Here is a 57459-nt window from a genome sequence, read left to right on the forward strand (position 1 = left end):
CTTGTTCATTTAGAAGACTACAAAAATTCTAATGCAATCATTTAAAATATTTTTATACTTTTAAATATACATGCAAAGAAAAGATAATGTTAAATGGTGTTCAGAATGCAATTGTTTTGGGTCCCTTTTAGAACTAATGTGGAAGAAATATAGTAAATGACAGAGGCTGATGAGGGGGAGTCTGTTTGATCTGTAAGGTCTGATAATCTGAGAAGTAAAGAGTAACTTGACAGTGGATGAAAGAGGAAGAATCAATGATCAGTAAACTCTGATAGCGTGGTTGATAAATGTTTTAGATAGTGCTGACCCAAACCTGGAGCTGTGGGAAAGGGTAAATGAAGAATGTAGCTCAGGTAACAGTGGAAAAGCAGTTATAGGCAGTCTGAGAGTGTTAGGGAATAAAGATATAGTAATAGGGATTTAAAAATTTTTTTATTTAAGTATAGTTTATTTACAATGTTGTGTTAATTTCTGCTGTACAACAAAGTGATTCAGTTATACCAATATATATTATTTTTCATATCCTTTTCCATTATGGTTTATCACAGGATATTGAATATAGTTCCCTATGCTATACAGTAGGACCTTGTTGTTTATCCATCCTATACATAATAGTTTGCATCTGCTAATCCCAAACTCCCAATTCTTCCCTCCCCCACCCCCCTTCGCCCTTGTCAACCATAGGCCTGTTCTCTATATCTGTGACTCTGTTTCTGTTTCGTAGATATGTTCATTTGGATCACTTCTTTTAGATTCCACATATAAGTGATATTATATGATATTTGTCTTTCTCTGTCTGACTTAGTATGATAATCTCTAGGTCCACCCATGTTGCTGTAAAATGGCATGATTTCATTCTTTTTTATGGCTAAGTAGTATTTCATTGTATGTATATACCATATCTTTATCCATTTATCTGTCAATGGACATCTAGGTTGTTTCTGTGTCTTGGCTATTGTAAATAGTGCTGCTATGAACATAGGGCTGCAAGTATCTTTTCAAATTATAGTTTTGTCTGGATATATGCCCAGGAATGGGACTGCTGGATCATATGGCAACTCTATTTTTAGTTTTTTGAGGAACATCCATACTGTCCATACTGTTTTCCATAGTGACTGCACCAATTTACATTCCCACCAACAGTGTAAGAAGGTTCCCTTTTCTCCACATCCTCTCCACCATTTATTATTTGTAGACTTTTTAATGATGGCCATCCTGTGGTGTGAGGTGGTACCTCATTGTAGTTTTGATTTGCATTTCTCTAATAATTAGCCATGATGACCATGTTTTCATGTGGATCTTCTGCCCATTTTTCGATTGGGTTGTTTTTTTGTTATTGAATTGTATGAGCTGTTTGTATATTTTGGAGATTAATCCATTGTCAGTCACATCATTTGCAGATATTTTCTCCTAGTCTGTAGGTTGTCTTTTCGTTTTATTTATGATTTCCTTTGCTGTGCAAAAGCTTGTAAGTTTGATTTGATTCCATTTGTTTACTTTTGCTTTTATTTCTATTGCCTTTGGAGACTGACCTAAGAAAACATTGCCAAAATTTATTTCAGAGAATGTTTTGCCTATGTTCTCTTCCAGGAGTTTTATGGGGTCATGTCTTATATTTAAGTCTTTAAGCCATTTTGAGTTTATTTTTGTGTATGGTGTGAGGGTGTGTTCTAACTTCATTGATTTACATGCAGCTGTCCAACTTCCCAACACCACTTGCTGAAGAGATTGTCTTTTCCACATTGTATATTCTTGCCTCCTTTGTTGAAAATTAATTGACCATAGACATGTGGGTTTATTTCTGGGCTTTTTGTTCTATTCCATTGATCCATATGTCTGTTTTTGTGCCAATACCATGCTGTTTTGATTATTGTAGTTTCGTAGTATTGTCTGAAGTCTGGGAGGGTATGCCTCCTGCTGTGTTCTTTTTCCTCAAGATTGCTTTGGCAATTCTGGGTCTTTTATGGTTCCATATAAATTTTAGGATTATTTATTCTAGTTCTGTGAAAAATGTCATGGGAAATTTGATAGGGATTGCATTAAATCTGTAGATTGCTTTGGGTAGTATGACAATTTTAACAATAAGTAATAGGACTTTTTCAAATTGTTTTTTGCTGTGTTTTGTTTTTATGTTTGGGTACACCATACCAAATGTAGTATCTTATAAATTTTAACTATGGAATAGGTAAAATAATTTTTGATGCCTAAATTATACTGGATTTATTAGTCAAATCAACCATCACTGTTAAATGAACCTTCCTCTTTAGGTTGGGAAAAATATTCCTTGGATTTTAAAGGAATATGTATTTTATAGATATTTAACATACATTTTATAGATATTCCTAACTCTTGAGCCAATATAAAAAAATATGTTTAGCTATGCTCTCTAGCAGCAAATTCTAATTCTTTATAATTTCCTAGGTAGACTGTTGTAATGTCTTAATTTTTTAACTGACAACACAAATATTTTCAGCATTCCTACTATATTCAAGATCTTGTGTTAGGACCTGGGATTCAAAGATAAGCAAGATACCATTATTATTGCCAAGGAGCTCACAGTCCAAGGGGCTCCAAAAAATGTATGATAAATACTATAGCAGGTATTTGCAGGAAACTGAACAGGGATGGAGTCCATAGTTCCAAATAAGAATAAAGGAAGGCCTCTTGGAAGAGGTTTCTTAGCTAATCCTACATCACTGCACCAAAATTCTCAAGTTTTAAGAACAAGAGGGCAAACACTTGTTCCATATGTGTATGCAAGAGAAATAATCAGGAGAACTAAGCTAAGAAATCACCTTGGAATGCCCAAACTTCTTCAGCATATGTATCACAGAATTTCAGATTTTAGCAAATATGAATAAATATAAATAATACATATGACTATGATATTCCAAGACTTTCCCCACATTCCTCAAATAAAATGGTAGCAGGTCTTCCCTGGCCCTCTTTATTCATTATACAATTGTTTCTAGCGACCAATTGTATAATACTTATTAATATCTTTTCCTTTTCCTTGTGGGATTACCAGAGAGTAAATGAAACATGTGAAGCTTAGTGCAGGGCCTGGCACACAGTAGCATTCAATAAGTGATAATCTCCCTCTCCAGTCCAAGGAGAGGGAGACTTTTATGCCCATTCACTACAGTGCCTTTGCAATTAACGATGTGCTAATAAATGTTTGAACTCTACACTAACCTCACGGCTAATTACCACTACCCACCAAAGAAATCTTTAGCATCTTCCTTTTTTTCCCAGTTTCCTCAGTCCCCCACTGTATTCTCAGTAATACCTTATGGTAAAACTCTTAAATTCTTAAAACAAGACTGTCACATTTAAGGTATACAAGAAATTTTTAATCACACAAACATGATTCATGAAACAGTTTTTGGAGGTTTCTGCCAGTGCAATTGCAAACAGAAGTATCAAGATTTTATTATCCCTAGGAAAATAAGTCCCACAAGTATTGAGATTACATACTATTCCAAATTCCAAAGTAGACCAAAACAAGGCAACAAGTGTAGATAAAGCACACTGACAACAGATGGCAGCACTAGAACATCAAACCCTGCCTTCCACTTCAATGTTAGGCTGTGACTTGCAAAAATGCAGAACCCCAGTCAAGGTGGGCAGAAGATAATGTGTACCTAGAGGGTTCCTCATGAGCATTTGAAATAGTCACATAGCACCAAGCAGCAAGCACACAGGGATGCGGAAGTTGTTACATCGCATGGTAATGAGAAGGGACAATATGAGATGAAAGTGTTCTGAGATAGAGGGTGTGACTTGGGAGTTGTAAAATTTGTTCACAGAAGTGGAGTCAGGCTCTTCAATCCCGAAAATGGGGGTATTCACCAAGGATCAGAGCACTGGATACATATAAACACTTAAAATGCATTTCAGTTGTACCCACACAATATAGTAGGAAGTTGAATGATATATTTTTTTAAAGAAATGAAATTTGTTTTCAAATGTAGTTCATATAAACAAAAGAAAGTGCTAAGTAATAGAAAATGAGTATTACAGTTAATTTTTTGGATAACAGTTCTTATATATTAATAGATTTGTATATGGCTTATAATTGGGAAAATTATTTTTTTGAAAATAACTTTTAGACTGATTTGCCAATTTATTACACTGGTAACTTAAACATGAAGAAATGGATTTCCTCATCCTTCTATACCCCGTGATTAACAGCTAAGACTTGGGAGAAAAAGACACCTAGATTGAAATCTCACCTCAGTGCATCTTTAGTTGTATACCAAGCTTATCAAGATACTTAAATTCTCTGTGACTCATCTATAAAAAACTGACCACAGCTAACTGACAGGATTTTGTGAGAGTCAAAGAAGTAAAGCAGATAGCACAATGTTTAGCACATAGTACGTATTCAATAACTGAAAGCTATTATTGTGATTCCATATGTATGTGGGCCCCTCAACCTCAACTTTAAATTATTTTCGGACTTTAAATTCCTGAAAATGGGATTGCTAACTATATTATGAATAGAGAAAGTGGTGGGAACTTGGTAGCTGTAGTAATGATGTTCTTGCAAATACGGCGGATAAAAAAAAAGTTAATTTGGAAGGGAGCAGGGGAAAGATGCAAATCTTAGTTTTATATTATTTCTGGGTAAAACCTGTGTGAATGTGCCTACTTAATCTCAAGGCAAGAATCTCTGAGTAGTTTTGCTTAGCTAAGTTTGTTGAAGCCAAAGGACTTTATGCTAAACAGTCTGCCCTGACTCAGAGAGCAAACTAAAGCTATGATTTCTTATTCCTCACTGGCATAGCATTAGTGAGGGGCCCACAGTGCAGGCTTTGGTGGAGATTAACTGGAAGAGCCTGTCTTCTGCCAGTAAAATATTCCCTTAGGCAAGTCTCCTAGGAGGGGCAGTTTCTACTCTATCAGACTGGTTTCTCCTTCTGTTTTCAAGACTGGGCTACTCTTGAAGTGGAAGGGGGGTGAGAGTGAGTATTCAAATTAAAGTTGCAGCTATAAGGGTTAGACTCAGTAGCCTATGAGTTCTGCTAACGTGAGGGTCATGCCTCATTCATTTTTGTGCCCCCGATGCCTCAACAGGGTTCTGCATTCAATATAATTATGAATATATGAATCCTCATAATTTTTTTTAACCTGTCACGTGTAGGAACACTACGCCAGTTTTTAAAATAAGTACACCTTTTTAGGTAGTTGCTTTGGAAACGTATGACCTGTGGTGTGAATAATAAGGCATACCAAGTGCCAAGCAGTGGAGCTAAGCATTTTACCTTACTACTGAGTGAAGTAAATTTCGGAAACTGAGGCTTCGACATTAAAGAATACAACTAAGATGGCACAGCTAATAGGTGACAGAGTTTAAAACTTGAACCCAAGGCTGCCTGACTTTTAATCACAAGAGAAAAGGCCTCGTATTAATTCAGCAAAACTTGGTGAGCCGCCGCCCTTCAACTTGCAGTTCTAGACAGATTCCACCCGGAATTTAAGGCCTGGTTTACCAAGAAGAACGAGTGTGTCCACACACCCCACGCACCTCACCCTAAACGAACTGGACTGGAAAAAGTAAAACGTGGCCACTGCGCAGGCTCAAGCGTCCCTTCCTCACTCTTCCTTCTCTGCTCCGGGACGTCACCGCGGAAACTTTCCCGGACGACTCTAAAACGGCTCCCGCCCACTCTGAAGTCAAACGGGTGGAAGCTGTTCCTCTCTGCGACGTGGACAACCTTCTCTTCCTCGGGCCTTTCCAACTTGGAAGCCAACACCACGCGCCTCGGTTTCTCGGGGATTCAAGCAGGCGTTTGCCAGATGTCAATATGGCCGCTGACAGGCGGTCCCAAGCAGAGGCTTTTCATAGGCCAAGGTCGCACCCCAGCCCCGCCCATTTCATCCCTCCTGGCTGCGTCCGCCGAGGCCTTCGATACGCATGCGCGGCGAGGGCGGGCCGAGAGGTGGGACGGCCCGCGTCTTCCGTGAGCCGCCGCCACCGCTGCCGCCAGAGCTTCGCCGCTCCTGCGCCTCCGGGGCTGCATAGCCGGCGTTAGCCGCGCGAGGGTTAAGAGAGGGGACCGACGGAGCGTGCGTACGCGGGGGTTCCCGCAGTCCCATCAGTTCCTCTCGCGGGTGGACTGCGAGGTCAGCAGCAGTCGGGGGAGGCCCTAGACGGCGCCATGTCGGCGGGCGGCCCATGCCCGGCAGGAGCCGGCGGGGGCCCAGGAGGCGCCTCATGCGCCGTGGGGGTCTCCCCCGGCGGGGTATCCATGTTCCGGTGGCTGGAGGTGCTGGAGAAGGAGTTCGACAAGGCCTTCGTGGATGTGGATCTGCTCCTGGGCGAGATCGATCCGGACCAGGCGGACATCACTTATGAGGGGAGACAGAAGATGACCAGCCTGAGCTCCTGCTTTGCGCAGCTTTGCCACAAAGCCCAGACTGTGTCCCAAATCAACCACAAGCTAGAGGTGAGCTGTGGGCGCTGGAGGGGGTAGCATTCAACTCCAGTCATCAGACCTCATTTAACGCACCCGTGAAACGACCCTAGAAAACTGCCAGCCGGGGCACCTGGGCTTCCTACGTGACGGGGGAGTGCGCGCGCGCGCAGGAAAGGAGTGAGGTGAGGTTAGAGCAGAAAAAGGTGTGTGGACTGACGTGTGGGTCTCCCGGGATCCTGTCGTCCACCTTCCTTGTATCTCAATGAAGAGGAAGCAGGAACTAATTACTCCAGCCTACTTGTGCCTGTTACGTTAACACATCTCAGACTTAACTGAAGCTCAGAGATTCTGTCATAAGAATACTTTAGATCACCTTTTAACATTTGAGTTTTTAGATCTACTTTCACATTGATAAACTAGGTTTGTATATCACCAGACAGACACAGTCCTGATTATTTTTAACTATTTCAGGTCAATTTCTGTTGTTGCACACAGACGTACTGTACCTTGACTGCACGAACTATTTAGGGGAATTTGATCAAAGCTCTTAAGAAAAGTTAGTGGGATAAGCAAGACGGTATCAATGTCTATTTCAGTTTACAGTTAGTTGGTCCTTAAGTTACAGGCACATCCCTCCAGAGCGCCCTACAATTATTCAGCTGACTTCTAACATTGAGGTTTTGTCTGTACTTTACTATCTTTCCCAAAGTCTGGGTTTATTTTTGAGAGTGTGTGAAGGATGATCATTTGCTTTAGTCTCTAATCTTGGTTGTGGGTGTGAGTGCAGTGGTGGTGCTTCCAAAAAAAACCCCCAAACCTACTATTTTTGCAGAAAATTAAATTTTTACAATATTTAGAAAGCATAATAGATTACCATTATTACATAAAGATCATTTTCTAACTAGATAATTTAAATAAGAGAATGGGTCTTTCATTTTAAAGTAGGTAAAAATAGGATAATAAATGATGTGCACAGCTCTTTGAACATTAGATTTTGTGAGAAATCATCGTTACTATCAGTTGTGGTGATTGAGAATGCCCATTGGATCCAAATTAATATGAATATCAGAAATGCATCCTCTCCTTGCTTAGTGGTTAGCATTCTTTCTCTTTCCTGTCAGTCGTGGAAAAGGTGGTATAATTTAGCTTTGATTAGCATAGAATTGCATATGGGAGATTTTGTGACTCTTGTTCACTGAAAGGACTGTTAATTTCTTTCATCCTTTCTGAAAAGGTTGGAAGTGTTGATATGAGGCTAATCACTTCTTAATCTAGGTATATGAAAATGTCTCTTGAATTCTTGCTTTAGTGGTAGTTTCTAGAAGATGTTTATTTATTCATGTAGTGAAATTACATTTGTTGGTCTTTAGAAATAGTACTTCAGCTTTAAATAACAGAGCAAGAGTAGCTTTTGCTACTCTACAACTGAGAGTATTTACTGAGATAAACAGATTTTAAAAAGTGAAACAAGATCTAATTCATTTTTTAAATGACTTAAGGAAACTTTAAAGTGCTATTTGGATGTCAGATATAAAACCTGATTTTGGAGAAAATTTTCTATGAGCAGGAGGTGATGCTCAGTTTTTTTCATCTTTAAATATTTTAAATGAGTACTCAGAGCTGTAATAAATTATGCATGTTCTTTTTCAGAAATTATAATTACATATTCTGATTCCATGTCCTGGCTTAGAAGGTGGCATTATTTCTCAAAATAAGAAATGCTAGCCTATCACAATGTGAGCATGTTTTTTCAACATGCTTGAAGCCTTTGATTTAAAGATCTTAGGAAATGGGGATTGTTGGTGTGTTTTTTCAGTTACAGTTGACTTCTCTGTCTGTGGGGTTATTCCTTCTATATTTAGCAGTTTCTACAGTTTTCATGGAATCTGTTGTGTATTGCTGAGGAGAGAGGTTCATTGTCAGTAGTGCTTTTCAAAGTAGATCTGCCATTGTATCATCTGCAGAATTTCAGAGGTTGCCTGTGTACTGTTAGCAATCTTTTGAGATCTTGAAATTTTAGAAGAGATTTCCATACTTTCTTGCCCTGTTTTATTTCTTAGTAAGTGAATTGAATTAGTTCTATTGTTTTAAGGATATGGGCATTAAGACATAATATTTGAGGTCACTTACAGTTTGATATAGCAGATGTGCACCAAAGTTCGGTGGTTTTAGAGATTAATACCTTAAACCATATTGCCATAATAAAATATTTTTATAATCAAGAGGGGTACCTCCAGTATGAGTAACTTATGATATATTTAAATTCGTCTTGAGTATCCTTCCAGATCGCCCTTCTTCTGCTCATTGTCTTCAGGTAGTTAATTTAATACTAATATAGTAGTTAGGAAAACAATTTTGCTACAAAAAAAGTCAGAGGTTACATTAAAAAATTAAATATAAGTGACATCTATGTGACTGCTTTTTTCCATAAATTATATTTGGGGAGAGGGATATCTATAAGGGGAAGGGGAGGGCAGAGAATTCAGAATATTTTGAGGTAGTGCATTTCAAATTACTCACATCTCTTTTATACTTCCCACCTGCTTGAGAATCCCTGCTATGGTGAGCCACTTGGTGACAGCTGTGCTGGAGTCACAGGTACTAATTGGGATAGTAGTAGTAGTAATAGTAATAGTAGCAGTAGTAGGTGTGTTGGAGTAGAACAAAAGATGAGAACCAGTGCTTTAGAAAAACTCACCTCTCTGCCTTGAAGTACGGTTTTCTGCCTGTTCACCCCTTCTTTAAAATAACAGCAAAACAATGTATCTTCTGTCATGTCCTCCTTTCCCTCAGCAATTGCTGAATAAGTATCTTTTTTTAAAGTGATTTACTGTTCACAGCCATCTAGAGCCACATTGAAAATGAACTAATGATATACTACCCTTTTACTGCTTTAAAGCTATTCTGATTTTTTTTTTAAGTATATCAGTTTTATTGCAATTTGTTTAACATTGGCTGTTAACCACTCATTGAACAGTTTCAGTGCCATAAAATGGTGGGTTTCAAAAATAGTATTCCCCCCCCCCAATAATCTGCCCCCATTCTCACCTGTCCATCCTTGCTCTTCTTTTTTTTTTTTTTCTTGGCCACTCGGTTTGTGGGATATTAGTTCCCCGACTAGGGATCGATCAAACCTGGGCCCCTGGCAGTAAAAGCTCCTTCCTAATCCTGACCACTGAACAGCCGGGGAATTCCCCATCCTTGCTCTTTTTCAATAATTACTACATTGATTTCCCTTTGCCCTTCTACTTACTTACTTATACCAAGGCTATTCATATTTAGTTTCTAGTGCCATGTTCCATACTTGGATGAACTGGGTAGCATTCTAGACTAGTATAGGAAAGCTATTCTGTTTTTAAACAAGCGATGAGGCTGTTTTGCAGCATTAAACTTGAAGTTTAATATTGCTCCGATATATATTTATTGAGTGCTAATTATGTGTTGGACACTTGGGATACAATGGAAAGCAAAAACGGACATAATCATCACTGTTATGGAACTTGGATTTTATTGGAATTTGTTGAAATAATTATCATATAAATGTGAAATTCCAACTTTGAGGTACATAGAGTAATGAGAACCTATTCTGGGGCATCAAGAAAGGCTTCTTTGAGGAAGTGACTGTTGAGTTGAGACATAAAGGATGAGTAGGAATTAATTAGGCCAAGAGAAATAGGAGTATCGTTCAACATTCTGGTAGAGGGAACAGGATGTAGAAGGCACCTGTGATGGGCGAGTGCTAATGCATTTGAAGAACTGAGAGTTGGTATGTGTTATAAGAGCATAGGGCAAAAGAAGTGATATGCAAAATAAGTTTGAACAGGTAGATAGGGACAATATCTACATGATTTTCTAGACCATGTAGTAGATTTGAGGGCTTTATCATAACAATGGGAAATGTTTTAAATTAGGTGGTAACCTCAGATAGGAGATTAGAATAGTTTACTCTGGCTATGATAAGGAGAGAATTTGGGGAAATAACAAGAATAAATGCAGAAAATCATTTAGGGGGCCCTTAATTCTGATCCATGTGAGATGATGGGAGTAGGATAGCAGAGGTGGAGGAAAGTGTTCAGAACAAGAGAGATTTGAGAAGTAAAAATAAAATCTAGGGATGGGTTGGAACAGAGGGATGAGGTGGAACAGAGGGATGAGGGAATTCAGGATGACTCCAAGGTGTCAGTTGGCTGGATAAATGGATGGATATTATATATTGGTAGCAATACTATATTGCTAACTGTTGATCAGTTACTATGGGCCAGGCTCTGTGCTAGGTCTTTTATATATATCAATTCACCCAATTCTCATAATAGTCCTGTGGGATAGGTTTAGTATTGTTATTCCCATTTTATAGGGATTAAGTAAGGGGCCCAAGACTACAGAACTAGAGAAACCAAGCTCTCCAAAAACACATTTATGTCTGGCTGGGGAAGGAGGAGGTGGAGAGAAAAAAAGCAAGCAGAAATAGTTGAGTGTGGCTGGATAGCCGGGAGGGGGAGGGGGAGTTCAAGGGAGGTATTGTTTTCTTTTTTTTTTAATGGAAAATAAACTTAAACATGTTTACAAGCCAATGAGAAGCATCTAGTTGAGGGAAAATCTGAATATTCTAGAGAAGGAGAGGATAATTAGTAAGATTTCTGAGTGAAGATGAAATCCAAAATACATGTAGAGAGAATGGCTTTATATTGAAAGGACAGCTATTATACTTAAAGGGAAAGGAGAGATGATAAGCACAGAAGCGGGAGTGTTTTGTGTGACGGCTTCTTTATTCTCTGTAGAATAGGAGCCTGGGACAACTGCTGAAAGTGGGTGAAAGTAAGAGCTGGAGGAGAGTGAAAAAGATTTGAAATGGTAATGGAAGAGTGGGAGAGCAAGTTGGCCAGAGAAATAGAGACTGCCAGACAATGCTGGGGACTAATTTGGAGTTACCATAAATTCATGGTAAAACCAGTCTGCCCTGTCGTATGACTTTCTCTGGCAATACAGGCACAGTAATGAGAGTAATAATTGAGTTCAACCAGTGCTGTAGCAAGGAGTTTGCTATATAGACAAGAGTGTTATTGAAATGAAAATGGTATTGGGGATGAAGAAAAGGAGATAATCTTTAAAGGAGTAGAAATAGTATTTGATAATTATCTAGATGCAAAGGAAGAGGAATGGTTAAGGATGATGCCACATTTCTGTTTGGGAAATATATTGGTTGATACCTACAGTGACTTGAATAGTGCTCCCCCGCCCAAATTCGTGTCTACACAGAACCTCAGAATGTGACCTTATTTGGAAATAGGGTCTTTAGAAATGTAATTAATATAAGGATGGAGATGAGGTCATAGCAGATTACAGTGGGTCCTAAATCCAGTGAGACTATCCTCCGAGGATACACAGGGACACAGAGAAGGCGGCTATGTGAGGATGGAATAAGAGATTGGAGTGACTTGTCTACAAGCCAAGAAATGCCAAGGATTGCTGGCAACCACAGTATTAGGAGACAGGCATGGGACAGTTCTCTTTCAGGGTCTCCAGAAGGCACCAACCCTGCCAGTGCCTTGATTTGGGGCTCCTTCATCCTGAACTGTGAGAGAGTAAATTTTTGTTCTTTTAAGCCACCAAGTTTGTGGTAATTTGTTATGACAACCCTAGGAGACTTATACCATTCACTTAAGTAAGGAATCCAGGAGAAGGAGTGGGTCTGGCAGGAAAGATAATGGGTTGAGTTTAGGAGGTTGTGCATGGTTAAGGTCCGTATCCCTTTTTTGCATATTCCTAACATAGTTTCCTAATTGCTTCTTACCCCCTCCACATCATCCTCTCATTGCCAAAATCATTCTAAAGTGATTCATATTAATGGTTCATATCAAAAGGCAAGTCTGACTACGTCACTCTTCTTTGTATACCTCCCTATTACTTACTGGCTAAGATTCAAACTGCAGCATGTCGATCAGTGTCCAGTCTGTCTGTCCTCATCTCTTGTCACCCCCTCTTAGCTGCTTTTGCCTCAAATAAAACTGGTTTATTTGCATTTCTCTAAATAGGCCTGCTCTTTCATGGTATCTCTACTTTGGCACAGGCTTTTGTGTATAATACCTTCTCTGTCCCCTTTGTCTACAGTGTCAAACACCCACTCACCTTTCAACACACCACTTACATCACCATCTCTGTGAAGGCTTTCCTCACCCAACTCCTCTCTGCTCTCTATAGGCAGAGGCTGTCTTAACACCTTGAACTTGCTTGGGCTGTTACAAGATTTGTTATTATACATTGTACTATAACTTGTGGTTGCCACATTTCTCTACCTCTAGAAGGTAAGCTCTTTGAAGGCCAAGACTTTGTCATAGCTGAAATAATCTGAACTATCAAATGCTTGTGAAAGCTGACTTGGTGGTAGCATTATCCGTTTGTGAACCCATTTTGGTTTCTAAGAATTGGTTGGTAGTTTTTTTCTCCATGATATCAAGTTGATTTATATGTGGATTACAGAATTGGTGTTTGGCCCCTTTTAAAAAAGGGCCAATTTTTGGAAATTTGGAACTCACACATTAAACACCAACCTTTTTGACCCACTTAACATTCTTATCTCACTTGCTAGGGGTTTTCACATCTCAGACCTTTCCCTTTCCCTACTCCATGTATTAGCTTTTCTCCATTCAGCATTCAGGTAAACTTCTCCTTTCTGACTCCCTTTGTTTCTTTTTGAATTGGTACATCACACATGCCTGTACACTAGTGTTTACAACACTTTACATCATAATTGGGAATGTATTTTTTATCTGTTTCTACTAGACAGTAAAATCCTCAAGGGCAGAATCCATGTCTTATTCATCATTTTGTCTCCAGATCCTGGCACACTGTGTATATTCAATAAATGTTTATTTGAATGAATAAATTATTTGAAACAACTTTAGTTGCCTCATTCTGCCATGAGTCTTCAAAGTTTATCAATAATCATTCTGTAATACAAGTTTCATGAGAGCTGGGATGGTGTCTGTCTTGTTGACTCTACTATCCATTGTGTCTAACATAGGGCCCACCATATTAGTGAAAGACTGAATCAATCACAAAGATATGATTTGTTAATATTTCATGGTATTCCATTTTAAGAAAAATTTGAAACTGACTAAAAATAACATCATTACATTAGAGTATTGAGTATGGATTTAGTGTACTTTTGACATTTCTAGTATATTTGGTAGGTTGATTCTCCTCATCCCACCTCGAGTTTAATTATAGAGCAGCTGAATTCTTTAAAATGAAAACAGAAAACACTTTATCTTGTTTGGAACTTCATTTTGAGGTTTAAAGTACTTTAACTTTTAAAAATACATCATAGACTTATCTACTTGTCTCCATTTCAAATCCCCCAACTCTAGTTCAGTGACATTGTCTCCCATGTTACACACAGCTGCCTTTTCTTTTTGGCTGTGTTGCGTCTTGCTGTACATGGGCTTTTCTCTAGTTGCTGTGAGTGGGGGTACTCTTTGTTGCGGCACGCGGGCTTCTCATTGCTGTGGCTTCTCGTTGCAGAGCACGGCTTCAGTAGTTGCAGCACGTGGGCTCAGTAGTTGTGGCTCATGGGCTCTAGAGCGCAGGCTCAGTAGTTGTGGCACACGGGCTTAGTTGCTCTGCAGCATGTGGGATCTTCCCAGACCAGGGCTCGAACCTGTGTCCCCTGCATTGGCAGGAGGATTCTTAACCACTGCGCCAGCAGGGAAGTCCAGCTGCCATTTTTAAAACATAAATTTGATCATGTCATTCTGTTTTAAATTCCTCAATTGTACTTTGAATAAATTCAGCCTCCTTATCACTGATAAGCTCTGTGTGATCTGACCTCTGGATAGCCCTCCAATGTCGTATCTTATCATTCTTCCCTCTTATTCTGTATGGCCCAGGCCACATGGGTCTCCTTTCAGAAACTCTAAGACAATAATTCTTAAACTTTTTGGTTTTAGGACCCCTTTACATTCTACAAATTATAAGGTCCCCAAAGAGCTTTTTTTTCCCCTTAATATGGGTTATATCAACTGGTATTTACTGTGTTAGAAATTACAACTGAGAAAACTGTAAATATTACATCAGTTAAAAATAGCAACAGTAGGGCTTCCCTGGTGGCGCAGTGGTTGAGGATCCGCCTGCCGATGCAGGGGACACGGGTTCGTGCCCCGGTCCAGGAAGATCCCACGTGCCGCGGAGCGGCTGGGCCCGTGAGCCATGGCCGCTGAGCCTGCGTGTCCGGAGCCTGTGCTCCGCAATGGGAGAGGCCACAACAGTGAGAGGCCCGCGTACTGCAAAAAAAAAAAAAAAATAGCAACAATAAACCCATAAATAAACCCAATAAACCCATTACATGTTAATATCATTATTAATGAAAAAATAACTACATTTTCCAAAAAATTATGAGTAGTATTATTTTATATTAAAATTAAAAATATATATCTGGTTTAATAGAAGATAGCTGGACTCTCACATCTGCTTTCAAACAGTTATGGTTTGTGGTTTTGGTTATAGGGAGAAAATTTGACCTCACAGAGAAGTAGCTCGATCAGGGAGGAGTATTTTAGTAGCCATTTCAGATAATTGTGGATATTCTTCTTTGATAGTAAAAGGTAGTTTCTTTTTTCTTTTTTTTTTTTTTTTTTGGAGGGGGATATTTATTGACATAGAAAAATGTTTATATATTTTTTTTATGAAAGAAAAAGAATATTCATTTATTTTTAATGACTTATTAGAACAAATACCTATAGATATCATTATATATATGATATATAAATTAATTATACAATATATCATGTATTAATTATTAAAACATACTCTGGTAAATATTATATATTCAATATGAAACAGGAGGAAAGGGGGCAGGGCACAACCTTTAAAAGAATTACATAGCCCGAGGACACAACATAAACTGATTAGAACAAAATAGGTCCAAGATGGCGGACGAGTCTACTTCCACTAGACCTTGAGCCTCAGTATACACTCATTGTAACACATCAGCAAGCTAAGCGACACACCCACAGGTGCCACGACAGTTCCAAGGATGACCATAAAGGTCAAAAAGTGGGCGGTGGCTCAATTCCTAGAAATCCCCACCCCTTCCCCAAAATAGCTGGAATACTCCTCCCACTCATCAGTGTATGAAATTACTCACCCCTATAAAACTAACAACCCCATACCCTGGTGCTGCCCTTGCCTTCTTTTTTTTTTTTTTTTTTAATTTTTTTTTATAGGTATACCTGGATTTAATTCTCACTTCTACCGCTTGGTAGCTGGATAGCCTTAGACAAGTTTCATACCTCCCTGAAATTCACTTAATTCAGTCTGTAAAATGGCATAATAACTTATTATAGCATCCTTTTAGGAATTTTAAATCAGTTCTTGAAATAAAAGTACACAATATATAGACAAGTATGGATTCCTCAATAGATGTTTGACCTTTCATTTCTCCAGTATCCCACCCGCATCAAATAAAGAAAAATACTTTTTAAAATTTACGAATATTTCATTGTTGTAAAGTTAAAGCCATAAAAATAATCAAATGGCCTACTATCATACCGTTAGAAGAAAAAAAAAAGGTGTTCATGAGAGTTCCATATTAGAATACAAGTTTTCCTTAGGCACCTGTTTATGTATGCTATTCTGCTCTTTGCAATAAATAATTAAATTTAAAAGACTTAATTCCTCACTTTTAAGACCTTATTAGTTTACAAATTACATATTGACCTATGCTAAATTTTATACCGACCCATGCTAATGAATTCAGTACAGAAAACAAAAAACACTGCACTCAAGCAAACTACATATATATATATATAAAACTTATATGAGAATTGCTACTCCAGCTTTCTTTTGGTTTCCATTTGCATGAAATACCTTTTTCCATCCCCTTACTTTCAGTCTGTATGTGTCTCTAGGTCTGAAGTGGGTCTCTTGTAGACAGCAAATATATGGGTCTTGTTTTTGTATCCATTCAGCCAATCTGTGTCTTTTGGTGGGAGCATTTAGTCCATTTACATTTAAGGTAATTATCGATATGTGTGTTCCCATTCCCATTTTCTTAATTGTTTGGGGTTTGTTATTGTAGGTCTTTTCCTTCTTTTGTGTTTCTTGCCTAGAGAAGTTCCTTTAGCAGTTGTTGTAGAGCTGGTTTGGTGGTGCTGAACTCTCTCAGCTTTTGCTTGTCTGTAAAGGTTTTAATTTCTCCATCAAATCTGAATGAGATCCTTGCTGGGTAGAGTATTCTTGGTTGCAGGTTTTTCTCCTTCAACACTTTCAATATGTCCTGCCACTCCCTTCTGGCTTGCAGAGTTTCTGCTGAAAGATCAGCTGTTAACCTTATGGGGATTCCCTTGTGTGTTATTTGTTGTTTTTCCCTTGCTGCTTTTAATATGTTTTCTTTGTATTTAATTTTTGACAGTTTGATTAATATGTGTCTTGGCGTATTTCTCCTTGGATTTATCCTGTATGGGACTCTCTGTGCTTCCTGGGCTTGATTAACTATTTCCTTTCCCATATTAGGGAAGTTTTCAACTATAATCTCTTCAAATATTTTCTCAGTCCCTTTCTTTTTCTCTTCTTCTTCTGGAACCCCTATAATTCGAATGTTGGTGCATTTAATGTTGTCCCAGAGGTCTCTGAGACTGTCCTCAGTTCTTTTCATTCTTTTTTCTTTATTCTGCTCTGCAGTAGTTATTTCCACTATTTTATCTTCCAGGTCACTTATCCGTTCTTCTGCCTCAGTTATTCTGCTATTGATCCCATCTAGAGTACTTTTAATTTCATTTATTGTGTTGTTCATCGTTGCCTGTTTCATCTTTAGTTCTTCTAGGTCCTTGTTAACTGATTCTTGCATTTTGTCCATTCTATTGTCCATTCTATCTCCAAGATTTCGGATCAACCTTACTATCATTATTCTGAATTCTTTTTCCGGTAGACTGCCTATTTCCTCTTCATTTGTTAGGTCTGGTGGGTTTTTATCTTGCTCCTTCATCTGCTGTGTGTTTTTCTGTCTTTTCATTTTGCTTATCTTACTGTGTTTGTGGTCTCCTTTTTTGAAAAGGTAGTTTCTTAAAGGTTAGTTACAATGTGGAGTCTGAAACCCTATCAATAAACTTTTCATACACCGTTACATTAAAATACATTGGTCTATCTTTGTAGCCTTTGAATGGATCTTTTACCAAGGCATGATTTTAACATTGTGCAGTGGTCATTTTGAAAATATTGGTTTGCTGAGTTATCCAGATCTTCTAAATGTGGACACATCTCATTATACAATATCAAAAAATCACATTTGTTAATATCTGCAGTCTCATGAGAAAAATCTGTAAGTATTAAGAAGCTGTCAAGCTTATGGTGATGGATTCCAATTTTCCAAAATTCTAATTTTCACTTTGAAAGTATAAGTTCTTATCATTGCCAACAAATGCTGTCAGTTGTTTTCCTTGAAATAACAGATTCACTTTATTCTCAAGAACATGTCTGCCAAATATATTAATCTTTTTTTTTTTTTTTTTGCGATATGCGGGCCTCTCACTGCTGTGGCCTCTCCCGTTGTGGAGCACAGGCTCCGGACGCGCAGGCTCAGCGGCCATGGCTCACGGGCCCAGCCGCTCCGTGGCATGTGGGATCTTCCCGGACCGGGGCACGAACCCATGTCCGCTGCATCGGCAGGCAGACTCTCAACCACTGTGCCACCAGGGAAGCCCTATACTAATCTTAATAACCACAGTTTGTTCTTCTTTCAAATAAATATGGTGTTCCAAGAAAAAAAGTTCAGTTTTGCATCTCAAGCAGTTGCATAAGTGCTTTTCCTTGAGACAGCATAGTTTGATATGCAGCAGGTATGCTTTATGTATGCTTCCCATTTCATCACACAGAATATTAAAAAGACTTACTCAGGGTTGAGATTTTTAGAAATTAATAATTTTACTGCTTTATCAAGGACATTCTTAAGTGAATTTTTGGGTTTTGTTTTTGTTTATTTGTTTTTTATAAATTTATTTATTTATTTTTGGCTGTGTTGGGTCTTCAGTGCTGCGCTTGGGCTTTCTCTAGTTGCGGTGAGCGGGGGCTACTCTTCGTTGTGGTGGGCGGGCTTCTCATTGAGGTGGCTTCTCTTTCCTGTGGAGCACGGGCCCTAGGTGCGTGCTTCAGTCGTTGCAGCACGTGGGCTCAGTAGTTGTGGCGCATGGGCTCTAGAGTGCAGGCTCAGTAGCTGTGGTGCAAGGGCTTAGTTGCTCCACGGCATGTGGGATCTTCCCGGACCAGGGCTCAAACACATGACCCCTGCATTGGCAGGCAGATTCTTAACCACAGTGCCACCAGGGAAGTCCTTGTTTTTTGTCTTTGTTTTGACTGCGAGTGCATGAGAGTGAAGAGTACAGTGACTACTGGTAGTTTGGTGCCACTGCATTGACTTGTGTTGTAAGCATTCTATTCATAATTGCTTTTGTACCTTCAGTACAATGTCAACACAATGAAAAAGGCAATTCATATTTTTTTATTATGAAAATAGTTTTGACCTTGTGGATGCCCTGAAATAGTCACATAGGCCTGTGAGAACTGCTGCTCTGATAAACCGAAACACTTCCCAGAAGGATAGCCATACACTCCCACCCCACTAATTCTGATTCTCTTTGCTTCTTTCCTATAGCTTATTATGGTTTGTAGTTATGTATATTACTACTGGCTTTGCTGTGACCTCGGGCAAGTTACCTAACCTCTGTGCTTCACTTTCCTTCTCAATACAAAAAGTATCTTTGAGGATTAGGACAATTAAAACATGAATATGTTCAAAACAGTGCCTGGCACATGGTTAATACTATTATTATATATGCGATTCATTTTCTTTATGAGCTGCCTTCTGCACAAGGCCACTGAAGCTCTGCAGGGCAGGCTCCACATTTGTTTTGTCTACCAGTGTATCCCTAGAAACCAGCCCACTGCTTGGCATATATTGGTGCTTAATAAATACATGTTGAATGAATGTGTGATGTTGTGGGAGACTAAAACTAAAAATATGTTTGCTTGTCTTGAACTGTAGAACACTTCGGGGAGAAATAATGACAGATGAAGTTTGCGGTCTCTATGCTCGGATTGGAAATTGGAGCAAATAGGTGGAGTTTTCTCACAGAATTTTCATAAGCCAAATGAACAGACTGCTTCAAGAGCTGACATGTAATAAAAAAGAATATTATTTCTTATCTTGAGGGATGACAGAGATTTTTATCTTTGACCTTTGAATATATTTTCTGTTTGGTCACAGTCTTTGCTTTAGAACAGGCTCATTGGCTTTTTGTGATCTTCGATAGTAGGGCAGCACTAACCATCCTGAGCACAGGAAGAAAAGATAAAATAGAGGAAGATTCTTTTTTTTTTTTTGCGGTACGCGGGCCTCTCACTGTTGTGGCCTCTCCGGTTGCGGAGCACAGGCTCCGGACGCGCAGGCTCAGCGGACATGGCTCACGGGCCCAGCCGCTCCGCGGCATGTGGGATCTTCCCGGAACAGGGCACGAACCCGTGTCCCCTGCATCGGCAGGCGGACCCTCAACCACTGCCACCAGGGAAGCCTGAGGAAGATTCTTTATAAAGGAGTTGCTTAAATTAAATGAGCTCTAAGACTTTGTTCAGCTATTTTGAAGAAGTAGAAGAAAAGAAAGAGAATGGATCAAAATGCTTTCATTAGTTACATTATCACCTTGAAGAATGGTTCTGCTGTCTGTCAGGTATAAATAAATAGCTTAGGATCTTTTATATAAGAATCTCTATAATAGATTCTTTTAAAAGTTTCGATCGAAGAAAAAAAAGACAGTCTCACCAGATAAAATGGCGTTGCTTCTTTAAATGAGGCAAGGAGAATTCTATAATCTGTAAAGGTTCTCCTATTAATAGGAGGCTCAGTATTTAATACTCAACAGTAATAAGATGTCTTTTTTTTTTTACAGTCATATCTTGCCATCTCTTTATGATTTTTATTTTTTACATTTGTTTTATTGCTCTTACGAGCTTTAAAGCCTTTTGGTAAGTAGGTGGGTGTAGATGATAAATTTTAGATATTGGCATTAAATGGTATAATTGCTAGCGATTAAATTCCAATCTGTACTTTTCATCCTAAACTGCATTTGCAAATATTAAAAACATACAGACATTTAAAAGCATAATTGTTTCTTTTTAATGATGTGATTACCTTTTGTACACTATTTTATTTATTTTTAGAAGATGTTGGGGATAGGAGTTTATTTATTTATTTTTGCTATGTTGCGTCTTCATTTCTGTGCGAGGGCTTTCTCTAGTTGCGGCAAGTGGGGGCCACTCTTCATCGCAGTGTGCGGGCCTCTCACTATCGTGGGCTCTCTTGTTGCGGAGCACAGTCTCCAGACACACAGGCTCAGTAGTTGTGGCTCACGGGCCTAGTTGCTCTGCGGCGTGTGGGATCCTCCCAGACCAGGGCTCGAACCCATGTCCCCTGCATTAGCAGGCAGATTCTCAACCACTGCACCACCAGGGAAGCCCTGTACACTATTTTAAAACAAAAGGTGTGGAAGCAATTTGTAGGTAAACGTGAGATAATATTTACATCTTTATCAGCAGCTTTCAATGCTATGGTTCATAACAGTTAAACTGCTATTTGAAGTCAACTATTTTCTTTGTAATTCTTACAGAGAATACAACTTGGAGTATGTGTGCTTTTGTGTGCATGCCTGTGCATGCCTACACGTGTGTCTGTGTGTGCACATGAGTTCCAGTGTGTGTGTGTGTGTGTGCATGCATTTGGGTGTGTGAAGGGTGGGGCTGGCTAGGTGGATGATGTTCAGAGTAGTCTCTTGCTTAGAGCCCTGTCTAGTTCTGAGATTTGGGAATGTGATCTCATTCGGAACTCATGGACACCTTCCTTTCCATTTTTCCTATTACTGCCAGAATTATAAAGGATGTCAGGAGGTGTGAGTTTTAATCCCATGCAGTTTGTAATTTAGGACAACTCACCTAATCTCTTTGGGCCTCAATTCTTCATGTGCAAAATAAAGATGTTTTACCAGATTTTTAATTTAGGTTCTTACATCTTCTAAAATGTTATCAAAAGAGCTATATGAAATGCCAAAACCAATGAGTGAGCTAGATCAAAGTTCCCTGCTGTTTGATGTTTGCTAATGTCTTGTCTTAGTTTAATCCTCCCCAGAACAAGAGGTTTTTGAGGGGTGCTTAAGGTAAAGTAGTTGGCATTTTTATCTATAAGACAGTTAAATAAAAACTAGCCTTCGTTTAGAAAGAGAAAGTGCAGCTGTTGTGTAGTTTTTTTTATAAATTTATTTATATTTTATTTATTTATTTTTGGCTGTGTTGGGTCTTTGTTGCTATGCGCAGGCTTTCTCTAGTTGCAGTGAGCAGGGGCTATTCTTCGTTGCGGCGCGCATGCTTCTCATTGCCGTGGCCTCTCTTGTTTCAGAGCATGGGCTCTAGGCGTGTGGGCTTCAGTAGTTGTGGCATGCGGGCTCAGTAATTGTGGCACACGGGCTTAGCTGCTCTGTGGCATGTGGGATCTTCCCAAACCAGGGTTCGAACCCATGTCCCCTGCATTGGCAGGTGGACCCTTAACCACTGCACCACCAGGGAAGTCCTGTTGTGTATTTTTACACGATTATATGGATGGAGGATTAAGGTCTAGACAGAGTAGAATAATAGGAAACTCTGAATAAAAAATTACTTAGATTTTGGTGCCACAGAGTGGAATCCAGAAGTTAAGAATTATATTAGAAAGGAATTATCCTGATGGAAAAGAGTTTGAGAGAAGAAATAGAATAGTAATGACTGCATTTACAAATAAATGGTAATGATAATCCTCAAAATTTGTTTAAATACACTGCCTCTCTGTCTTTTTCATTCCTGGGGATACTTCATTCCTATGTTGCAGAATGTGCCCTGAAGTTTCATATATCTCCCCACTCCATTCCAGCTGATATTGGAGATCCAGGGACCACATTTTTTTTTTAACTAAGTTTTTAAAAAAATATTTATTTACTTAGGCTGTGCCAGGTCTTAGTTGAGGCATGCAGACTCTTAGTTGCGGCATACAGACTTCTTAGTTTTGGCGTGTAGACTTCTTAGTTGCAGCATGTGGACTCTTAGTTGTGGCATATGGACTCTTAGTTGCAGCATGCACGCGGGATCTAGTTCCCTGACCAGGGATCGAACCGGGGCCCCCTGCATTGGGAGCACAGAGTCTTACCCACTGGACCACCAGGGAGGTCCCCAGGGACCACATTTTGAGAATCACTACCTTAGAAAATCTCACCATTGGTTGTTTAATGGCCTTTAAATGAAGGCCATGGTCTTAAGGCTCAGAGATCCTCCTAGAGTGAGGTCATTTTGTCCTTGATGAGTTCTAGGGAAAGAATATCCTGATGGTCAGCTTTGTTTTATTTTATTTTATTTTATTTTTTCTGTAAATGAATCCAAGATCAAATATAGGAAAGTGAAGAGATTGGGTTAACTGGTTGATTAACTGGTTTTGATTTTGCTTTTTAAAAGATTTTTTTGGATATCACTTGAAAATTTAAGAGTTGAAGGTTGAAATCAACTGTTTATTAATTTTCACTCTTTGCTAGTTATAGTGTTGCCAAGGTAAGACAGTGAGGTGAAAGATGGTCAGCCTTTTTTTATGGTCAAGCTAGTTTTTAGTCTGTTATTTACTAGCTGTGTGATCTTGGGCAAATTGCTTAAACTCTGATTTCCAGTTTCCTTAGCTATTAAAAAAAAGAGAGTATGATGGTAAGAATTAACAGATGGCGCATGGTACGTGATTGCTTGCCATATTGGTAGGTAAATGCTTGCTTTATGGTAGCTGTGAATATTGTTAGTAAGTCAAACATAGGTATCGTAGCTGTAGAAACACATTTTTCCTTATGGCTAACTGCTTGATAATACTTTTACTACCTTGCCCTGAGAGTAAGAATTGGGTTCAAAGTGCTGTTTTGCTACTGACCATTTGGGTAGCCCTAGAAATAAAAGCAGCTTTGATGGGCCTTGGTTTTATTATCTAAATAGTAATCGTCATAATCATAGTTTTTATGTTCTCTAAGATCTCTTTGATTATAAAGTTCTGTGATATTAGGAGGTTAGCCATTGAATAAAATATGGAAATTTCTAATCTTCACATAAAATTTACCATTAACTAACTTTTCTTAGCAGCTAAAATGCTGATATCATAGACAAGAAAAGAGTTATTTAAATATTATGAAGTATAGAGTAAACTTGAAACACTTGTTTTGTTCCAAAATAATTAAATTGGGCTTTGAATTTTGATACCTGCATCCTTGCTTTGTAAAGAATTTTTACTTAATTTTTAAAAATTTGAGCGACCTCTTGAGAAATTATTTCACTTAATGAAGAGTCCATGTTTCTAGTAGGCCACTTTCAAAAAACCTCCATACTACCCTGTTTTTCCTTGCCTTTTTAAAATACAGTCACTTCTGATTTGAATATTAGTCTGCCACATTAATTAATGAATACCACTTGTGCCTCTTTAGCATCTTTCTTAATGCCAGTTTTACTCAGTTATTAATAAATCATGAGATTTTTGGTTTGAAACATAAATCATAGTGGGACAACCAGACAATATATACCTCTTGAAACACACAGTGTACTTCTTGCTACAAACATTTAAGTACCATAGTTCCTCAGTATTTGCAGGGGATTGGTTCTAGGCCTCCCCGCCCATACCCCTGCAGATGCCAAAATCCATGGAAGCTAAAGTCCCCTTTATAAAATGGTGTAGTGTTTGCATATAAGCAAAACACATCTTCCCGTATATTTTAAATCATCTCTAGATAACTTATAATACCTAATACAATGTAAACGCTATGTAAATAGTTGCCAGCATGAGGCAAATTAAGTTTTGCCTTTTGGAACTTTCTGGAGTTTTCTCTTCTGAATATTTTTGATCCACAGTTGGTTGAATCTGTGGATGCAGATTGCATAGATATGGAGGGCTGACTGTAAATCTAAACCTTTAGATCTACTTGTAGTTTATAGGAAATATAAGGAATAGAGGAATATATTAGACAACACTGCAAAGAAACAGTAAGACAGATACAGAATGAAAGTCAAAGTAATGAAAAAAAGATAAGGGTTGTTATAGATTAAATGGCCTATTTTAAACTATTTCTGGGTAGGTTTACTTTAGCATAAGCTTCATATTGCTCAAAAAGTGCATATTATTCAAATATCTATTTTCCTTTTGTGATTATTTTATTTCAAAGATTATAAAACTCAATAGGTATTTTTTTGACTAAGAAGGACTGTCTAGACCAGGCTCATTTGTACTTTAAAGGTACAGTCTTCAGGGAATACTGAACATTCTAGTAATAGGTGATTTTAAATTTTTATAATTTTTTTTTTTGGTGGGCAATTTGTTAAATTGATGCATGTCTATAATACATTTTTATCATACACGTAAGTTTTTTGTTTTTTTGTTTTTCTTTTCTAAGGTTTTTGGTTAGGAGTATTTGTGAAAGGTGTAAAAACTGTTAAACTAACATTCTTTTCTGGAAGGCAATAGAAGTGAAGTTCTACTTTATTTAATCTCTTGCATATGTTTACTATATTTAAAAAATAGAGTCAAGTACTAGTATTATTATTTATTTTAGCATTTAAATCTTAATGGAATTTGTTACTGTTTCAGATTCATAATAAAAGGGCCAGCCCAATACATCAGCTACTAGCCTGATGTGGCTATTGTGTGTTTGAAATATGGCTGGTCCAAATTGAGATGTGCTGTATGTGTAATATACATAATGGGTTTGAAGACTGAGTATCAAAAAAAGAATGTAATATTTTAATCATTGTTTTATATTATTATATGCTTGAATATAATATTATATGATATTTTAGATGTGTTGGGTTAAGTAGAATATATTATAAAACTTGATTTTACCTGTTTAATTTCACTTTAAAATAATTATTTATTTATTTGGCTGTGCCAAGTCTTAGTTGCAGCACGCGGGATCTTCAGTTGTGGCATGCAGGACTTAGTTCCCTGACCAGGGATCGAACCCAGGTCCCCTGCATTGGGAGCGTGGAGTCTTAACCACTGGACCACTAGGGAGGTCCCTAATTTTACTTTTTAAAATGTGGCTGCTAGGGGACTTCCCTGGAGGTCCAGTGGTTAAGTCTCCATGCTTCCATTGCAGGGGGCATGGGTTCAGTCCCTGGTGGGGAAACTAAGATCCTGCATGCTGCACGGCACAGCCAGAAAAATAAAGCAAAATAAAATAATAAATAAATAAAATGTGACTACTAGAAAATTTTTAGTTACATATGTGGTTCATATTTAATTTCTTTTAGGCAGCGCTATACTAGAATATCACAGCTTTTCTATTGCAATGAAAACATGAGCTGAGGATTTCTGGTCTGAGAAGGATCACAGTGGATTGATAGTTTTAAATTTTAAAAAATCTTTTGTAAAAACAGAAAAACTAGCATAACAAAAACACCCCACAAAACCCAGTGATAGCCTCTTCAGCAAAACTAAATGAGGAGGGCATATCCTCACAAACCCCAGAACATGGGTTGGTCAGGGTAGCAGGACCAACACAGAGTGCATGTGGATGAGCACCTGTGGGGCAAAAGAAATAAATAATAGCAAGGGGACCCAGGCACAGAAATCACTAACAGAGCCCCAAAGGAGAAGACATCACTTTGGATGGGAAACTTGAGCAAACGATCTAAGAACAACTGGCAAAACTGCCACCAGGTTGCAGGGGAATGCAAAACAACCATGGGGACACACTAAGCAGCAGCGGGAAGATTAGAAAGTACTTGGGGTGGGCTTTCAGAATCTCAGAGATTTCTAACAAAACTGCTTTTGAGAAAGACAGTCCAATTCTGAAGAAACACTGCTGGAAATAGAATCCAAATTCAGCAGGGCAGAAACATGAAGTTTGAAGTGAGGAGAGTTTGTATTCAAGATAGGGGAGGAATACATACATAGGAGGTTGATTGCAAAACAGTAGTTCTGGCTACAGACAGGCCATTGTTTTAAATAGTTCAGTTTAAGGCCAGGGGTGGGAGCCCGCTAGCCTGAAGCTAGGAAAGCTCCCTCTGCTCACCTCAAACCCCTCCATGGAAGTCTCCTCCTACCTAACATGTACTACATGAAAACCCATTTCATTTAAACATGAGTAACAGAAAAGGATTTTATTTAAACCCCATATAAATGTACTGTAATCAGAAAAGGTAAAAATTAATAGAATAATGTGACAACAGACAACGAAGGCATATCAGAAAAATAAGGCTGCAAAGCAGTTGGAAACTGTAAACTGTATTATAAAATAAAGGAAATTAACAATGTTATTCACCTATGAATAAAACAGAATAATTCAGAGATAGGAAAACTCAGAAATAAAGTAATAAAAATAAAAAGAATACTTGCAGAACTTTGGGAAAAAATAGGAAAAAAAATCATTTCAGAATGGATCCTAATTTGGAAGAAGTGTAAAAAATAGGTAGTGCAGTAAGTACAGCAAGAGGAAGAGGATATACAAGGGGAAAACAGAAAGGATTTGAGAGGAAATTGCAAATATAAAAGATAGGGAAAGAATAATTAATATTAGTATAATTGGAGTCCCTGAAGAAGCATGAAACAAAACCAATATTTAAAACTTCTATCAACAAACTCTCATTTATTGCTGGTAGGAATGTAAAATGGTTCAGCCACTGTGGAAGACAGTTTGATGGTTCCTTAAAAAGTTAAACATAGAATTATCATATGACTCAGCAATTCCACTCCTAGGTATATACCCAAAAGAATTGAACACATGTACACAAACAAATATATGTACACATATGTTCATAGCAGCACTGAACATAATTGGCAAAAGATGGAAATAGCCCAATGTTCATCAACTGACGAATGGATAAACAAGTTGTGGTATGTACATACAGTGGACTATATAGCTGAATATATTATATCTGAATTTTTATAGTTAAATATATTATTCAGCTCTAAAAAGGAGTGAAGAAGTACTGATACATGCTATAATATGGATAAACCTTGAAAACATGCCGAGTGAAAGAAGGCAGACACAAAAGGTCACATATTGAATGCTTCCATTTATATGAAATATCTGGAATAGTTAAATCCATAGAGACAAAATGTGGATTGGTGGTTTCCAGAAGCTGGGGACAGAGAGAGTGGGGAGTGACTGCTTAACAGGTACGAGGCTTTCTTTGGGCATGATGAAAATGTTTTGGAACTAGATACAGATGGTGACTGCACAACATTGTAATTATAATAAATGCCACTGAATTGTTCACTTGAAATGGTTAATTTACTGTGATATGAATTTTGCCTCAATAAAAAACAAATTACCAACCAATTCACTCTTTAAAACTATAACAGAGCATTGAATCTGCATGTTGAGAAGAGTACACATGGACCTAGAATGATTAACACCATGCTACATTTTAGTAAAATATGGGACTAAAAATAAAGCAGACACAAGATCAAGTCACTTATAAGAGAAAGAAAAGATTAGGATTTTGGACATTTAAATAGAAGCGTTTCATACCAGAAGCCAAAGGAGCAACATATTTAAAATACTCAAGGAAAGAAAATATGAGCCAAAGATTTTATATGCAGCCAAACTGACTTCAGATATAAAGACCACAAATAAATAGTTATGAACATGCCAGAAATCAGAGAATACTGTTATGAGAGCTTTCTGAGAAATCTACAAGGCTAGAGAATGAGTTGAATTCATAGGAGCAGCTCTGGTAAAAGGTCAAGTGGTCAGTATAGAATTTATTTAATAGTGGAACTAAGACTATCAGTGTTAAGGATGAGAAAATGTTTAAACATTACATATTGTATGCTCTGCATTATAAATATAGCGCAACTACCGAAAATGGGAGAAAAGAGTATCTTGAAAGTAGTATAACCTTGATGATTGCTCATAGTTATTAGCTGAAATACCAAGATAACGCTTTATCAAGATGCTGGAGAAGAGTAAGAAAAGGGGGAAGAAAATGCTAATAGTTTCGTGACTGTTCATAGCAAGGATGTTATCTTAAATATAATCTAAAGAGGAAATTAAGGATATTATCTAAAAGTAATTATTAAAGTTACAGAGTTTCCAGAATACTAAAAAATATATATATTTTAAAATCTAGCAATGAGCAGTTAAGACCTTACATGTGTATGTGCTATTTACAACTATAAAATGAAAAATATGAAAGGTTAAAATAGACAAAATTATACCAGGTAAATGCAAATAAAATGAAAGTAGGGGGCTTCCCTGGTGGCGCAGTGGTTGAGAGTCTGCCTGCCGATGCAGGGGACGCGGGTTCGTGCCCCGGTCCGGGAGGATCCCACATGCCGCGGAGCGGCTGGGCCCGTGAGCCATGGCCGCTGAGCCTGCGCGTCCGGAGCCTGTGCTCTGCAACGGGAGAGGCCACAACGGTGAGAGGCCCACGTACCACAAAAAAAAAAAAAAAAAAAAATGAAAGTAGGAGTTGCAAACTTGATAACAGATAAGGTAGAATTCAGGTCAAAAAGCATTTAATGTGGGGGAGGAAACTACTGACATATTGAGCTACATTGAAGTTAAGCACTCTGTTCATCAAAAGACACCTTTCAGAAAGTTAAAAGACAAGCCACAGAATGGAAGAAAGCAATTGTAACTCATACCCAATAAAGGACAACCTTATTAGTAATCAAGAAGTTTTCATTAAAACCACAATGAAATGCCACTACATTCCTACCAGAATGGCTAAAATTAAAAAGACTCACAATACCAAATGAAGGCAAGGTTGTGAAACGATCAGAGTTCTCATATATGGTGGGCATGTCAGTTGCTACAACCATTTGGAAAACTGGCCTTTTCTGCTGAGGTTTAACATATTCATACTCTGTAAACCAGAAGTTTCCTTCCTAGATATATACTCACCAGAATTGTATTCCATAGAAAGCTATGTAGGGTGTTGCTAGTGTACCTGTCTTCACCTCCTTACCTGCACATATCATGTAGCTAAAATGTCATTGAGAGAAAATGTTCCACGGTTATATGGTGTTGATGGTTGCACAATTCTATGATTATACGAAAAGTCACTGAACGGTACACTTTAAAAGAGTGAGTTTTAATGGTAAGTGAATTATATCTCAATAAAGCTGTTATTAAAAACAAAAACAAAAATGTCATTGAGAGCATGTAGTGATTTCCTACCAGATTTAATCTCAGTTTTGGTTTATCATCCAAAGCCATTTGTTGTATCTAGCCTCACTTTCCTATCCAGTTTTGTGCAGTCTGTCAATGTACAGCCCCTGTCAGTAGTCTAATCTCCTTGCTAATAACACCTTCATATTCTAGTAAGTGCTTTCATATATAAGATTAATAATATGAAAATAGTCAAAGCCATGGGTATTATCCCTATTTTATTTATTAAAAAAATCTTATTTGAAGTATAGTTGACTTACAATATTACATTAATTTCAGATGAACAACAGAGTGATTTGATATTTTTATAGATTATACTACATATAAAGTTATAAAATATTATCTATATTCCTTGTTGCTGTATATTACATCCTTGTATCTTATTTATTTTATACCTAGTAGATACTATCCTATTTTAAAATCAGGGAAACTTGAATGGACACAGTGATTTATCTGGAATCACAGGGCTAGTATTAGAATTTGTTTCAACTTCAAGATACTTATCGAGCATCTTTTATGTAGTAGGCACTAGTTGGTGCAGTTGGGATGTTTAGGTAGATTCTAATTCTCTGGTCTCTCTACTCAGAGAATTTACCTACGTTGCTTCTAGTCTGTCTCCCCTTGCTAGTCTTCTCATCTCTTGACTGCTTTACTGCTTCTATTTGTCCTTGTTGTCATTTAACTTCAAAGCCCTTCTAAACTCTCTTTTCCTCACTAACCTTCTTTAAACCTTCCTTTACTTTGAATTTCTTGGGACCTGACCGATTCTAAATATATCTGTAACTTGCCACACATTTTTCTTTAGTTGGTTCGATGCATATTTATTACCTCAGTTGATAAGGAAGCTTCTCAAGGGCATAAATAATTATCACCTATAATTTAGAAAGTATTCTCCACAATTTTTTTCCCCTCATTGAACCAGCATACTTGTTGGCTCCGTAGATGCTTATTAGTAAAATTATGTTCAATAGAAAACTAAGGCCTTGCCTTGGTCTTTAACCCACTTGTTAGTTGGGAAGATCAAACACACACAAGGGATATGTCCTGTTTGCAATTGTAAAACAATGTATCGATTGTGAAAAATGAAAAGCTTCAGATTGAATGGCTGAGTGGCTCTGATGCGTTGTTCTGCTACAGTGTAACAGTTAGCTGTAGCTTACAGTTAATAATGGACTTCTAGTGTTCATCTATTCATTTCAAAGATAGCCTATGTCATTCTTGAATAATAATTATTAGAGTCAAAATAAAGAAAATTAAGCATACTTAATGTTTTTATTGTAGCTGTTTTATTAAAAAAATTTTTTATTGAGGTATAGTTGATTTACAACGCTGTGTTAATTTCTGCTATTGTTGCTGTTTTTATAAGGCACAGTTGGTGGATCTGAAATCTGAACTGACAGAGACCCAAGCAGAGAAAGTTGTATTGGAGAAAGAAGTACATGATCAGCTTTTACAATTGCACTCTATTCAGCTTCAGCTTCATGCTAAAACTGGTCAAAGTGTTGACTCTGGTACCATTAAGGCAAAATTGGTAAGTAGTTTAGAGGGTAACATATATTTATATGTGTTTTAGAGGGTGAAAAGGACAATCTTTAATGAGTCTTTTTAATTATAAAAGTTAATATGTGCTCCTGGGAAATTTAGAAAATACAGGAAATGTGAAGGTCATCATAATCATCCACAGTCTTATCACCTGGAGATGATCAGTGATAACATCAATAACCAATTGGTACTTAGAATAGGATCTTCTTCCTATTTAAAAAGATCTATATAAATACACTTAAAAGATATTTGTGATTATAACATATAAACATTTTTTTGGACCTATTGTATCAGTTAAGATTAAGTTCAGTTACATGTAACAGAAATCCCAAGTAACATTGGAATTATTCTTAAATAGTACAAATTATTTTCTCCTAGTTAAAGAAGCCCTGAGACAGGCATTCAGAGCTGATATGGCAGCTCCACAGATAACAGGGATCCAGTTTCCTTTTGTTGTTCTGCTCTGCCATCTTTAGCTCATGGTTTCTGTCTTCAGGATTTCTTCATATCTGCATTCCAGGTAGGAAGCAGGAAGATCTAAGGGCAAAATGATGCTTCCCAGCTGCATTAGTTTTCTTTAAAGACTTTTTCACGGAATCCTCGTCAGCTTTTTGCCAATCATTTAGCTGTCTCACTGGCTATCCCTAGCTGCATGTCATTCCCTTAGTTGGTCACATGACCACCTCCAGTAAAATTGGAGTTCTGTTAATAAGGAAGAAGAGGAAAATGGAATGGGGTGCCAACCGGTGGCACATTTTTTCTTTTGCTCTTAATATAAGTATCTTCCCTGCCACTGAGTGCTTTGTCATGTTTGCATAATGTTCATTGTGTAAATGTTCCATGATTAACTATTGCCCTCTTAATCAATGTAGGTTGCTGAAATAGAATTTTTTTAAAGTCTCATTTCTGTTTAACCTCATATGTATTGTGTACTATGTACCAGGCACTTTGTTAACTATAGGGGATACAGCAGTAAATAAGACAGATAAAGCTTGGGAGAGGCAGAAGATGAAATGATGTTGATGATGAGAGTAATACAGTTCAAAGTTTTACTCGTTTTCAGTTAATTCTGTTTAATTGGTTAGTTTCTAATAAGGATATGTTAGAATTTATTTAAATGAATATTTACATTCTCCTAAAGTCCTTTTAAATTCTGAAATTCTATAAATATAAATTATTAGTGTTGTTTTATTTAACTGAAATGAGTCAGATTCATAACTGCTTCTTTGGAATGTTTGATACTAACATTGAGAAACAATGTACAATTTCACTAGAAAAGGATTCACCTGACATTTTAACATTAGATTTGAAACATGGTGCTGTAGTGGAAAGGCACTGAACCAGGTGTGTTAACTAATTTCGATAAAACAAACATTTTTAATCTAATCCTGTGCAGTTACTATTGCTTATGGATTTGCAAATATATTTGTTCTAATGAACTTTACCCAAGTGATATTCAACATATGGGAATTTTCCTTGTAATGATTGTACCACTAAATAAATTCATTTGTTTGATGTTTTTCTAATTATAAAACTTTTTTCTTATATCTTAAGTCTGTCCCCTCTGTGGAGGAGCTGGTAAGTATGCCATTTCTGTTTTGCTTAATATGTTACGCTGAAATGTTCTTAGTGCTTTATTTGCATAGTACATGTTGTCACTTTGTATGTATTTGAAAGTGATATTAACGATGGTAATTTTTTAATGTGCCAATACGTGAAAAGTTCAGCGAGTAGCCCATTGCTCTTTTCGCACCTTGTGTTGTTAAAAGATTTTTCTTTTGTTTGTGATTTGTTGCCATTATTTGCAGAACCCATCAGCGTTTGACAACTTCTGAGCTTTGTAACTTGCTCATAGGCTACTTCAAAAGAACAATTGATTTTCCTTATGCAGGCCTAGCTCTTTCCTCCTTTTCTGTTTGAATTTATTCCCAGAGAAAGAATGTGCATGTTGGTTTCTTATTTATCCACTGCATGTGTTATAACTTTTCATCAGTCTTGAGAATAATTGTGTGGCCTTTGAAACAACTGAATTTTGAAACCCTTTTTATTTTGGAAAATAACAATATATAAATTCTTAATATTTTTCCCACTACTTCAACCTAATCAGGTTCTAAATTGTCATATGACTTTTCTTCTTTTGAAAATATACTGTTTGGATAGCGGAATACAAAATTAACTTCTTTGTTGTTACCTAATGATGAACAGGTTAACTAAAACAAAAAGGTTTTTTCCTTTAAATCTAAAAGTGAGGGCTTCCCTGGTGGCGCAGTGGTTGAGAGTCCGCCTGCCGATGCAGGGGACACGGGTTCCTGCCCCGGTCCGGGAATATCCCACATGCCGCAGAGCGGCTGGGCCCGTGAGCCATGGCCGCTGAGCCTGCGCGTCTGGAGTCTGTGCTCCGCAACGGGAGAGGCCACAACAGTGAGAGGCCCGCGTACCGGGGAAAAAAAAAAATCTAAAAGTGATTAACTTCAGTGTTCTTAGTCCTATTCTTGCTTGCATCTGTTAATTTCAGGTCTGCAAGTTTGTCAGATTCATTAGGGGTTTAAATCATTAAAGCAAAGTAGTGTCTTAATATGTTTCTCAGATTTCGTAAATATTATATAAATAGCTCATTAAAGTGTAAGTAGATAATCCTCAACATAAAATTTATTTAGCCCGTAAATAAAAAATTCTTGGTCTCTAGGAACTCATTTTATGAAACAAACAGCATTAACCTCAGTAAATGTCATAAAAAAAGATTTTTGTTCATCTTGTCCAAACTGAGGTTTTGTAACTGATACCTGCCCTTTTAGGAAAGAGATTCTGAAGTAAATTGAGATGTTAAGAATTCCAAAGTTGTTGTAAAAAGAGGATTCTAGATTATTAGTTCTTCAGATTAAAAAAAAAAAAAAAATCTAGGGACTTCCCTGGCGGCCCAGTGGTTAAGACTCCGTGCTTCCAGTGCGGGGGGCATGGGTTCAATATCTGATCGGGGCACTGAGATCCCACAGGCTGTGGGGTGCAGCCAAAAAAAGTAAAATAAAATAAAATAATTTTTTTTAAATCTACAAATTGTGTTCTAATGGTTATATTTGTTTTTTTACACAAGTTGAAAAAGCATGCTAATTAATCTTCCTTTTGTTTATCACATATATAATGACAGATATTTTAATCAAGGAAGTGATAAATATATTCAACATTTGGTAGTTGTCATTCATTTTAGTTTGTATTTTTTTTTGTTATTGTTTTTACGATTGTGGTACTCACTGCCTTGTATTTGAGTATATCATATATTGATGTTTAAATATGTCATATATTGATATGCTGTTGTCAAAACAGTAGATCAAAGCAGACATTGAAATTACTACCAAATACATTCCATTAATTGTTAAAAGTTTGCTTACATTTGTTTCTCAGCTTAATATTCACGATAAAAAGGGAAATAATTATAATAGTCACTATTCATACATTAGAAACAATATCATTTGCCATTCACTCAATAGAAACATTCTTCTTGTGCTGAGATGTAGATCTTTATTTAAATCTCCTGAAGGGGACATGGTGTAGTGAACAGTGTCATCCACATCTCATCAATAAATATAACTGAATTTTCACAGGATTTATAGATTCTGTACATAGTGAGTCAGTAAAAGCAGTTCTCTAAGTCAGTAAAAACACTTCCACTCAAATTTGGGATGGTTCTCTTGATCCAAAAATAACACTTAAAAGATCTTTTGTCCAACTCTCAGAAGGGTTTTATTTTGCCACACAGTCTGTGTGTGTGTGTGTGTGTGTGTGTGTGTGTGTGTGTGTGTGTGTGTGTGTGTGTGTTTGAATTTGAATTTGACTCCCTTTAGGCAGGATTTTGTACCTTCTGTTTTCCCCTCCACTTTGTCTTGTACCTGCCTATCTGTTCTGTGCTTGAATTCCAAAGGTATTTACATTTGTAACCCTTGATGTATAGGTACACTGTACTTTATACTTTGAAGGTATATTGAGAATTATTTCTCTGACATTTGAGCTGGTGATAAAAATTTGATGGCAAAGATCTTAAAGTTATATTCTCTGGCTAACACCTATAAATTCATATATATGGGTTATCTACCAAGTGGAGCATAGGATGGCATCCTTTTTTGAGAGTAAAAATGAATATCCATCCAACCTCATAGTAGGCAAGTGAGGCCAGTATTTTTCCTCAGAAAACAGTTCTTCAGTCACTTTAACATATGGACAAATAGATGATCCAGATCCCAAAGTTCAGTGATAATCTATACCATAGATATACCATAGATATATATACATAGATACTATACTATAGATATCTATGCTATAGATATTTTTTACCATAAGCCATATTTTTTTAATTGAAGTATAGTTAATTTACAATGTGCTAATTTCTGCTGTACAGCGAAGTGACTCAGTTATACACAAATATATCTTCTTTTTTAATATTCTTTTCCATTATGGTTTATCCCAGGAGATTGGATATAGTTCCCTGTGCTCTACAGTAGGACCTTGTTGTTTATCCATCCTGTACATGATAGTTTGCATCTACTAACCCCAAACTCCCATTCCATCCCTCTCCCTCCCTCCCACTTGGCAACCACAAGTCTCTTCTCTGTGTAGACATTTTTTAATGTGTAAATATTTTAATGCAGTTGTTACCAGCATTTCTCCATGACCATAAAATGTTTTAAAAGAATTGGAATATCTGTTCTAATTTAAGCATTGTCAGTTTCTTATAATGCTGTAAGATAAATTGGTCATAGAATGTATCTCTGCGTCACTGAATGGCTTTGACCTGTTTATAGAATTGCTGCATTAAAGTTCATTAAATGTTTGGGCACAACCACCAGAGTGATTACTTTGGTCTAGTTTTAGAGTCATTTTTAGGAAGTAGGGAGTAGATTTAATTATCCATTGAAGCCATTACTATTAGTGTGTGATAACATGAGCTTAGAGAAGGCTACTAATCTTGGTATCCTCAGGATCAAGGTGCCCCAAGCCATGTTATTATCTTACCTAGAAGTGGTTCCAACACCTTCTGGTACTAGTTTAAAAAAAACTGGATCCAAATCTTTGTGTTCCATTTTATAGAAACGAAGTGGTAATTTTTATCATATGCTTTCATTGTTGGTGTCATAGATTGTGTGCTTTTGTGTATTTTAAGGAACATGGTCTATTGCTAAAGAGTCTTAAAAGTGTATTCATTGCATTATTTTTTATAAAAAAATTGCAATAGGAAAGAGAGCTTGAAGCAAACAAAAAAGAGAAAATGAAAGAAGCTCAACTTGAAGCTGAAGTGAAGTTGCTGAGAAAAGAGAATGAAGCCCTTCGTAGACATATAGCTGTTCTCCAGGCTGAAGTTTATGGGGCAAGACTAGCTGCCAAGTACTTGGATAAGGAACTGGCAGGGAGGTGCGTGGAAAATGAGTACCCCTGTGCTCTTAGGTGACCAACTGCATAGTTAAAGAGGTTGACTCTTATCTCTTTTGGTAAATGAAATATTAATCTTTGTCCTAAGAGTGATTTTATCATTGACTGTAGCTTACTGTTAACTTAATATTGATAGCATAACATATTGCAAATTTATTTAGCCATACTAAATAAGTATTTCCGGTTTACACACACACACTGTTAGTAAATTACTGTGAAATGCTAACAACTCTTAGAGCTGCACTTTTTACCATTTCCTGCCTTGACACCATAACAGATGATGTTCCCATGTACGGCAGGACTTCCGTAGGAATTCTTTCTGTGATCATTGAAACCCAGTCTTTCTTGCCCCTCAAAAACATGTTGGAATGACAGTGGTTTTATCATAATAATACAGAGTTCTGCTTGTATTAATTTTTTATGGTAAATTATTCACAAACTTTGGTGATTCATTATTATTACTAAATAATTTTCAGCTTATTGTTCTAATGTCATATTAAGGACTGATGTGGAACAAATAAAAATAATTTATATCATCTTGAAGTGCACATTTTCTAATAATTTTACCACATTTAAAGAAATAATCATTTTGTAAAAAGATACTCTCATTGGAAAAAATGTTTTGTACAGTTAGCCTCACCTAAAGACTAGTGTGATTGCATGCAAGACATGAAACATGTTAATTGACATTAGTAAATTGTTTCTAAGATGTATATGAATTAAGTATGTGACTAAAGAAGGTCTCAATCATTCTTTTTTTTTTAAACTGATTTTCCCTTGAAGACACCTGTCTCTTTCAGAATTTTCATGTCTCTAAATCTGAGACACATCAGGAGGTTCCTGAGTATTAGTTTTATTACTGAATTAGATTTATGCAAAAACTACTTGTGTTCAGTAATTCTTCTGAATTCTTTCTATAGTATGTATAATAAAAAACTAACTGAATTCTTTTCCCAATATGAAGGGTCCAACAAATACAATTACTAGGACGAGATATGAAGGGACCTGCTCATGATAAGCTTTGGAACCAGTTGGAAGCTGAAATACATTTGCATCGTCACAAAACTGTTATCAGAGCCTGTAGAGGGCGTAATGACCTGAAGCGACCAATGCATGCACCACCAGGCCATGTATGTTTGCTTTTCTGCTGTTCCTCACTCAGCCTTGCCCTTTCTTTAATCACAAGTCCTTTGCATTTAAAAAAATTCTACTAGTATTTAAAACCTTTATTTAAAAGTGAATTAAACTTATTTAAAATAGGTACATATTTAAAGTTTCAGCAACCCATATAGCTCTTTACAGATTTACTAATGCCCAAAAATGATATTTCTGAAGACAGTGAACTATTGCTAGCAAATGCATGTTGCTTTGGCTCATATTTCAGAATTTTCCTGAATCTTGATTAGGCATGTTTACAAATATTTTAAGCTAAGCAGAGAGCGTGTGATCCCATTGATAAATTGGCAAATATTTTTGGATAGTTCTTTACAGGGGACTTTTAGTAACTAGATTTATTTGTAGTTTCTGAACTAACATTTATAACTGTTTGGTCTTGCATTAAGGTGGAATTTGAGGTCTGTGTCCAATTGTCTGCTTCTGTAGCCACCACTGTACAGGAGGTTTTCTTTCTACTTGGATAAAAATTTATTAAATTTCACTACAACAGCAGCCTAATGATAGAAACCTTAATATAATAAAATCGTATCTAACTCCTACCCAGTGGATCACATATCTTAGTAACACATAAAGCCTGACCTTGAATAGTAAAATTATTTGTTGCCTCTGAAAAGATTATTGCAAGAAAAATTGATATGTATGTCTAGTTGGTGGGAGAGGAGTGGCGATTGCAATAAGCACTTATGCCATTGTCTACTTTGGGACACTGTTGGTCTCCATTAACTTCTAGGCAGTGGCCAGATCATAAATGTTATTTTATGCTAAATAAAGGAATTTGAACCTTAACCTGATAATCATGAGGTTTTTCAATAAAATAGTGGACTAATAAGATTTAATATTTGTTTGACAATTACTTTGGTATAGTGAAGAGGATATATTGGAAGAGGGCCTAATTGAAGTCGGAGAGTTACATTTAGAAAGATAATAAAATAAGGAGAAAGTGGTTAGAGGAAGGACAGGTTTGAGAGAAGTACAATCAAGAGGATCTGGTGACTAACTGCTTTTGGTTAATTAGGTGAGTGAGAAGGGAATGTGGGTTTTTGGTTTGGGCAGCTGTGTGAGATGGCATGCATTGATAAAGCAAATAGAGGGAAAGGAAGATTTTGGCAGAAAGATGATGAGATCAGTTTTAGACATGTAGTGTTTGAGGTGCCAGTGGGACAGCCAAGTTATATCCAATTAGATATATGGCTCTGGAATTCTAGAGAGAATTCTGAGTTGAAGATTATTAGGTAAATCATCCTTTGAACCATGGAATTGATTAAGTCACCCAGGGAAAATATATAGAAAGTAAAAAGATGGAAGGAGACTTTTATGGAGTGAGGGACGGAAATGGATCACCAAAGGAAGGAGCCTGAGGTGGAGCTATCAGATATAGGCCATCTAGGAAAGCACTAGTATAATAGACACCAAAGAAAAGAGAAGGTTTCAAGGAGGGGATAGTGAACAGTATCAACTTTCTGCAAGGTTCAGAAGGGCAGTGACTAACAAACGTATTCATTGGAAGTAGCCACATTCGTTACCAGTGCCTGTAAAGAAGACAGTTTCATTGGAGCAAGTGGGGGCAAAACCCTAATTACAGTGGTTGGAGTACTGAATGTAGGAGGCAAGGAAGTAACTACAGTTAGGATTAACTGTGTATGCCGGTTAAGGAAAGATGGAGGGAGGATAGTAGGTAAAGAAGACAGTGGGTGATTGAAGGGTTTTTATCTGTGTTGTTTTGTGTTTGTACATGGTCAGTATTTTAAAGCTGGATGAGACCTGGAGTTTTTTCATGTGCTGAATTAGGGAAGGAGCTTGTAGAGAGAGGGAAAGAGTAAAGGTACCAGAGAAAGAATTATTAATGGAACAAGGTCCTTTAGTTAAGAGGTAGACTCCAGAACGCAAAGAAATGAAAAAGTAATTAATGATCCAGTTGGCATTATGTTTTTCAGTTCTACAAATCAGTTAAAATGGATATAGATCTTTAAGGTATTTTTCCAGTTAAGATAAAGTTACCTCCTTTCATTTCTTGAAGATATTTGTTTATCAGTTCCTGGCAGTGATTTCTTTTGTAATGTTCTACAATTTAAAAAGAGATGTACCAGATGTATTAAAGAAGTTAATAAGAGCGTGAGAAAATCATCTGTATTTCACCGTGTTAACAGAGGAACTATTTTTGCTTTCCCATTTTATCTATTTATTAATTACTTTCTTAACACTATACTGTGTATCCATTACAGGCAACTAATAAAGATTCCTAAAAGCAAGTTATAATAGTATGGGTTTATTCTATATGGTATATTATTTAAGTAGTACTAATTTTTCTTCTTTTTTTCCTTCAATAAGGATCAAGACTCTTTAAAGAAAAGCCAAGGTGTTGGTCCAATTAGAAAAGTTCTCCTCCTTAAGGAAGATCATGAAGGCCTTGGCATTTCAATTACAGTAAGAAGTAGTGCTTCCAGTCTTCTTTTCTACAGTTGTCTAGTATTATCATGCTCCTTTGTTGGACATCATTGGGAAATAAAGTATTCTGAATATATTTTCTAAATAACTAAATTTATCCCCATGGGTAACAACACACACACAATTATGATTAAAAGCTAGAAGGTGGAATGTACCAAACATTGCATTTCATCAACTTTGTGTTGCATATTTTTTCACATTTTAACATCTGTGAAATTGAGATTCATCTTATAATTATTTTTGTGGAACATAAAATAATGGTTTGTCTTACCGTTCATAGTGACTCAGATTTGATAAAATCTAATAGTGCTGTGGACTGCTAATACATAAAATATATTTATTTATTTATTTACGAGAGTAGCTAATTGTTGTTTTTTTGGTTTTTTAGGGTTCTTTGTTTTTTGGCTCTGGAATGCGTTTTAAAAAGCACATGTATATTATTAATCGTTTTATTTAGAAGTAACTTTGATATTCATAATAATTTGATTTACCATTACCTAAATATAATAGCAAATAGAATTTCACTCAGTATTTATAATAAGAGATAGTATAGGTGCTTACTGAAATGTTCTTAGGAAAATATCAGTAGAATAGTCTGTGACTATGCAAAGGTAAACTAATTTACTGCTTTTTTTGGTTAGGGTGGAAAGGAACATGGTGTTCCAATCCTCATTTCTGAGATTCACCCAGGGCAACCTGCTGATAGATGTGGAGGGCTACATGTCGGAGATGCTATTCTGGCTGTTAATGGAGTTAACCTAAGGGACACAAAGCATAAAGAAGCTGTAACCATTCTTTCCCAGCAGGTAAGTACCCTTTATGTAACTAAAATTGGATCTGTTGATTGTTCCTTTTTGAATCTGTTGAATATTTTATACTTCCCTAGGAGGTTTCTCAAGTAGTAAAGTGTATATATATAGACACTAGTTCTCTATTATAGAAGACATTCAGCCAGATTTACTGAAAAAGATTTGCTCTTCTTCACAGCTGTATAGTTTTGAGCAAGTTACTTACAGTCCTTTATGCTGCAGTGTCCTCATCTGAGAGCTGTAAGGATTAAGTATGTTAATACATATAAAGTGTTCAGAACAGAACTTGGCTCTTAGAAGGCAAAACATTATTAATGACTAAAACGCTATACAAATATAAAGTACTATAGAAAAAACAATGTTAGAAGTGGATTGATTTTACAGTCATAAATGTTGGCACTCAAGGGTCCTTAAAAATCATTTAGCCCAACCCTCTTATTTAAAATGAGTGAACTAAGCTTCTTAGAAATTAAATGATTTGCTTAAGGTTGCAGAACATATAAAGAGTTGAGAGTTATATCCAGGAGTCATATTTGTTATCCAGAGCACTTACAATGTTTTTTTGTTTTGTTTTGTTTTGTTTTTTTCCTTCAAGAATAAGGTTGAGGGAATTAGAGAGGTGTTGGTTAGTACACCGAGATATTTGGAGGTGCTGGATCATCAGCATAGTATGCCAGGGTAGAATTGAATCTCAGACTTGAAAATGAATTTATAGCTCATTTAGTTTAACTTTACGTGATGCATAAATATCTACAATATCACTAATTAAATAATTGTATTAAAGGGAGGACTTGTTGGTGATAAAACAGTCCATTTCATTGTTGTACGTTGCTGATTTTTAGAAAGTTCTTCCTCATATTAAGCGCAAAATCTGTTTCTTCATGACAGCTACCCACAGACCTGATTCTGTCATCTAGAGAACTTTACTGAAGACCACTGCATTTACCATCTCCCCCCAAATGGTATTTTTAAAGCATTGCCTAAGAATGCAGTGCTAGTCTCTTTAAGTTGGTGTTTTCTCAGCCCAACTTGGCTGTCATCCAGTAGCATAAGAGTGAGATGAACAGCAGCGGTGGTAAAGGAGATGTAAACAGGCAGTTCATGAGATGCAGTTCATGAGATACAAAGTTGTATGGAAACACTAAGCGCATGTTAAAATTCTGAAGTATAACCTTAAACTGCTGGGAAAGAGGAGCAGCAGAGACTAACTTAGTGAGTAGCAATAAAAAAAAAAAAAAAATGGTATGCTTTCTTTTGAGCAAAGGCAGGCTATAATTTTCAGAGAATTATAAATACCAGACTTGGGAATAGTGATTGTAGTCTCTTATTAAATGACAATTGTAGCTTGTAATTTTTTTAACATGAAATAATCTGTAACTTTTTACCTGAACATAAAGTTATTAAAGAATTACAATATAAATACTGCACATTTAGTCTAGTATAGTAGAAAGAGCAAGGACTTTGGAGTCAAATTTCTCTTTTTCTGTTTTACTTGTTCATCTTATTGAGAGAGTTACCTGCTCTTTCCAGGACTAACTCAGGTTTCTCATTCATGTACAAGGGACTATAATAATGTTATTCTGAGGATTGAAAGATAGTAATTTTGTACAATAAATACAGTAATTACTATTACTGCTGAACAGAATACCTTAACACTTTGGCACTCGGTGAAAGTTAAGGAAAGGCTCAAGACCTATTCAGTAAGAAACAAATCATTGTGTAGAGGTTTCTTGAATTAGAGAAAAGTTTGTGTGGTACCCTTAGGTGCAACTTTAATATCTGACTATTTAGATGGATTTGCTGAATTGCTATTATGGAAAGTATAAAATGGCAAAATGACTTTTAAACTGAACATTTGTTCCAAAATTCTGTAAATTGAATAAACATCCTTTTTTATTTTAGGTCTGTTAACAAAAATATTTTGATCAGTAGAAAAATCTGTAATATTAAAAGGAAATTACTTTTACCTCTTGAGATTCTAAAATTTCATTATTTGTTGTCTTGAAAGGAGATACATCTGAGGTCCAACTACTACTTCTCACCACAAAGAATTTGGAAATCTTTTAAAATTATAATTACAGTAACTTGGTTTCCTCATTTTCTTTCCCCATTTTAGAGAGGAGAGATTGAATTTGAAGTAGTTTATGTGGCTCCTGAAGTGGATTCTGATGATGAAAATGTGGAATATGAAGATGAGAGTGGACATCGTTACCGTTTGTACCTTGATGAGTTAGAGGGAAGTAGTAATCCTGGTGCTAGTTGCAAAGACACAAGTGGGGAAATCAAAGTGTTACAAGGTAAAAATTACTCTAAAAGTTATAATTAATGTATTTATTATTAATAAACTTTAAAAATATAAAAGCCTTAGCTGTTCTTTAGTAACACTGTTTTAATGATGGGGAAACCATCATTAACAAAATAGATAGCTTTCCCTTGCTAAATTATAGTTTTATTGTACACCAGTAACTACACCAAAATTTTATTTACATGTAAGTTCTTCTAGAGTCATCTTGGACAAGTACGTGACCAATTACTAAACTATAACTGATCCTTGAAAAATAAATAAAATTCAAGTTTTCTAGACTCTGAAACAAAGACCAACATGCCTTTTAGAGTAGATACATCTTAATGTCATCTTGCTGTTGTAATGCGCATTCTTCTCTCATAATGCAATGATTTTACAGGCTAAATATGAGTAAGTGATTAGACTGTTATGATTGTTATTAATAGAATCAGGATATGTGATCTTGAGGATTTTTGGTTTAGTTCCTTTGCTATCATTTATACATATTTTAAAGAAAAATTCTAGCACTTTCTTTTACATGGAGCAGTGGTTCTTAAATTGTGATACATGGATCTTTGTGGGACCCTGAGACCTTTTAGGGGGTTCTTGAGGTCAAAACTTCTCATAACAACACTAAGGCATTGTTTGTCTTTTTTTGCTGTGTTGATATTTGCACTGATGGTACAAAAGCAATGGGGGTAAAACTATTGATACTTTAGTGCGAGTCAAAGCAGTAGTACCACTTTACTAGTGATCACTGTGTTCTTCCTTGCCATCCACTCAGAATGAAGAAGAAGAAAATGCCAGTTTCTCTTAAGAATATCCTTGATGAAATAGTAAAAACTGGTAATTTTATTAAATCTTGAGTATATGACTTTTTAATATTCTGTGTGATGAAATGGGAAGTATGCATTGCATTACTGAGTGTATGCTGAACAGAGATACTGGTCTTGAGGAAAAGTACTTAAGTGATTAATTTGCTAGCTGAACTAGTCATTTTTTTCATGGATGACAGCATGACAATTTTTACTTGAAAGAATGACCGACAAATTATGGTTGTTCAGACTATTTGGCAGCCATTTTCTTTAAAATGAACAAAGTGAATCCATCACTTCAAAGAGAACAACTGACTATTTATTGCCAGTGATAAAACGTGAGCTTTCAAGTGAAAATTAGAATTTTGTAAAACACGCATCAACCACCATGAGCTCAACAGCTTCCGGACACTTAAAGAACTTTTCTAGTAAGATTGGTGGTGATATTAATGAATGTGATTTTTTTTGATATAGTAAAATGAAATGTGTCAGCTTTTGCAATTGCTACGTAACTCAGTGATCTGATATTTTTCAAATGACCAGTGCATGATGTTACTAAATCCTGCATGGGTAAAAGAGCCATTCAAAGTGCAAGATAGACAAATGATTTTAATGTAGCAGAGTGTGAAAGTTCATTGATATGGTTTTAGATTCTATACTGTAAAATTTTGGTATACGATCAAAGAAGAATATTGACAGTTATCTGAAAAAGCTGAGTTACTCTTCCCTCTTCTATCTATATATCTGTGTGAGAGTGAACTTTCTTCATATACTTGTAACTCATTGAGTAGAAGCAAATATGAGAATCCAGCTATCTTCTGTAAAGCCAGACATTAAGGATATTTGCAAAACTGTAAAATAATGATATTCTTCTGACTAAATTTTTTGGAAAGTAGAATTATTTTCACTAAACAAATATGTTATTTATGTTAACATTTATGGAGTTTATTATCATTTTTAATAAAGTAATAAATTTTTTTTAGATTTCTCAGTTTTAATCACTAATATGGTAAACATCAGTACCTCACATAACATTAATAACCCACATGAACAAAAGCTCTTTGCAATTCTCAGTACTTATTAAGAGTGTAAAGGCATCCTGAGACCAAAAAGTTTGAGAACTGCTGGCATAGAGTTTTATAGTGAACTGATGAACTGTTGCCCTTTTGGTAAATCTATATGTTGTGAATTATCTATACAAAGACAGCAGTAGCAATCGTTCTCCCCATGCATCTTGAACAAAACGATTGTGGCACTATGTCAAAACCTTGCGCTGTTGAGCTACTTTTCCTTTGCTTTTGTTGTCTTTCACCCTTTCTTCTATTTTTTGTCAGGATTAGAGGTCTTGTCCCTTGCTTTTTGCAGCTGAGGCTAAAAGGTTCTCTATCACCTGTGTAAATTGCAAACCACTTAAAATGTGACTCAAATATGTGTACTATTTGTAGATTAACCAAAATTAGTTTTAAATTTTATCTGGACATTGGACAAATTAGATGTAATGGTAAACTAGTATGTGCCTCAGTGAACTGAAGTTAAATAATGTGAAAGCAAAATGTAAAAGAAAAATACAGTTTACAGTTCAACAGGTATTTGTGCGAGTAGAACTTACTGAATTTTGGGATTGTGTGTGTCAGTTCTAAGTTTCATAGAAAATTTGGTAGGAAATTTTATATAATTTTTAGATAGGTCCAATAGATAATATTAAAAAATCTGTACAGTGTTGGATATCTGCTATAAGAAGGAAGGATTCCTTTGTCAGAGATTGCTGACTTGATTAATCTAGGGTCCCATTATTTGCTCCATATTATTATTAATTACAGTGGGCATTCCTTTGTTATAGCTCAATAAAAGTATGACTTTTTTTTTTTAACTAGAAAGTATCTGGATTTTTTCTCTTTCTTTCAGGATTTAATAAGAAAGCAGTAACTGATGGACATGAAAATGGAGACCTAGGAACTTCAAGTGAAACTCCACTCGAAGATGGTGCTTCTAAATTAGATGATCTGCACAGTCTGTATCATAAAAAATCTTATTAAACTGACTATCTCCAGACAAGATTGTTAATCAGACTATTCTGAATTTGGGGCACTAGGGAAGACGGTGACAAAGAGTGTACAAGATCAAGGGAGGCTGTTGCCTAAATGAAAGGCGGGTACCTCAGGGCTTCACGTGAACAATTCTAAATGCATAAAACTCCCTATTTTCTGTGGTATACCATAATTGGCTATTGCATGTAAAGTAATTTTGATTTTCTTAAAATTGTAAAGCACCAAAGCATGTGTTTCCCAAAAGGATAGTACTAGGCTCTTAAGTACTAAATGAAGCACTACTGTTTTATTTGATTCCTTTTCCATTTAGTAGAAGGACAGTGCTAACTGGAATGTTTTTAAGAAATAGCCTTTAAATATAAGAGAATAAATGAATTCATACTGTATATTCCAGAATGTTAAGTGTGGTGTTTCAAAGGACAGAACTTGAATTGCAGAAATGTAGGCTTGACTTAATTTTTTTTTTTTAACTTAATGTGCTTCCTGATATCTAAATTAGTTCTTAATGATCATTTATTATGAGTTTGCTTTTCAGTGTTATTCATTCAGTACAAAATAGTTTTCTTTAAGCAATCCGTTATCAATCAATGCTGCACTAGAAATAGTTTCAGAAAAGTTATTGTACATTGTACATTTTAGGTTTTTAGAAGAAATGCAGATGAGTGTAAAATATCTGTTCTCAATTATGTTGATCTTGTGTGCATGGTATTGGAGTATTACGTTATTAATGTTTAGTCACAAATGCTTTTTTTCTGGAATCCACGAAAGACAGTTTTATACATTTTGAGTTGTTCATAATGTTTGTCTTGTGATAGTCCTGGCACTTAAAGATACATCTTTTCTGTCAGTAAAAGCTCAAATTTATTACCATGTCAATGAGATACATTCAAAAGCAGTTTTCTCTGAAAGTACCTAACTGATTTGCCAGTCATCCAAAAAGCTGAGGCACTGGAGGGTAAGATAAGGTGAACATGTTTTGAAATGGTAATTGTTTTGGTTGGCTTTTCTTGTTTGTGTTTGTTTGACTAAAGTGCTTTTCATATGCAAACTAGATTGCTACTTCGCTTATCCCAGGAATAAGCATGGAGTGCCTGCTCTCTTATTTACTGTTCCGCAGGCCACTGTACTGGGCAGGGGAAAGTGAAAATATTGCATTTAAAGAGATGATAGTTTTGCCAATATCATTGTTTTAAAGGACATACGTTGGGCAGTATTGATTGGGAGAAGGCTTTTATAGTATTATCAGTATCTCTTTCTAATATTCAAATGTTATGGGATATAAAACATGTTCTTTTATCTTTCCTAGATGCACTGTATATTTGTTCATAGGTAAATCTATAAAATGTATATACTTTATTTGGTGGTTTTGCTATTTATAAATTTTATGTTTTAACTGTTGCTCATTTATGGTTTGTTTTGGGTGGTTTTGTTCATCTGTATATCACCATGTTAATTTGTAATAGAAATGCACTTCATAGTATATATGGTTACTGATATTAAAATACCTTGTAGCATAGCATTGCCTCTAAGCAGAAGCTAGTATTTAATTGTATAACTGAATAAGCAAGCTACATGTTATTGTTTGCTCCTGGCAGGCTAGGCCTCTTAAAAGAAAAAAAGTCTTCTCCTTATGCATCCCCTGCTCCAACACATGCCCCCATGCATGACATGAGATCTGCAAACTGGATTTTAGCCAGTGTATTCATTTAGTCAAAAAAATTTCCATTGTCACGTATCTGAAAACTTTTTGTTTTGACTTGAAACCATGTTATTTTACCTTTTTAAAACACAGCCTGGGATGGGATGGCCATGGCACTTTTTCAGAGAGTATCCTTTACCACTAAGACTGATTCCTTAGGAAATATTAGGTAACACCTTTTGATTTTCAAGAACTAATGTGTCTATAAAGCGTTTTTTCTTTAGAGCCTTGAATTGGCATTTCTGTGAGGACGCCGTGTGATATGAAGAATTGTATGAGATGGTTGTGATACAAACTTCCTTGGGGTGATAAGCAGAATGAAAAATTTCCCAGGTAGTTTAAAATTGCAAAGGTCAGTTCCCATTTCATTCCTGCCTCACCTTGCTTTTGCAGGCCTATGTGAGAGCACTGTTGCTCAGATGCTACTATGAGATTCCCATCAGGTGTTTAGAAAGTACTCAGTTAAAAGTTCATTTTAGAATATATAGTCTTTGGGGGATGAACTAAGAATTACAGACTTTTCCCAAAGGACTGAATGAGAAACAGTTTTTATGTTTTCACGTTTACAGGAAAGAAACTCATAACGAGTTTCAAGGACAAAACCAAACAGATAAGGAGAGAACTGTTGCAAAGCCATTACAATTAAAAAGGAAAAAGAAAAATATACATATGCACACACAAACAGAATAGCTGAGAAAAAATTTTCAAGAATGTGAGGGTTGTATGTATGCGTGTATATATTTACATTTAACTTCTAAAATTCTAAGTGTCTGTTGTGAATATGATGGCAGACAACATTTTGGTTATGAGACTTGTTAAAATAGATTGAAAAGAGATGACAGTTTTTTGATCCTTGGTAATATAACTGAATGGTTTTAGCTGAACAGTTGTCAAAAGTTAGCCCAGCTTGTCATTGGTGCTGGTTCTGTTCCCCCCACCGTGGACTTATATTGTTTTCATGTTTAGAAACAGTATATTGATTCATGTGTAAGTTGCACATTTCTGACATCCTTATTATGTAATCACTATCCCACCTATCCAGTCTTCCACATAGGGTCAGCCTCAAATCTATAGGATTTTTGACAAATGTATTATATCTAGTTGTGTTGAATTTAGTATTTTTTTATTAGCCTGTAAATAAAGATGGCCTCTCCTACATTAAAATGGTATTAATCGCATTAAAAAAATAAACATTTTGCAATTCTTTCATGTTATATATTTTATTTATTATTTATTTCTAGTAGCTTCTGTTATGTACCAGCAAGTCATAAAGTCCATGCAAAGGCTGAACCTAGTTACTATGGTGGAACAGTTTTTTTTAGTAGGAATTAACTGTTTGATTTTAGGAACTATTTAATCTGAATTAGTTAAAAGCATATTGGTTGGAAGGAGCTGCCAGAGCAGCTGTGGGACCAGTTTTCTGTTGAATCGTAGCAGATGCAAAAACTCTAGTCTCCCTGGGTGAGTTTTACGTTACAAATATTGATGGCGAATGTTGCCTTTGAGGATAGCATTGATAAAAATTAGAAAACAAATCCTATTAGATACTATGTAAGAAGGTATTTATCCATTTTATCATCTAAGCATATATGATTTAGAAGTTCCCAAATTGTATATAAAATAATTTTAGAAATATCTATAAACATTGTTCAGTTTGTTTGCCTCAGAAGTTGTACGTGTGGTCATTTATAGTCAACCTAAGAACTAGGTGTAGAATGTGTAGGAATGCTTTTTCTTTATCAAGGGTATCTGAGGTCAATCAGGAGGAAAAACTCACAAATTGGTATTTTACTCTAAGTATTAATTAATGTAAACCATATTTCAGAAAATTACTTGAGTTATGAACATTTAGAGGTATTTATTTTTTTGTCATTGAGTAACTTTGATTTAGTCCTAATACAATACGCTGTGTGTCAGCTTCCAATTCACCAAGCAATTTGGAAAAGTCTTTTCCCCAGAATTCACCCACATAGGATATTGTTCTTTTTATTAAATTAAAAAGATTATTTTATTAAAGGGGTTTTATAATTAACCTTTTAAAAAAATTTTAGCTGAAAGGTATTATTGCAAATTACCATGTGCTGTTGGTACTAAATATCTGTTTTGATCACAAATCTTTTTCAGGTGTATTTTGAGAGCTACAGTCATGGTCGTGGCAGCCAGGAGAATGCACCCCTCAGCTCTCCAGCAGGAAGGAACATAAGGGACTGAAGGCCCTCCAGCCTCTGCACTCTGGTCATCCCCACATTAACGCACAGGCTGTGCCTCATGCTGCTGCCAACCAGGGGCTGAGCACGGCAGAGAGTTGACTCCTTCACTTTGGCTTGAAGACTACCTGACGGTCTTGCCAGACTCCTTTAGGATTGCGTTATAGTCTCTAAGTCACTTTCACCCAACCTTCCTTCTTTCATTTACCTGGGGTCATGCCTGCATCAGAGGCTGGTTGCCTCCCAGCCTCCCACCAACCCCAGCTCCCACCCTGCTTTTCCTCACCAGCACTGCCCCTAGTAAGTCTGTTCTATAGCTGATCCCTTCTTGGTCTTGGTGTCTGCTTCTTGGAGGACCCAGACTAACACAAGTGGACCAGGAGTGAGATCTGAGAAAACAGGTTAATAGGAGATTAGGAGCTGGTTCATCTCCCTCCCAAAGGATGAAGAGGATGACATCCTGGCCGGTGAGTGGTGTACATATAGGCCTTGGCACAAGGTTATGACTCAGTTACTAGATATTTCACAGATGGTGTGCAGAAAAGAGTTACCAAAGCAGGCCTGAACCTGTTATCCTTAGAAAGGCCTGCTTCTGAGGTTCACCTGTGGCTACTGTCCAGCAGTTTGGATTTCACGGGTGTTCCCCCCATTCCCTAATTGATAAGAGTGGTTTACTGTGCCTGAAATGTTTGTACAGACAATAGGGTTTATGTTGAACACCTGCTTTCCTTCTGGGAATCATGAATTTGGTACATGCTAGGCAAAGAGTGCCTACTTGACTGGGCACAATAAAAACCCTGGACTCCTATGCCCAGGCTCAGGCCAGCTTCCTGGTGGACAGTACTTTATACATATTATTATACATCATTGCTGGAGGAATTAAGCTCATCCTATGTGACTCCATTGGGAAAAGACTCTTGGAGCTCGTGCTCATTTCATCTGGACTTTGTTCATGTGCCTGTTCCCTTTGCTGATTTTGCTTGGTGTTCTTTCTCTGTAATAAATCACAGTTGTGAGTACAGGTCTATGCTTAGTCCTGTGGGCCCTTCTAGCAAGTCGCTCAACCTGGGGGTGGTTTTAGAGACCCCAGAAACAGGTGGTAACTTAGGCAAATATCCCCATGGAGAGGAATTCTCTAGAAGTTCAATGAGGCAGGTGTTTGATAAATACAGAAAGGACAGTGTCTACAAAAACAGCAGAATTGGCTGGTTACTGCTTAGTTGTATTGATGACCTATAGAAGGATAATGAGAGACTGAGGGATGTTATCAACCTGTTAATACTGAAATGTGAGAGCCAAAGGACCTCTGGGGAGCTCATAAGGAGGCCTTTTCTCCTGCAATGGAAGAATTGAAACAGCCGAGATTCAGGCTGAGCATCTAATTGTTACAGTCACAAAGCTTCAGAGACTTGACTTAAATGTTCAGCCACATTATATTTTGTGAAATTCAAGGTGCTGATAGGGAAAACCTAGAACCTTGAAACATGCCATGGGGAAACCTGGATGGATGCCCCTGAAGATGTTGACTCTACAGTCCCTACTGCATCCTATAGTCTTTCAGAAGCAGCCCAGCCTTCCCTAATAAGTCACCTCTGCTTATGCTGGAAGATGCTTCAGAGGCTGATATCCACCCCTCCTCCTCCCACCCTTTTCCCCCTCTCCCCCGCAGTCCAAGACAGTAACTGCCCCTCTCCTCTTTCTTTGCTCCTAGGCCTATAACTAGGGTTAAATCCTAGCAAATCCTGGCTGCAGATGTGCTGGGCCTGGTAAGGGAGAAGAAAGACCACACATCAAAAAAGGTAAGATTTGGCTAGTGTATCCTGGCAGAAGCCAAGGAAGTGCTACTGGGATTAGATTTTTGACAGTGCTTGATAAAGGGCTAAACTCTCCAGTTGAAAGAAACGATTCAAACTGGAAAAAAATCCAGCAAAAAGTTCTTTATGAGGAACATACCTAAGGATACTGAAAGTTTGAAAGTGAAAAGATAAAGAAGATACACTAGGCATATATTCTCCAAAGGCAAGCTGAGAGAGTTAATATTCATATCAGAGAGAATAGACTTCAAGGGAAAAAAAAGCATTATCAGGCATGGAGAAAGCTACTTTTATATATATATATATATATATATATATATGTATGTATTTTTTTTAATTAAAGTATAGTAGGTTTACAATATTGTTTTAGTTTCAGGTGTACAACAAAGTGATTCAGTTATATTTTTTCTTCAGATTATTTCCTACTACAGGTTGTTAAAAGATACTGAATATAGTTCCCTCTGCTATACAATAAATCCTTGTTGTTTATCTGTTTTATGTATAGTAACTTGTATCTGTTAATTCCATACTTCTAATTTATCCCTCCCCCCTCCTTTCCCCTTTGATTACCATAAGTTTGTTTTCTATGTCTTTGAGTCTGTTTCTGTTTTGTAGATAGATTCATTTGTATTATTTTTTAGATTTCATATTTAAGTGATATCATATAATATTTATCTTTCTATGTCTGACTTCCCTTAATATAATATTCCCTAGGTTGTTTCATGTTGTTGCAAATAGCAATATTTCATTCTTTTTTATGGCTTGGTAGTATTCCATTGTAGACATATACCACATCTTCTTAAACCAGTCGTCTGTTGATGGGCCTTGGGTTTCCATGTCTTGGCTATTGTAAATAATGCCGCTATGAACATTGGGGTGCATGTATCTTTTCAGATTAGAGTTTTCATCTTTTCTGGATACATGCCCAGGAGTGGGATTGCTGGATCATATGGTAGCTCTACTTTTAGTTTTCTAAGGAACCTTCATACAGTTTTCCATAGTGGCTGCACCAATTTACATTTTTACCAAGAGTGTAGGAGGGTTTCCTTTTCTCCACACCCTCCAGCATTTATTATTTGTACACTTTTTGATGACATCCATTCCGACTGGTGTGAAGTGATACCTCATTGTGGTTTTAATTTGCATTTCTCTAATAATTAGCAAAGTTGAGCATCTTTTCATGTGCCTGTTGGCCATCTGAATGTCTTCTTTGGGGAACTGTCTCTATCTTCTTTGGAGCAATGTCTACTTACCTCTGTGCATTTTTTGATTGGCTTGTTTGTTTTTTTGATATTGAGTTGTATGAGCTGTTTGTATATATTTTGGATACTAATGTCAGTCGTATTGTTTGCAAATATTTTCTCCCATTCCATATGTTGTCTTTTTCTTTTGTTAATGGTTTCGTTTGCTGTGCAAAAGCTTTTAAGTTTGATTAGGTCCAATTTGTTTATTTTTGCTTTTATTTCTTTTGCCTTGGGAAACTGATCTAAGAAAATACAGCTATGATTTATGTCCGAGAATGTTTTGTCTGTATTCTCTTCTAGGAGTTTTATGGTGTCATGACAAACCATTTTGAGTTTAGTTTTGCATGTGGTGTGATGAGAGGGTTTCTAATTTCACTGATTTACATGTAGCTATCCAGCTTTCCTAGCACCACTTGTTGATGAGACTGTCTTTTCTTCATTGTATATTCTTGCCTCCTTTGTCGTAGATCAATTGACCATAGGTGTGTGGGTTTATTTCTGGGCTCTGTGTTCTTTTCCGTTGATCTATATGTCTGTTTTTGTACCAACACCACACTGTTTTGATTACTGTAGCTTTGTAGTATTGTTTGAAGTTTGGAATGATTATGCCTCCAGCTTTGTTCTTTTTCCTCACAGTTGTTTTAACTTTCTGGGTCTTTTGTGGTTTCGTATAAATTTTAGTATTATTTATTCCAGTTCTTTGAGAAATGTCATGGGTATTTTGATAGGGATCGCATTAAATCTGTAGACTGACTCCCTCTTGCAAGAGCACCAGAATCACAACTAACTGCTGAACAATCATCGTCAGGAAGACACTGGAACTCAGCAAGGATACCCCACATCCAAAGACAAAGGGAAAGCCACAATGAGACAGTAGGAGGGGCGCAATCACAATAAAATCAAATCCCATAACCGTTGGGTGGGTGACTCACAAACTGGAGAACAGTTATACCACAGAGGTCCACCCACTGGAGTGAAGGTTCTGAGCCCCATGTCAGGCTTCCCAACCTGGGTGTCTGGCAATGGGAGGAGGAATTTCCAGAGAATCAGACTTTGAAGGCTCGCGGAATTTGATTGCAGGACTTTGACATGACTGGGAGAAACAGAGACTCCACTCTTGAAGGGCACACACAGGGCAGTGTGCACATCGGGACCGAGGGGGAAGGAGCACTGACCCCATAGGAGACTGAGCCAGGCCTGCCTGTTGGTGTTGGAGGGTCTCTTGCAGAGGCGGGGGGCAGCTCTGGCTCACTGCGAGGACAAGGACACTGGCAGCAGAAGTTCTGGGAAGTACTCCTTGGTGTGAGCCCTCCTGGAGTTGGCCAAACAACAGGGAGGGAACGCAGCCCCACCCATCAGCAGACAAGCATATTAAAGTTTTACTCAGATCTGCCCAGCAGAGCAACACCCAGGCCTACCCACCATGAGTCCCTCCCATCAGGAAGCTGGCACAGGCCTCTTACATAGCCTCATCCACCAGAGGGCAGACAGCAGAAGCAAGAAGAACTACAGTCCTGCAGCCTGTGGAACGAAAACCACATTCACAGAAAGACAGACAAAATGAAAAGGCAGAGGACTATGTACCAGATGAAGGAATAAGATTAAAACCTCAGAAAAACAACTAAATGAAGTGGAGATAGGCAACCTCCCAGAAAAAGAATTCAGAATAATGATAGTGAAGATGATCCAGGACCAAAGAAAAAGAAAGGAGGCAAAGATCGAAAAGATGCAAGAAATGTTTAACAAAGACCTAGAATAATTAAAGAACAAACAAACAGAGATGAACAGTACAATAACTGAAATGAATACTGCACTAGAAGGAATCAATAGCAGAATAACTGAGGCAGAAGAACGGATAAGTGACCTGGAAGACAGATTGGTGAAATTCTCTGCAACGGGACAGAATAAAGAAAAAAGAATGAAAAGAAATGAAGACAGCATAAGAGACCTCTGGAACAACGTTAAACATACCAAGGTTCGCATTATAGGGGTCCCAGAAGGAGAAGAGAGAGAGAAAGACCTGAGAAAATATTGGAAGAGATTATAGTTGAAATCTTCCCTAACATGGGAAAGGAAGTAGCCACCCAAGTCCAGGAAGCACAGAGAGTCCAAGGCACGATAAACCCAAGGAGAAACACACCAAGACACATAGTAATCAAACTGACAAAAATTAAAGACAAAGACAAATTATTGAAAGCAGGGAGGGAAAAACGACAAATAACATACAAGGGAACTCCCATAATGTTAACAGCTAATTTCTCAGCAGAAACTCTACAAGCCAGAAGGCATTGGCAAGATATATTTAAAGTGATAAAAGGAAAGAAACTACAACCAAGATTACTCTACCCGGCAAGGATCTCATTCAGACTCAGTGGAGAAATCAAAAGCTTTACTGACAAGCAAAAGCTAAGAGAATTCAGCACCACCAAACCAGCTCTACAACAAATGCTAAAGGAACTTCTCTAAATGGGAAACACAAGAGAAGAAAAGGACCTACAAAAACAAACCCAAAACAATTCAGAAAATAGTAATAGGAACATACATATTGATAATTACCTTAAATGTGAATGGACTAAATGCTCCAACCAAAAGACACAGGCTCACTGAATGGATACAAAAACAAGACCCATATATATGCTGTCTACAAGAGACCCACTTCAGACCTAGGGACACATACAGACTGAAAGTGAGGGGATGGATAAAGATATTCCATGCAAATGGAAATCAAAAGAAAGCTGGAGTAGCACTACTCATATCAGATAAAATAGACTTTAAAGTAAAGAATGTTACAAGAGACAAGGAAAGACACTACATAATGATCAAGGGATCAATCCAAGAAGAAGATATAACAATTATATATGCACCCAACATAGGAGCACCTAAGGCAAATGCTAACAGCTATAAAAGAGGAAATTGGCTGTAACACAATAATAGTGGGGGACTTTAACACCTCACTTACATCAATGGACAGATCATCCAGACAGAAAATTAATAAGGAAACACAAGCTTTAAATGACACAATAGACCAGATAGATTTAATTGATATTTATAGGACATTCCATCTGAAAATAGCAGATTACACTTTCTCTCAAGTGCACATGGAACATTCTCCAGGATAGATCACATCTTGGGTCACAAATCAAGCCTTGGTAAATTTAAGGAAATTGAAATCATATTAAGCGTGTTTTCCGACCAAACGCTGTAAGATTAGAAATAAATTATGGGGAAAAAACCATAAAAAACACAAACACATGCAGGCTAAACAATACATTACTAAATAACCAAGAGATCACTGAAGAAATCAAAGAGGAAATCACAAAATACCTAGAGACAAATGACAATGAAAACACGACAATCCAAAACCTGTGGGATGCAGCAATAACAGTTCTAAGAGAGAAGTTTATAGCAATACAATCCTACCTCAAGAAACAAGAAAAATCTCAAATAAACAATCTAACCGTACACCTAAAGGAACTAGAGAAAGAAGAACAAACAAAACTGAAAGTTAGTAGAAGGAAAGAAATCATAAAAGTCAGAGCAGAAATAAACAAAATAGAAACAAATAAAATGATAGCAAAGATCAATAAGACTAAAAGCGGGTTCTTTGAGAAGATAAACAAAATTGATAAACCTTCAGCCAGACTCATCAAGAAAAAGAGGGAGAGGACTCAAATCAATAAAATTAGAAATGAAAAAGGAGAAGTTACAATGGACACCACAGAAATACGAAGCATCACAAGACTACTACAAGCAACTCTATGCCAATAAAATGGACAACCTGGAAGAAACGGACAAATTTTAGAAAGGTATAACCTTCCAAGACTGAACCACGAAGAAATAGAAAATATGAACAGACCCATCATCACAAGTAATGGAATTGAAACTGTGATTAAAAATCTTCCAACAAACAAAAGTCCAGGACCAGATGGCTTCACAGGTAAATTCTATCAAACATTTAGAGAAGAGCTAACACCCATCCTTCTCAAACTCTTCCAAACAATTGCAAGGGAAGGAACACTCCCAAACTCATTCTATGAGGCCACCATCACCCTGATACCAAAACCAGACAAAGATACTACAAAAAAAGAAAATTACAGACCAATATCACTGATGAATATAGATGCAAAAGTCCTGAACAAAATACTAGCAAACAGAATCCAACAACACATTAAAAGGATCATACACCATGATCAAGTGAGATTTATCCTGGGGATGCGAGGATTCTTCAATATACGCAAATCAATCAATGTGATACACCATATTAACAAATTGAAGAATAAAAACCATATAATCTCAATAGATGCAGAAAAAGCTTTTGACAAAATTCAACACCCATTT

The 57459-nt window shown here is 36.8% G+C and overlaps 1 protein-coding gene across 2 annotated transcripts; it reads left to right on the plus strand.

Moving 5' to 3' along the window:
- The first annotated feature begins 5920 nt into the window (after positions 1–5920).
- GOPC (golgi associated PDZ and coiled-coil motif containing) lies at positions 5921–49070 on the plus strand. Of its 2 annotated transcripts, XM_004264680.2 has the most exons (9): positions 5921–6452; positions 30987–31151; positions 32717–32740; positions 36387–36562; positions 37545–37710; positions 40085–40180; positions 40843–41007; positions 43127–43307; positions 46015–49070. In XM_004264680.2, the coding sequence occupies exons 1-9, from the start codon at positions 6165–6167 to the stop codon at positions 46143–46145; spliced, it is 1392 nt and encodes a 463-aa protein (XP_004264728.1). In that variant the 5' UTR covers positions 5921–6164; the 3' UTR covers positions 46146–49070. The 2 variants fall into 2 exon arrangements, with proteins under 2 accessions (XP_004264728.1, XP_004264729.1); XM_004264681.3 differs by lacking the exon at positions 32717–32740 and having other exon boundaries at positions 5937–6452.
- The last annotated feature ends 8389 nt before the right edge of the window (positions 49071–57459 follow it).

Source organism: Orcinus orca, chromosome 12, assembly GCF_937001465.1.
Source record: "Orcinus orca chromosome 12, mOrcOrc1.1, whole genome shotgun sequence".
Lineage (NCBI taxonomy): Eukaryota > Metazoa > Chordata > Mammalia > Artiodactyla > Delphinidae > Orcinus > Orcinus orca.

What these genes read in the sequence shown, in the direction of transcription:
- GOPC (XM_004264680.2), top strand. Translation starts at nt 6,165, where the DNA reads ATGTCGGCGGGCGGCCCATGCCCGGCAGGAGCCGGCGGGGGCCCAGGA. An exon ending in TCCCCTCTGTGGAGGAGCTG is followed by an intron (nt 32,741 to 36,386) that starts GTAAGTATGCCA and finishes AAATTGCAATAG; the next exon opens with GAAAGAGAGCTTGAAGCAAA. An exon ending in GATAAGGAACTGGCAGGGAG is followed by an intron (nt 36,563 to 37,544) that starts GTGCGTGGAAAA and finishes CCCAATATGAAG; the next exon opens with GGTCCAACAAATACAATTAC.